General features: G+C 33.5%; 4 protein-coding genes and 1 non-coding gene across 5 annotated transcripts; 3 read left to right on the forward strand and 2 right to left on the reverse strand.

Moving 5' to 3' along the window:
* Window positions 1-3,064: 3,064 nt before the first annotated feature.
* Window positions 3,065-27,288, reverse strand: LOC133184787 (enoyl-CoA hydratase EchA19-like). The gene is made up of 7 exons (XM_061319850.1): window positions 27,177-27,288; window positions 26,135-26,311; window positions 5,067-5,164; window positions 4,337-4,481; window positions 3,967-4,116; window positions 3,620-3,793; window positions 3,065-3,516 (listed from the first exon to the last, which is right to left on the reverse strand). The coding sequence occupies exons 1-7, from the start codon at window positions 27,244-27,246 to the stop codon at window positions 3,434-3,436; spliced, it is 897 nt and encodes a 298-aa protein (XP_061175834.1). The 5' UTR covers window positions 27,247-27,288; the 3' UTR covers window positions 3,065-3,433.
* A 463-nt stretch (window positions 27,289-27,751) lies between these two features.
* LOC133184795 (uncharacterized) lies at window positions 27,752-43,697 on the reverse strand. The gene is made up of 19 exons (XM_061319866.1): window positions 43,595-43,697; window positions 41,861-42,149; window positions 40,634-40,824; window positions 39,995-40,165; window positions 39,651-39,791; window positions 38,206-38,340; window positions 37,893-38,004; window positions 37,263-37,426; window positions 35,958-36,075; window positions 35,417-35,564; window positions 33,468-34,825; window positions 33,042-33,217; window positions 32,415-32,621; window positions 31,451-31,576; window positions 31,151-31,285; window positions 29,663-29,862; window positions 29,362-29,495; window positions 28,911-29,051; window positions 27,752-28,611 (listed from the first exon to the last, which is right to left on the reverse strand). The coding sequence occupies exons 1-19, from the start codon at window positions 43,679-43,681 to the stop codon at window positions 28,403-28,405; spliced, it is 4,242 nt and encodes a 1,413-aa protein (XP_061175850.1). The 5' UTR covers window positions 43,682-43,697; the 3' UTR covers window positions 27,752-28,402.
* Window positions 43,698-46,017: 2,320 nt separating this feature from the next.
* Window positions 46,018-46,089, forward strand: Trnaw-cca (transfer RNA tryptophan (anticodon CCA)). Its single transcript has one exon. It is a non-coding gene; the product is annotated as a tRNA-Trp (tRNA).
* Window positions 46,090-49,246: 3,157 nt separating this feature from the next.
* On the forward strand, window positions 49,247-51,665 carry LOC133182275 (uncharacterized). The gene is made up of 4 exons (XM_061317059.1): window positions 49,247-49,257; window positions 49,628-50,087; window positions 50,217-50,998; window positions 51,293-51,665. The coding sequence occupies exons 1-4, from the start codon at window positions 49,247-49,249 to the stop codon at window positions 51,663-51,665; spliced, it is 1,626 nt and encodes a 541-aa protein (XP_061173043.1).
* Window positions 51,666-53,139: 1,474 nt separating this feature from the next.
* On the forward strand, window positions 53,140-56,433 carry LOC133182286 (uncharacterized). Its single transcript, XM_061317068.1, has 4 exons — window positions 53,140-53,150; window positions 53,760-54,219; window positions 54,940-55,717; window positions 56,063-56,433. Exons 1-4 carry the CDS (start codon window positions 53,140-53,142, stop codon window positions 56,431-56,433), a joined length of 1,620 nt encoding a protein of 539 aa, XP_061173052.1.
* Window positions 56,434-72,089: the final 15,656 nt, after the last annotated feature.

Below are 72,089 nucleotides of genomic sequence, written 5' to 3' on the forward strand. Positions count from 1 at the left end.
GAATCTACACTACCTGACAATAATTCCACATGAGTTTCATCTTTCCTGGCCCACTGGTTCTTGAGAAGAAGATTTTTCAATAATGCCATTAATTTTTTGCTATTTCGTAATTATCTCCCCTTGGAGGAGGGCGTGGCCCTTCATTTGAACAAACTTGAAACCCCTTCACCCAAGGATACTTTGTGCCAAGTTTGATTGAAATTGGCCCAGTAGTTCTGGAGAAGAAGATGAAAATGTGAAAAGTTTACGACAACAACGACGCCGCCGCCGACGACAGACAACGGACAAATTTTGATCAGAAAAGCTCACTTGAGCCTTCGGCTCAGGTGAGCTAAAAAACGGTTCCAGGGTGTTGCATTATTGGAAAGACATGTGCAGGTAGGACATCGTCAGAGTACTGTTGTGCCGTCAAAGTCCTTTAAATATGACCCAAATCAGTCCTGCTTGTATACAACACCGTTGCCCATATCAAAACACTACCAGGACCAAATCTATCAACCTCCCGGTGGCAGTTTTCTACAAAACGTTCATTACGAAGCTTATGTACTCTCACTCTTCCAAAAGGCTTTGCAATAAAAAATCTGGACTCAACCTACATCAAACTGTTGTGCGCTGTTGCCATAATCTGTTGACCTTTAACGTCGATATTAGCGGTATTGTGGGGTCAGAACGGTAGCATGTATAAGTCCCTCGGCTCTAATTTCATCATCCCGTAGTCATGCAGTTGGAGGCGGTCTTGTTTGATTTTCTGAGCATTGCAAGGATAGCTAATGCTGTAGACGACGTCATTGTGGAATGTTGATACAGATGACGCAAACCAATAAACCGACCCTGTGCTGCAGATGTCACGCGTGGTCTGCAATCTTTTTGGCGATCCTTGATTGTACCATGCTGTTGGTATTTATTGTATATGTTAGATATGGTGCATTGTGCAACATAAAAACCTCTTGCAATGTAGGCTGTGCTACACAAGTCATGCTTCCAGTAATCCAATTTCCTTTTTTGTGTTGTGCATCATTCAGATGCGGTATTTTTGAATAGCGTCAATTTTCAAAAATAAGAGAATCAAAAATTCGAGAACCCCAGCTTTTGATAGGCTTTTTGTACCTAAATGATGTGCTTGAGAAACCAACAAAAGAAAATCATACCCGCAGTATAATAAAATAGAGCTCTATTTCATAATACCATGGGTATGATTTTTTAATAAAACGTTAATTCTACGTTAATTTTTTTTTTTTTTTTTTTTTTTTTTTTTTGATTTTTCATATGGAATACATTGTAAATGTGTACTAGAAGATCAATTTATGGCAAAAGACGAATAAAAATATCCTTGGACGGAGGGGGCATCCTGTCCACAAGCACCTGTGTCGCGTAATAGCTGTAATTTCCATCTGTGTCGCAGAAAAGAATTTTTTTTCGCGGAAAAACTGTGCTGAATCGTGGATAAGTGGAATATTTTACCTTTCTCTCCCATTACGAAGCTGTAGTTGTATACACTATCCTTGTCCAATAATCAAATATGTACAGTATACTATTTACAACGTCATCAAATGATTTTTAACAAAACATTATTATAACCTTTACATGTATATATGTATATTGCATCGGGACATTCATTTTTGGACAAATACACACAATTTCTTTGACTAAATTTCAGAGGTTTTTTTTTCAAATGAGAAACTTTTGTCCTCTCTGCGTAAAACATATGTGTTAAATTATGAACGATAATATTTATTAGCTAAAGCAAGAATTTATCCGGTTTATTTATCTGAGTTTAACACTTATATACTACATGTAGTATACTGTCTATCACTTTATACGAGGGGTTATCAAAAAGTTCGTGGACTGACGCGATAAAATTAATATGTAGTCTTTGCTTACAAAATTTATGCGGAACATAAAACAACAAAAGTTTAAGAAATGTTGAAAATTTTAGCTTAATAAGTTGATAATTTGCAAAAATTATTCTAAAATTAAAAAGACTTTATGTGATCACCCGGTGCTGTCGCCGTTTAGTGTCATGACGTCCGCTTAACGTCATTGTTTCTTAATGTCCCCTCTCTCTACCTCATACACTTATCTTGATGAGATTACCTGGAGTTAAGTAAGGACTTAAACCCGTCTTATTTATATGAATTTACAATGTCATGAGCAGCTGTTTTCAATGCATATAATATTGTAAATGGATCTTTATATGGGGAAAGATCCTCACTTGATTATGCCAGAATACTTAAGCTTGTTGGAGTTCAATTTCTACCACACATGATCAACGTCACTTTTCGACGTGACTGATTTTTGACACCTTGACTACAAATCGACACTAACAGTGCATATTTCATCTCTCTGAATCTTTTTGGCATTAAAAAACAAGTACTCTGGATGCATTTTATTTTTCTGTAGCCAGTTTAAACATTCTTTAGGTCAATACCAGTTTTTCCAGGACCGAAACTCTATAGACTGTTTGAAAAAGAAACCCCTCCCCCTTTTTGACGTTATTTTCAAGCCCATAATTGTTTGGACACTCCATATAAAATTTACGATAAAATTTCATAGAAATTACAGAATGGGGTAAAAATTGCAAATTTTACTGAACAAATGTGTCGTACCACATGCCTGAATTAACGAAATTTTTTGATGACAAATACTCATATCTAAAGAGTTTTTCTCAGTTACACTCAGGTAGAAAAAAACGTCATATTAGAGGTTGCGCCGCCTGGACATACTTCTGCTTACAAAAACACTAACATTTTATTAAAAAGTAAAAATTATGATTTATGGTTTATTCCATAGATAGAAAAGATGATGCTAACTAAATGTGTAAAAATTCATTGATGTACCTAAAGCGGTTTTAATTTTATGACGCTAGTCCACGAACTTTTTGATAACCCCTCGTATATGCGTATTTACTTTACGTGTCCCAATTTATAAACATGAAAATGTTCCATTATATTAAATAAAATATCAGAATGTATCAATAAATGGTTGCTTTCAGTGCAATAGCATTTTATCGTAACACAACTTTTGTCAAATTCAACGATCTTGCATATACATAAATAACAGGTCATGTTTGAAAAATGTTATTTTAATTAAAAAAAAACTGTTGTGTAGTATGTCTTTACAACAATATAATCAAAGCACCAATTAATGTCTGTGTTATTTAATCTTAATGATTATTACGTGTACAAACTTTAAACACGTCCACTGTCCAATTACAAGATCAGAATAATGACATTGTAAAATACTGTCTTCAAACCTGCGTTATATCATATCATCATTTCAATTCCCCTTTGATTCGACAAAGAAAATGTTAATTTCTAGGTCTGAATAATCACTGAATTTAAAATTTTCCCACTGAGGAACATACAGCCAGAACGGATCAGTATGACTTTGCACTGATGATAAGCAACCCCGGGTACCTTTGCTGTTCAGACTGTTACAGTTTGGACTTGCGTCCACTTTGATCGCCGATATTGAAGCTACCATGTTTTCCAAGACCTTGGGCAAACTTTTGAGCACCTATTGATTCAAGAAAATCATTTTATTTATGAATTTTTTTTTTAATTTAAAAACATAAAGAATGTTTGTTTCATGAACGAGAACTGCGTGAATTCATTCGTACCTGGAATTGCTTCCTCTACAATGACCTTTATGCCCTCCGTATACTCGCGCTGTAGAGCATCTTTCCTACTCTTTGCATCATACACGCCGTAGTAGGCAGACGAACGATCTGTATTCATGCATCTTTGAGGAAATTTGCTTAAAGTTTTTGCCAGCTCTATTGCGACTTCAAGGGCTAAAAGGTGTGGAAATAATGCACAGCATAAAGTAACCATAATTCTACTACAAAACAAAAAGAGCGTCACAGTTATATATGGTTACGTTAGATTCAATAACTCACGCCGAGCAAAAGTACTCATGATTAGCCTAAAATATATATATATATAGAGAGAGAGAGAGCTTTCTTACACTTTCCATCTGGAACCACTCGGTTTGCCAGACCAAAGTCATATGCCTCTCGGGCTCCGATTTCCCTTCCTGTCAAAATAAGGTCTAACGCACGGGAAAGTCCCACCAACCGTGGCAAACGCACAGTTCCCCCGTCGATTAATGGGACGCCTGAAAGCAACATTTTTAACTTTCTTCAGTAAGTAAAATGTAAATACAGAGTGCTACGGTCATAAAGGGGCATAATAAAGGCACAAATTTCCCTCACTAAGCATTAAAGGCACATCGAATCGCCATATCAAAAACAAAAAAATATCCTCATTAACTTTACAATTTTGAGTGTCTCGCATTATAGGACACAACTGAGTAGGTAAAAATTCTGTTAACATACCAAATCTCCGACAGAAGACTCCCATTTTAGCAGATTCCTCCATGACTCTGAGGTCACACATCATAGCCAGCTCCATCCCGCCGGCAACCGCATACCCAGACACAGCCGCTATCACTGGCTTACTGAAAGCCATTCGAGAAGGTCCCTGGAATAAGCAATATTCTCGTATATATACTTGGATTTCGTTTATTCTTCCGACACAACGGTTCATGAATTTAGTTCACAGGTTTTAGAATGTACAAGTACTATATATATATTTACACCAAGTAAAATATCGGATTATAACGCTCAATACCATGACTACACCCCTTACTGGAAGAAAAAAAATAACTGATGCGTCTATAGCTACAAATTATGACATAGTGTTATTTCACCAATATTTCCATTTTTTCACAATCTTTTGCTATTTACCAATACTTTTCATACTACTTGTACACACATATAATGTACATGTAATATATATATTTCTTGCAATTTTCAAAAGAAACTTTTTATATTTAAAAGATTAGGTTCACCAGATATTGAAGAAAGTGATTACGGTACATTATGTAATTTTCCATCACGTATATTAAGTAGATAGGTTTGTCATCTTTTATTTGAAAAAAAAAAAGGCACAGGAGCAAACCTTTTAGAAAAAAATGAATGCTGATAAGGCTCCATTCATAAGACGAACGGCAACACAATCACTAAAAAAATAACCTTTTTTTTAATAGGAAAAAAGTTTACAAACCATTGGTCCAATCTCTGCGTGGTCTGGGTCATTTGATGGAATTTGCGTCCCCACTTTAGATAAAGCTTTCAAGTCATATCCAGCACAAAAGTTACCATCTAATATTGCAGACAATAAACATTATCAACATTAATTAGGGATGTCAATTTTGTCAATAATTCATATTCGAATATTCAATGAAAGTATTCGAATATATTCGAATATTCGATAAAATAAATAAAATCTGTTTTATTTTAAATATGCATCATCCTACTCTCGTAGGTATACTTGTATAGGAAGTAAAATTGTATGAAGACTTTTTTAGGTGTAAAATAAGAAATTCCATTTGATATTTGTCAATGTTTGAAATAAATAATTGATTTAAATGTAGAAAAGTATAATTTTAACAAATGAAACGTGTATTTATAGTAGCCCCAACTGAGGAACCAGTCGTCTCACAAAAGGCAAGATAGCCGTAACGGTATACTGTTCAGATTTCAATACGTGTAATAAATTACAATTATCTGCCTGATAAGAGATATGATTAAAATCTTTGATACAATGTAAACAAATATTTCCATAGACAATTTTCCTAGGTAATTAACCGTTTTCCCGATAATGAATATAAATTATGCACAACCCGAGATAATCAAGTAATTTACACATTTATTCTGAAATTAAGCCCTTAACAATATTAATCACAGATTAATTCTATCGGACATTCATTCAATGATCAATTAATTTTATTTTGATAAGTATACTCTTCGCGCCTTTTAGATATTCTAGATTTCATTTGTTGTCCTCGATTCTAGATCCGATCGTATCTTTAACTAATAAAAGCTATGAAAGCACGTTTTGTATTATACATAAAGCATTATTGTACAATTCTTTACAACACCTTACTCAAAACAAAATACATGTAATTTAGAAGATTTATAAGATAAGAAAGTAGTGAAAGAAATCAGGCGATCGAAATTGATCGCTAGTAAATTAAACAGGGATAATTCCAGCACTGTTCTAATCAAAATTTATTAATCACACTACTTCTTTTTATGAAATCTGAAAAACACCGAATATTCGAATCTTAAATTCATATTCGAATATCAACTCATCGAATGAATATTCGAATGTTCGAATATTCGTTGCCATCCCTAACATTAATAAACCACATCTGGTTGTGATTTTATAAATTATATAATTATGTCTTGAATGACAACTTTTTAGGTCACCTGAGTCACTCAGGTGACCTATTGCTATCTATTTTCGTCCGTCGTCGTGCGTCGTCCGTCGTGCGTCGTCCGTCGTGCGTTAACTTTTGAACATTTTTAACTTCTTCTCTAGAACTGCTCAACCAATTTCAACCAAATTTGGTATATAGCATCTATGGGTGAAGGGGAACAAAAATTGTGAATTTCATGGTCCCTGCCCCCCTGGGGCCTGAGGGGTGGGGCTAAAACCACCAAAAATAATGCAATCTTTAAAAATCTTCTTCTTTACTCCTGGACATCAAGCAGTCAAACTGTTGGAATCATTGTAATAAGCATTGAGCCCTCTACCAAAATTGTGAAATTCATGGCCCCAGGGTCAGGGGTTCTGGCCCCAGGGCGGGGCTATATAGATCATATAGTGAAAGTGCATTATTTCTTTGAAAATCTTCTTCTCTGCTCCTGGATATTAAATAAAGTTACTAAGTACATAGTTATGATGAGTAAGAGTGCCTCTTCCAAAATTGTGAAATTCATGGCCCCAGGGTCAGGGGTTTTGGTGTTAGGGCGGGGCTCTATAAATTATATAGTGAAAAAGCATTAATTCTTTGAAAATCTTCTTCTTTGCTCCTGGGTATTAAATAAAGTAACTAAGTACATAGTTATGATGAGCAAAAGTGCCTTTTCAAAAATTGTGAATTTCATGGCCCCTGGGTCAGGGGTTCTGGTGTTAGGGCGGGGCTCTATTGATTATATCGTGAAAATGCATTAATTCTTTGAAAATCTTCTTCTCTGCTTCTGGATATTTAATAAAGTAACTAAGTACATAGTTATAATGAGCAAGAGTACTTCTTCCAAAATTGTGAATTTCATGGCCCCAGGGTCAGGGGTTCTGGTGTTAGGGCGGGGCTCTATCAACTATATAGTGAAAATGCATTAATTCTTTGAAAATCTTCTCCTCTGCTCCTGGGCATTAAGGTGATAAACTAAGTACATAGTTATGATGAGGAGGTGGGCCTCTTCCAGAATTATGAAAGCCATGGCCCCTGGGTCAGTGGTTCTGGTGTTAGGGCGGAGCTCTATTGATTATATAGTGAAAATGCTTTAATTTTTCGAAAATCTTCTTCTCTGCTCCTGGGTATTATTTAAACAAACTAAGTGCATGGTTATGATGCATAAGGATGCCTTTTCAAAAATTGTGAATTTCATGGCCCCAGGGTCAGGGGTTCTGGTGTTAGGGCAGGGCTCTATTGATTATATTGAAATTGCATTGATTCTTTGAAAATCTTCTCTGCTACTGGAGATTATTTAAACAAACTAAGTGCATGATTATGATAGACAAGGATGCCACTTCCAAAATTTTTAAATATATGGCCTCAGTTTTTGGGGTTCTTGAGGAGGGGGGGGGGTCTATTGATTATATAGTGAAAAAGCATTAATTCTATTAATTAATCATTAATTAATCCTGTCTGCTCCTTAGTGTTGAGCTGATAAATAAATTGCTTAACTATGATGAAAATGGGAGCTTCGAACAGAATTTTTAAATCTTGTGGTCCTAAGGGTCAGGGGTTCTGGCATAATGGGGGGGGGGGGGCTTTTGATAATATAGTGGAAAAGTGTTAATTCTTTGAAGTCCATAGTTATGATGATGAGGGTAACTCTTCCAAATTTGTAAATTTCTTGACCCTTGGTCTTGGGTTCTGGTGTTAGGGTAAGGCTTTGTTGAATCTGTAGTGAAAATGCATTGTACCTGTGAAATTCTTCTCTGCTTCTGGGCATATCGGAAGCAAACTGAGTAAAAGTTTAAATGATATGAGTAAGCGTATTTCTACCAGATTTTTAAACATCTGGACCATTTGTCTAAGCATTCTGGTCCTGGGCAGGGCTCTATTAATTTGTATTCTACTGAGAGAAGTTATTCCCCTTTTCCATTCACCTTTGATAATTAATCACTGTAAATAGTGTATTTGAAAGGTTAATAGAGTAAGATAATTATGCAAGAATGTTTATCGTATAATTAAAAAAGTACTTTCTTAGTTTTAATTATCAGGTAGACCTGTAAGTAATAGATAAATAAAAATGAGACAAAAATAACTTATCTTATTAAAAGTTCTTCTAAGACCATAAGAGAGGTCAATGCTAGAGGTCTTAATATGGGTTTAAAAATAGTACAGAAGCACTAACAGTTTGTAAATAGTCTGCATGGTGATAGTGTTAAGTGGGGGACAGATTAGAACTTAATTATGTTCCCCAAACAAAGTTTGGGAACATATTGTTTTTACTCTGTTTCTTATTATGTTCCCCAAACGAAGTTTGGGAACATATTGTTTTTACTCTGTTTCTTATTATTATTATTATTATTATTATTATCATTCTTTTTTTCTACTTTCTTCTCCGGTACTTTTTTTGTCCGCGAGTGTTCTCATAGAACCACTCATCCGATTGACATGAAATCTTTTTAGGGTTAATAGGCATGTTGTGTAGGTGTTCGGAACGAAGGTCATTTTGCGCGCACATGCATGTACGTGCGCGCGCGTGCAATGAGTGAAATGACTGATATACTTGATGAAGCCGTAACTTTGATATTTCTTGATGAATTGCTTTGAAACTCAAGATATAAAGATACATTAGTAGTCTAGACAAGATAACATGGTCAAATTAGCGTGAACTCACGCGCATGCACGTGCGCTCTTCTCTGATTGGCTGATACAAAAATCTCAATAATTCCCTTGTTTTTTGACAAAATACTTTGAAATTTAGAATATAAGTATATATTATAAGGTGCTACAACATGTTATATAGGAAATTTCTTGAAAACACGCGCATGCAGGTGTGCTGCAATCTGATTGGTTGAAACTTTAAATGTCTATAACTCCCTTGATTTTCAAGAAAACAGGATGAAATTTATGACATGGATAGGCACATAGAGCTCCTACATTATAATACTATCAAAATTGAATGCAAGGACCTGCATGTGCGTATGCTGAATTCTGATTGGCTAATACTTAAAGGGTTACATCTCTCTTATTTTTCAATGAAATTCTTTAATATTTAACACAACTGTATGTATTGTGAGACACTATAAGAAAATTAAAGTGAAAAATGTAGAAAACATGTGCAAGCACATGCGCTGAAATTTGATTGGCTAATACCCATATGGCTATATCGGAGTAGTTTTCCAATGAAATACCCTTAAAAATAAAGTGTCCATCTATATTACAAAAGTATTCTCTAATTTATTTAAGCTTGTAGAAAATGGGGCATCATAAGGGATTTGGGGAGCCGTTTGGGGAACATCTGTAACGGTTCCCGTTACAATTAGCACTAGTTATTATTAAGGTCTTCCGTCTCCAACGGAAGACCTTATTGTTTTCGTTCGGTTTCTTTTTCCCTATTATTATTATTATTATTATTCCTACCGATTTTGTGCACGCAAGTTCTCAGTAACGTCTTGGCCGATTTTCATGAAACTTTCAGATCTGATAGGTATTGATCTGAACCTTATTGGAAATTTTTTTCGTTGATGACGTCACTTTCCATCTCGAGATATTTAGGATTTTCTGATTTTCAGAGGGTCGGCTTGTCCTGGAAACTCCTCCGAAACGACTTAAGATATTGAGTCACGATTTTCAGTGAAGGTAGGGGAAGGTTTGTAGATTTGCAGGCAGGTGTCCAAATCTCTCTAGCGCAAAGGGCGCCGAAGCTCGGTAGGGCTCAAAAAATGTCTCAGAAACATCTCACAAAATTTACACCTTTTCTTTTATATCTTTACACATGTTAAAAAATTGTTAAAACATATAAAAGAAAAGTTGTGCAGAATGATACGACCTTTCATTTTATTTCAAGAAAAAGGGGCTGACCCCTCAAATTAGGGGCTGAGCAGGGCCAAAAGTCTTCCATCTTTAACTCTTTAACGATCAGTAATTTGTAATACATTACTGAAGCAAAGGTGTTTATCTCAACGATTTACAACAATATATGATAAGATTCTGATCATATGTTACGTAATAAAGGGTCAAAAGGGGCCAGAATACTAAATCTTTGATGCTTTATATCTCGAAAAGGGAGAATATTTTGATAAGCAATACTGAACAAAAAATGATCAGAATAATGTACTTAACAATATGCACCCTTTCAATTTTTCTCAAACGGCCCCATAAAGGACTTGGAGGGGTGGCCCCTAAATATTTCCATTCAGCATATCTCCATAACGAAAAGAAATCTCTGAATAGTTGTTGAACAAAAAGTCTTCAAAATCACCAGACCTTTCATTTGATATCAAGAAAAAGGAGCTGACCCTTCAAATTAGGGGCTCAGAGGGGGCCAAAAATCTTTCATTTTTAACTTTTTAACGATCAATAATTTGTAATACATTACTGAAGCAAAGATTTTTATCTTAACGATTTACAACAATATATGATAAGATTCTGATCATATGTTACGTAATAAAGGGTCAAAAGGGGCCAGAATACTAAATCTTTGATGCTTTATATCTCGAAAAGGGAGAATATTTTGATAAGCAATACTGAACAATCAAAGTACTGAAAGTACTGAAAAGCGGTTAGCATGCTTTCATCTAAGATTCTAAGATTGAAAAAAAAACTTTGCATGAAATGATATTAAAGTACGTGTAGCTGTTGTTCAATGTCATCAGAGAAGAAGCAGACATTCCGAACTTTGGAATATTTTACTAAATGACAAAACCACTTACATCTCATTCATACACCAAGACATCATCTTTTATCGTTTGATGTCAAAAATGCATGTTTAGAAGTATCAAAACGTGATTTCTTGAGTTTGAAAGACAGAAAGCGCAATTTTTTAATAACACTTTAGGTAGCGACCAGAAGTGCCCAGGACAAAAAAAGTAAATTGATGTAGATTTATCTACCATGCTCTATAGTTTCTGAAATCTGGTAATTGTTAGGTTGCTATCACACAATTTTAAAAAAAAATTGATAATTTAAAATATTTGAATATATGAATTTAAAGTAGCTGCAGATCTTAAGCTCGCTGGTCTGAAAAAATTGGGATAGACAAAGAGATTTTGTCAGTATTTTTTTTCGGAGAGCTTCAGTTCTGTAGCTATAATTTTGATTGAAGGTAAACTAGTCGGATCAAAACAAAACAAATACACTATTATAAATAGAATTAAACTTTATACGTTGCTCAGGGCGGGTGTGACTGATCAATTGCCGATGCTTACTTCTCCTTGGCACCTGATCCCACCTCTGAAATTTTCAGGGGTCCGTGTTTTATGCCATCTTAACATATTTGTATGTTTATACTCGTGATATTTTGAGATCGATCACTGTTCGTTATCTTAACCTTGTACATTTAAATGTTGAAGTTCATTAAAGGGATTCTGTATTTTTGAGGTACTGAGTACTTCCGTTTTAAATTATGTGCTACTTAGGCACTACCCTCAGTGGAAGACGGACAAGTAAACTAGATAGTCAAGTTTTAAAAAATGTACATTATGACCATGCAAATATTTTAAATGTTCAAACGAGTAAATGATTATGCTACAATCGTTTAAAGTAGGACAAGGATATTGCACAATATATACAGGGACAGATACTGAATATTTGGCACATACTTTTCATGCAATACTCTTGATGTCAAAGAAAACGCATGAAAAGTAAAGTTGTTGTCTAATCAAGCTATACTAGTATAATATATGATTTCACATGTACACTTAAAGTAATTGTTTGATTAACAGTTTATTTGTCCTTCGCAAGAATTATCCAGTTAACAATGTCACTCTCTTCAATATTCAAATTAATATGTCAGCAAAGCAATTTACATTGATATTTTTTAGTACATGTAATAACAAGTATGTGAATTTCTATAAATAAGCCTGTCTCAAAGACTCAGAATAAAAATCATAATTAACAGTTTGAGCAAATTTAAAAATATGTGTACAACTTACACGTTTTTAAACAGATCTAGACATTTGACAAGTTTTCAAATAATAATTAATTATTATTTAAAATCTTTGTCAATTGCCAAGATTTTTTTTTATGATTCTTTCATTTTGTTTGCATATTTTATAACCTTAAGGTTGAATTTTAGAAAAGGATCACTCTGCCGATTTAAGTTTTTATATGTTTTCTATTTTTTTAAGAATTAATTTTACTATTTTCAGTTTCCCATAAATTTTTTTTTCTAAAAATAAAAGTATGTGATCGTTTATGATTGTTTGTAATTAAAAAAAAAAAGAGTACAGAATGTACCCCTGTGAGCTAAACTTTTATAATCTTTTAATTAGAGAAGAAATAACTTTTCAATATGAAATTAATTCCATTGTTTCTACTAAAACAGTTGTACAATTTAGAGAAACTTAAAATGTATTTAAGGCTTTTAATAAAAATTCTTTTTCGTATATTACTTCACTTAATAAAACGTATGTCTAAATACTTTGGGGTAAACTCGTAAGAGAAAATCAAACACGAAAGTTTCGCCTACGTTTTGCAGTTAGTAATAACCTTCAACCCCTTTAGTCAGCAATGAACCCGTCCATCTAGTGCCCATCCTGGCATAATTAGGTCAAATAATTAGGGCGGTCTATAAATTGTTTATGAGAGGTGTTATATGATTTATACAAAATCGTTCAACTCCCAAAAATAAACATTAACTATAAATCGCGATTGCAGGATTTACCGACGAGTTTATACTCTGCAGGTAACCCCTAAAATTCAAGCCGAGCGATTATCTCGGTATTAACCTGTCAGAAGAGGTAGCGATGGTAAACAGATCATAGGTAGCGCTTTGACGAAACTTCCGATGTCGCATAGGTAGCGCTTTGACGAAGCTTCCGGTGTCGACAAAAATTGCGTAAGACCTTTGGTTACATGACATAAAGCGATTAGCGTATACGCTAACCGCTTAAAAAATGATCAGAATAATGTACTTAACAATATGCACCCTTTCAATTTTTCTCAAACGGCCCCATAAAGGACTTGGAGGGGTGGCCCCTAAATATTTCCATTCAGCATATCTCCATAACGAAAAGAAATCTCTGAATAGTTGTTGAACAAAAAGTCTTCAAAATCACCAGACCTTTCATTTGATATCAAGAAAAAGGAGCTGACCCTTCAAATTAGGGGCTCAGAGGGGGCCAAAAATCTTTCATTTTTAACTTTTTAACGATCAATAATTTGTAATACATTACTGAAGCAAAGATGTTTATCTTAACGATTTACAACAATATATGATAAGATTCTGATCATATGTTACGTAATAAAGGGTCAAAAGGGGCCAGAATGCTAAATCTTTGACGCTTTATATCTCGAAAAGGGAGAATATTTTGATAAGCAATACTGAACAAAAGATGGTCAGAATAATGTTCTAAACAATATGCACCCTTTCAAATTTTGTCAAACGACCCCATTAAGGACTTCGAGGGGTGGCCCCTAAATAATTCCATTCAGCATATCTCCATAACGAAAAGAAATCTCTGAATATTTGTTGAACAAAAAGTCTTCAAAATCACAAGACCTTTCATTTGATATCAAGAAAAAGGAGCTGACCCTTCAAATTAGGGGCTCAGAGGGGCCAAAAGTCTTTCATTTTTAACTCTTTAACGATCAGTAATTTGCAATACATTACTGAAGCAAAGTTGTTTATCTTAACGATTTACAACAATATGTGATAAGATTCTGATCATATGTTACGTAATAAAGGGTCAAAAGGGGCCAGAATACTAAATCTTTGACGCTTTATATCTCGAAAAGGGGGAATATTTTGATAAGCAATACTGAACAAAAGATGGTCAGAATAATGTTCTTTACAATATACACTCTTTCTATCTTTGTCAAACGGCCCCATTAAGGATTTGGAGGGGTGGCCCCTAAATATTTCCATTCAACATATCTCCACAACGAAAGGAAATCTCTGAATAGTTGTTAAACAAAAAGTCTTCAAAATCACAAGACCTTTTATTTGATATCAAGAAAAAGGGGCTGACCCCTCAAACTAGGGGCTCAGAGGGGCCAGAAGCCTGTCATCTATAGCTCTGATAATGTTATAAAAATCAAAAGAATGAAATCTAATTAGAGAAGTCTATATATTATTATCTTTTAACAAAGTTCATAGTCAAAATCATATCTCATCTTATCGAAAAATCGGACGGAAGACCTACTCGTTGCTCGCAACGAGATCTCATCTAGTTAAGGTCTTCCGTCTCCACGGAAGACCTTATAGTGATTCTATTGTTTCTTATTATTATTATTATTATTATTCTTTTTTTTTTAGACAAAATTTTGTGCACGCGATTTCTCGAAAACTATTCAATGAATTTCTTTGAAATTTTCAGGGATAAAAGGTCTTTATATGAATTTTATATAAAATTCCGTTTTTTGGTAAATTCGGTTCCAGTGCCAAGTTATGGACAATTTCCTGATTTTAAAATGAAATTTTGTCCTCGAAGGATCTAAGAAACGGCTAAAGATATGAACTGGAGACTTGTTAGAGATGATAGACCATAACTTCTACATGTTCGAAATTACCTTGGTTTTCGTCGTCAGTACTTCCGGTCGTCACCGGAAGTGTTCAAAGAAATCGAAAATTTCAACTTTTCTTTTTTTTAATCAAATCTTGCATCACATTATTGCAACTCTTTCACAGTTTCGAAATATGTTGGTCCCACCGGAAACAAAAACGACTACTTCCGGTTATAAGAGAAAAACTACATAATTTGAGTATTTTACTTTCCCATAAATATCTTTTATAGGCAAAGTATTTGAAATGATTTTTAGATATGTTATTCAGATTGAAAATGTCTATAATAACGTCAAATATCTTTGCAAAATTCACTTCCGGTCGCGTGTTTTTCTGTCCTCAAAGTGAGAAAATATCTGAGTGAGATCTCAGAAACGGTAAGAGATTTAGACACCAAACTTTTATGAGTAATAGACCTTGAGGAGTAGACAAAACCATTTGGGTTAAGAGCGTCAGTCGTCACTTCCGGTCGTCACAGGAAGTGATCAAAGAAATCGAAAATTTCAACTTTTCTCTTTTGGAATAAGACTTGCATCATATAATTGTATCTTTTTCACAGTTTTGATATGTGTTGGTACCACCCGAAACAAAAAAAAAAAAAACAACTTCCGTTTATAAGAGAAAAACTACACAATTTGAGTATTTTACTTTCCCATAAATATCTTTTATAGGTAAAGTATTTGAAATGATTTTTAGATATGTTATTCAGATTGGAAATGTCTATAATAACGTCAAATATCTTTGCAAAATTCACTTCCGGTCGCGTGTTTTTCTGTCCTCAAAGTGAGAAAATATCTGAGTGAGATCTCAGAAACGGTAAGAGATTAAGACAACAAACTTATATGAATAATAGACCTTGAAGAGTAGGCGAAATCATTTGGGTTAAATGTCAGCCGTCACTTCCGGTCGTCACAGGAAGTGATAAAAAAATCCAAAAATTAAACTTTTCTTGTTTAAATTAAAACTTGCATTACCTTATTGCATCTCTTTCGCTGTTTTGAAATATGTTAGACTCCTCCGGAAACAAAAACGTCAACTTCCGGTTTTAGGAGATAAAATACGTTATTTCGATATTCAACTTTCTCATAAATATCGCTTATAGAAAAAGAATTGAAATGTTTTAATACATGTTGTAGATACTGCAATGTCTAGAGACACGTTAGAGATTTTTTTTTTTTTTATAAAATTCACTTCCCGTCGCGTGTTTTCCTGTCCTCAAAATTAGAATTTTTTCTCACAATTGCTTGGCAACAATAAACGACTGAAATCTGAAACTTTCAGGACTTATAGTCTGTCATTAGTTTATTTGCATCGTATGAAAATCATGTGTCGCCGTTACTTCCGGTCGTGACAGGAAGTGATGCAAAAAAGTGAATGGTTAATGGTAAGCACGTTGGATTTTAATGCTGTTGACCAGGGCTAAATCTCCAGAGTGTCTGAATTTCTTTTATCACTCTTTCAGCTTGAATTTTCGTTTTTATTTTCAGAATCGGACGGAAGACGTCTCATTGCTCGCAATGAGTTTCTAGTTAAGGTCTTCCGTTCCAGACGGAAGACCTTATAGTGATTGTACTGTTTATTATTATTATTATTATTATTATTATTATTTTTTTCCCCTTTTTTTGTCGGCAGGATTTCTCAGAGATGACTGGACGGATTTTCTTGAAATTTTCAGGGTTGATAGAGAATGAAATTACCCCGAGGCGTTTTTTTCATTTTTTCAAAATTCACTTCCGGTCGTCAGATATGTCCGATTTCCGTTTTTTTCAAAAATATTTTTTCCGAGTGAGATCTCAGAAACGGTTAGAGATTAAGACACCAAACTTATACGAGTAATAGATCATGAGGAGTAGGCGAGCCCATTTGGGTTAAGCGTGTCAGCCGTCACTTCCGGTCGTCACAGGAAGTGATCAAAGAAATCGAAAATTTCAACTTTTCTTTTTTGAATTTTTTTTTGCATCACATTATTGCATCTTATGTGTAGTTTCGAAATATGTCAGTCCCACCGGAAACAAAAACGACAACTTCCGGTTAGAAGAGGAAAACTACATAATTTGAGTATTTTACTTTCCCTTAAATATCTTTTGTAGATAAAGTATTTGAAAAGATTTCTAGATATGTTATTCAGACTGCAAATGTCTAGAGTAACGTCAAAAATCTTAGTAAAATTCACTTCCGGTCGCGTGTTTTTCCTGTCCTCAAAATGAAAAGTTATCTCAGCGAGATCTCGGAAACGGCATGAGATTAAGACACCAAACTTAAATGAGTAATAGACCTTGAGGAGTAGGCAAAACACATAGGGTTAGACGCGTCAGCCGTCACTTCCGGTCGTCACAGGAAGTGATCAAAAAATCGAAAATTTCAACTTTTCTTTATAAAATTAAAACTTGCATCACTTTGTTGCATCTCTTTCGTGTTTTGAAATATGTTAGATTCCACCGGAAACAAAAACTGTAAACTTCCGGTTTAAAGAGATAAACTACGTTATTTCGATGTTTTGCTTTCTCATAAATATCACTTAAAGATAAGTATTTGAAATGTTTTTTTTATACATATGCTGTAGATACTACAAATGTCATGAGAAAATTCAGAGATTTTTATTCCAATTCACTTCCGGTCGTGTGTTTTCCTGTCCCCAAAATTAGAATGTGTTCTCACAATTGCTCGGTAAGAGTAAAAGACTGAAGTCTAAAACTTTCAGGGCTTATAGTCAGTCATCAGTTCATTTGCATCGTGTAAAAATCGTCTGTCGTCATTACTTCCGGTCGTGACAGGAAATGAAGAAAAAAGTAATTTTTTTAAGTTATTTTGTTTCTACATCAGTTTTAGGCTTATACCGACGTTGGAAAAGACATGTTTATGCAAACAGGAAGTAGTATAACGGAAGACCTTCTCATTACTAGTAATGAGTTTCTAGTTATTATTATTAGGGTCTTCCGTCTTCAGCGGAAGACCCTTCTATTATTGTATTGTTTCTTTTTCTTATTATTATTATTATTATTTTTTTTCCTACACCGGTATCTCAGTAACGGTTTGGTGGATTTTTATGAAACTTTCGGAGATGATAGGGAACGATGTTCCCTCGTGACGTTTTTTTCATTTTTGATGATTTCACTTCCGGTCGCGAAATATGACGTATTTTTGACGTTTTTCTGCAATTCCGGTCTGTCCTACTCCGAAGAAACTGCGCAAAATAGAAATTTGAAATTTTCAGGAATGATAGAATTGTGACCTTGACATGTGCACCTGACTTTTGAAATTTTAAGAAGATGTTTAAATTTTTCAAATTTTAAAGTTAAATTTTTCAAAAAAAAATTTTTAATCGAATTTTGAAATTTTTTATATTGTCAAATAGATCTTGGCGAGAACTTTCCAAAAATGTATTTGTTTTGCATGTGAGTACATTAATAAACAATATATAAGCTCAGGTGTGTTAGGTCACTTAAGTACAAGTGTACTTTAAGAACTTTTCTTTAAAAAATCATTACTCTTTTATTTCTTGACCGATTTTAAAACTTTTTACACCGTCAAATAGATCTTTACGAGACCTTTCCAACAGTATATTTGGTTTTATTGTAAGTGCACTAATAAAGAAAATATGAGCTCAGGTAAGTTAGCCTTTTGTTTTGACAGGACATGTCAAAATCATTGTCAAGGACACTTGCGTATGACCGTACTCTTTGATCTTTGGCAGATATCCTTTGATTTCTTTTAAAAAGCATTACTCTTTTATTTCTTGACCGATTTAAGAACTTTATACACCATCAAATAGATCTTTACGAGACCTTTCCAACAATGTATTTCTTTTGTTTGTAAATGCACTAATAAAGAAAATATAAGCTCAGGTATGTTAGCTTTTTTTTGACAGGACATGTCAAACTCATTATCAAGGACACTTGTGGATGACCGTACTCTTTCATCTTTGGCGGATATCCTTTTTTTTTTTATAAAATCTTTACTCTTTTATTTCTTGACCGATTTTAAACTTTTTTACACCGTCTGATAGGTCTTCCTGTGACCTTTCTTACAGTATATTTGTTTTGATTTTAGGTGAAATTTTAAAGAAAATATGAGCTCAGGTGTGTTAGAGAATTTTGACAGCCCATGTATAAGTTATCGATTTTCTTCAGCGACGTTTAATACACAGTGACCTAGAAGAAAGCAAGGACATTCAATAAGTCTGAAATAGTGATTTCATAATGTACCTGTGATTATGAAAATTTGTGTATTCAATTTAAATCATTGAAAGTTTTGAATACTGTAATTTCAAATTTTAAAACCTTTAAAATCGTAAGATTTTGATATATCCTCTAATGTTGAAAGCGGTAAGCTCCTACTTGATGAATTTTTATTACAGCATTTAAAACTTCAAAAATTTTCAAATTTGGAATAATTTAAAAGCCTTAAAATATGAAATCAAGGACATCTAAAATAATGAGAACATGAATGAGAGTGATTTGGAGTCTATTGGAGGTCAAAAAGAGTGAAATTTAAACGATTTAATTTTTTTTAAAAAAATTCAAAACTGCTTCCAAAGATGGAGAACATCATACAATGAGGTGAAATCTCTCAAAGGTCAAAGAAAGTAAAATTTTATTGATTTAATTTTTTTCAAAAAATTTAAACTGAATCCAAATGTTAAAACAAGGACTGTCTCTGTATTTTGAAAGATGTAGAACATCAAACAGTGTGTTTTGAATATCTAAAAGGTCAAATAAAGTGAATTTTAAACGATTTAAATTTTTCAAAAAATTTAAATTGAATTCAAATGTTAAAACAAGGACTATTTCTATATCTTGAAAGATGGAGAACATCATATAATGTGTTTTGAAATCTCTCAAAGGTCAAATAGAGTGAAATTAAACGATTTAAATTTTTCAAAAAATTTAAATTGAATCCAAACGTTAAAACAAGGACTATCTCTGTATTTTGAAAGATGGAGAACATCATACAATGTGTTTTGAAATCTCTCAAAGGTCAAATAGGGTGAAATTTAAACGATTTAAATTTTTCAAAAAATTTAAATTGAATCCAAACGTTAAAACAAGGACCATCTCAGTATTTTGAAAGATGGAGAACATAATACAATGTGTTTTGAAATCTCTCAAAGGTCAAATAGACTGAGATTTAAACGATTTAAATTTTTCAAAAAAATTAAATTGAATCCAAACGTTAAAACAAGGACTATATCTGTATTTTGAAAGATGGAGAACATCATACAATGTGTTTTAAAATCTCTCAAAGGTCAAATAGGGTGAAATTTAAACGATTTAAATTTTTCAAAAAATTTGAATTGCTTCCACAAACATAAAAAACGCAACAAATGATTTTCTCTTCCTTCAAAATATGTAAGTTGACTTTTGTTTAATATTTCAGTGCAATTTAAATTTTTGAAAAAATTAAATCGTTTAAATTTCACTCTAATTGACCTTTGAGAAGTTTTAAAACACATTGTATGATGTTCTCCATCTTTCAAAATACAGAGATAGTCCTTGTTTTAACATTTGGATTTAATTTAAATTTTTTGAAAAATTTAAATCGTTTAAATCTCACTCTATTTGACCTTTGAGTGATTTCAAAACACATTGTATGATGTTCTCCGTCTTTCAAAATACAGAGATAGTCCTTGTTTTTACATTTGGAAACAAATTGAATTTTTTGAAAATTTTAAATTGTTTGAATCTCACTCTATTTGAACTTTGAAAGATTTTAAAACACATTGTATGATATTCTCCGTCTTTCAAAATACAGAAATAGTCCTTGTTTTAACATTTGGAAGCAATTTAAATTTTTTGAAAAATTTAAATCCTTTAAGTCTCACTCTATTTGACCTTTGAGAGATTTCAAAACATATTGTAAGATGTTCTTCACCTTTCAAAATACAGAGATAATCCTTGTTTTAATGGTTGGTTTTAATTTAAATTTTTTGAAAATTTTAAATCGTTTAAATTTCACTCTATTTGACCTTTGAAAGATTTCAGAACACATTGTATGATGTTCTCCATCTTCCAAAATACAGAGATAGTCCTTGTTTTAACATTTGGATTTAATTTAAATTTTTTGAAAAATTTAAATCCTTTAAATCTCACTCTATTTAACCTTTGAGTGATTTCAAAACACATTTTATGATGTTCTCCGCCTTTCAAAATACAGAGATAGTCCTTGTTTTTACATTTGGAAACAAATTGAATTTTTTGAAAATGTTAAATTGTTTGAATCTCACTCTATTTGAACTTTGAAAGATTTCAAAACACATTGTATGATATTCTCCATCTTTCAAAATACAGAGATAGTCCTTGTTTTAACATTTGGATTTAATTTAAATTTTTTGAAAAATTTAAATCGTTTAAATCTCACTCTATTTGACCTTTGAGTGATTTCAAAACACATTGTATGATGTTCTCCGTCTTTCAAAATACAGAGATAGTCCTTGTTTTTACATTTGGAAACAAATTGAATTTTTTGAAAATGTTAAATTGTTTGAATCTCACTCTATTTGAACTTTGAAAGATTTCAAAACACATTGTATGATATTCTCCATCTTTCAAAATACAGAGATAGTCCTTGTTTTAACATTTGGATTTAATTTAAATTTTTTGAAAAATTTAAATCGTTTAAATCTCACTCTATTTGACCTTTGAGTGATTTCAAAACACATTGTATGATGTTCTCCGTCTTTCAAAATACAGAGATAGTCCTTGTTTTTACATTTGGAAACAAATTGAATTTTTTGAAAATTTTAAATTGTTTGAATCTCACTCTATTTGACCTTTGAAAGATTTCAAAACACATTGTATGATATTCTCCGTCTTTCAAAATACAGAAATAGTCCTTGTTTTAACATTTGGAAGCAATTTAAATTTTTTGAAAAATTTAAATCCTTTAAGTCTCACTCTATTTGACCTTTGAGAGATTTCAAAACATATTGTAAGATGTTCTCCATCTTTCAAAATACAGAGATAGTCCTTGCTTTAATGGTTGGTTTCAATTTAAATTTTTTGAAAATTTTAAATCGTTTAAATTTCACTCTATTTGACCTTTGAAAGATTTCAGAACACATTGTATGATGTTCTCCATCTTCCAAAATACAGAGATAGTCCTTGTTTTAACATTTGGATTTAATTCAAATTTTTTTAAAAATTTAAATCCTTTAAATCTCACTCTATTTAACCTTTGAGTGATTTCAAAACACATTTTATGATGTTCTCCATCTTTCAAAATACAGAGATAGTCCTTGTTTTAATGGTTGGTTTCAATTTAAATTTTTTGAAAAATTTTAATCGTTTAAATTTTACTCTATTTGACCTTTGAACGATTTCAAAACAAATTATATGATGTTCTCCATCTTCCAAAATACAGAGATAGTCCTTGTTTTAACATTTGGATTTAATTTAAACTTTTTGAAAAATTTAAATCGTTTAAATTTCACTCTATTTAACCTTTGAGAGGTTTCAAAACACATTGTATGATGTTCTCCGTCTTTCAAAATACAGAGATAGTCATTGTTTTAACATTTGGATTTAATTTAAATTTTTTGAAAAATATAAATCGTTGAAATCTCACTCTATTTGACCTTTGAGTGATTTCAAAACACATTGTATGATGTTCTCCATCTTCCAAAATACAGAGATAGTCCTTGTTTTAACATTTGGATTTAATTTAAACTTTTAGAAAAATTTAAATCGTTTAAATTTCATTCTATTTAACCTTTGAGAGGTTTCAAAACACATTGTATGATGTTCTCCATCTTTCAAAATACAGAGATAGTCCTTGTTTTAACATTTGGATTTAATTTAAATTTTTTGAAAAATTTAAATCGTTTAAATCTCACTCTATTTGACCTTTGAGTGATTTCAAAACACATTGTATGATGTTCTCCATCTTCCAAAATACAGAGATAGTCCTTGTTTTAACATTTGGATTTAATTTAAATTTTTTGAAAAATTTAAATCGTTTAAATTTTACTCTATTTAACCTTTGAGAGGTTTCAAAACACATTGTATGATGTTCTCCATCTTCCAACATACAGAGATAGTCCTTGTTTTAACATTTGGATTTAATTTAAACTTTTTGAAAAATTTAAATCGTTTAAATCTCACTCTATTTGACCTTTCAGTAATTTCAAAACACATTCTATGATGTTCTCTGTCCTTCAAAATACAGAGATGGTCTATGTTTTAAGATTTGAATTCAATTTAAATTTTTTGAAAAATTTAAATCGTTTAAATCCCACTCTATTTGACCTTTAAAAGACTTCTAATTACATTGTATGATGTTCTCCATCTTTCAAAATACAGAGATAGTCCTTGTTTTAACATTTGGAAGCAATTTAAATTTTTTGAAAAATTTAAATCCTTTAAATCTCACGCTATTTGACCTTTGAGAGATTTCAAACCACATTGTATGATGTTCTTCATCTTTCAAAATACAGAAATAGTCTTTTTATAACATTTGGATTCAATTTAAATTTTTTGAAAAATTTAAATCGTTTAAAATCCACTCTATTTGACCTTTGAGAGATTTCTAACCACATTGTATGATGTTCTCCATCTTTCAAAATACAGAGATAGTCCTTTTTTAACATTTGGATTCAATTTAAATTTTTTGAAAAATTTAAATCGTTTAAATTCCACTCTATTTGACCTTTGAGAGATTACAAACCTCATTGTATGATGTTCTCCATCTTTCAAAATGTAAAAATAGTCCTTGATTTTACCATTTGGATTCAATTTAATTTTTTGAAAAATTTAAATCGTTTAAATCTCACCCTATTTGACCTTTGAGTGCTTTCAAAACACATTGTATGATGTTCTCCATCTTTCAAAATACAGAGATAGTCCTTGTTTTTATATTTGGATTCAATTTAAATTTTTTGAAAAATTTAAATCGTTTAAATTTCACTCTATTTGACCTTTGAAAGATTTCAAAACACATTATATTATGTTCTCCATCTCCCAAAATACAGAAATAGTCCTTGTTTTAACATTTGATTTAATTTAATTTTTTTGAAAAATTTAAATCGTTTAAATCTCACTCTATTTGACCTTTGAGTGATTTCAAAACGCATTCCATGATGTTCTCTGTCTTTCAAAATACAGAGATAGTCCTTGTTTTTATATTTGGAAGCAATTTAAATTTTTTGAAAAATTTAAATCGTTTAAATTTCACTCTATTTGACCTTTGAAAGATTTCAAAACACATTATATTATGTTCTCCATCTCCCAAAATACAGAAATAGTCCTTGTTTTAACATTTGATTTAATTTAATTTTTTTGAAAAATTTAAATCGTTTAACTCTCACTCTATTTGACCTTTGAGTGATTTCAAAACGCATTCCATGATGTTCTCTGTCTTTCAAAATACAGAGATGATCTTTGTTTTAAGATTTGAATTCAATTTAAATTTTTTGAAAAATTTAAATCGTTTAAATTTCACTCTATTTGACCTTTCAGTGATTTCAAAACACATTGTTTGATGTTCTCAATCTTTCAAAATACAGAGATAGTCCTTGTTTCAACAATCAAAATAACATCTCATCGAAATCGGACGGAAGACCCACTCGTTGCTCGCAACGAGATCGGATCTAGTTATTATTATTTTTCTTCCTGGGTACTTTTTTGTCCGTGAGTGATCTCCGAAACTACACATCCGATTGAGGTGAAACCTTTTTAGGGTTACTAGGAATGTTATGTAGATTTGCGGAACGAAGGTCATTTTGCGCGCACGTGCATGCACGTGCGTGCGCGTGCAATGCGTAAAATGACCAATATACTTGATATAGCTGTAACTTTTATATTTTTTGATGAAATGCTTTGAAACTCAGAATATAAGGATATATTAATAGTGTAGACAAGATGACATGGTCAGAATGCACATGCATGCACGTGCGCACATACGCATTGATTGAAATAACCAATACAATTGATATAGACTTAACTTGTACATTTTTTGATGAATTGCTTTGAAACTCAGAATATAAATATATATTAGAAGTGAAGACAAGAAGACTTGATCAGCGCACACATGCATGCACGTGTGTTCACGTGCGCGCGCGTGCAATGGGTAAAAGGACAAATATACCTGATATAGCCATAACTTTCATATCTTTTGATGAAATGCTTTGATACTCAGGATGTCAGGATATATTAAAAGTGTAGACAAGATGACATGGTCAGAATGCACATGCATGCACGTGTGCGCATGCGCAATGATTGAAATAACCAACACAAATTATATAGACTTTACTTGTACATTTTTTGATGAATTGCTTTGAAGCTCAGAATATAAATATATATTAGAAGTGTACACAAGATGACATGGTCAGCGCACACATGCATGCACGTGCGTACGCGTGCAATGAGTAAAATTACCAATATACTTGATATAACCATAACTTTTACATTTTTTGATGTAATGCTTTGATACTCAGATATTATAGTCATATTATAAATGTAGACAAGATGATATTGTCAATATGCACTTGCATGCACGTGCGCGCGCATGCAATGCTAAATTGACCAATATACTTGATATAGCTGTAACTTTTATACTTTTTGATGAAATGCTTTGATACTCAAAATATGTAGATATATTAATAGTGTTGACAAGATGAACCAGTCATCATGAACATGCATGCAAGTGCGCGCGCTTGCAATGCGTAAAATGACAGATATACTTAATATAGCCAATTTTTTTTAATCTTTTGATGAAATTTAAATATAAAGATGTATTAAAAGTATAGACAAGTTGACATGGTCATTTTGTACATGCATGCCCGTGCGCGCGCGAGAAATGCGTAAAAAAACCCAGTATACTTGATTGCCTTATTTAATGAAGCTTACAGGGAATAAGACACCAAAAGGAAGTTGGGGAGCGTTTGGGGAACATCTGTAACGGTCCCCGTTACAATTAATACTAGTTTATGAGTTGATACTGAATACCAGACTAATTATTTTGTTGATCCTGATCTTCCTACTTCTCTTGCTTTAGGGCAACAATGCTTCATCTATCAGTGTATTTAATTTCTAAATTGTTGTACTATACTCAGGTGACCGTTAAGGCCCTTGGGCCTCTTGTTTTACTTAAATTGACAATCTACATGACCAAATTTTGATTTTTTTCTTAAATTGAATGACAATTTTTTGGACTAAAATTGACAATCTACATGACCAAATATTTGATTTTTTTTTTTTTTTAAAAAAAAGGCCTTAAATTCTATAAAATAAATCTGTGAAAATATAATTACCTTATTTTTTTTTAACTTTAGTTGCACTTGCACATTAACAGCCCATGCATGGATGAATTTTGGGTAAAAATTGAAATCTTCACTTTTTTTAAGACACACCAAGTACAACAAAGAGATAAACTAATCTAGGCCCTCACCTTTTCCATAAAGTATTGCTACCGATCTGTTTCTGTCTTGTTCGAAGTCTTTGAAGGCTTTATACAGAACCTCAGCAGTGGGTGGATCCACAGCATTCCGCCTCTCTGGGCGATTAATGCCAATCAGTGATATTGTGCCAATATTCTCCACAACAACTGGACTGGATGCTGAACTGACTACATATCATTTACAAGAAAAGAATAACTCTTAAATGCAGCATTCATCAAAGCAGTTGAACAAGTATATTTAAAAAAAATGTTAAAACTTGGACCTTATACAGTATACAAGGGTATATGCACGTACTGTACAGGTCCGGCACAATCTCTTGATTTAGCTATATAGCTTGATTTAGCTATATAGCTTTATTAAGCTATTCAGAATAGCTTGATTTAGCTATTTTATCACACTTTTTTCTTAAATGTGTTATTTTCTCAGCATCCACAAAAAGTCGCACCTTGGTGCAGTGATAATATTCAACCTTGAACTCCTCTGAAAATAATGCATGTAAAAATCACTCATCAAATTGTGTCTTCTTAAAGGACTTTGTACTCAAAGTTCTAAATGTTTTGAGGCTATATAAAGCAAATGAAACAGTTACTTCTGCAATGAAATTATAAAGGAGGCCAATTATGGTCAACAAGATAATTGATTGGTAGTGTACAGTTACTCAAACAATGGAAATACATCTTTTGCTTAAAAGTATTCAAATGCTGCAATGTTAGAACTATCTTTGATTTCGGTTGTTGTTTTGAAAGCCCATAGTACATATATGAATAGTCAAATACTTGCGACTTTTTGTCTATTTCTTACAAAAAACATTTTTGTGAAAAACTGTATATAAATAGCTTTATCAAGCTATTCTGAATAACTTAATAAAGCTTTATAGCTATTTCAAGCTATATAGCTAAATCAAGAGATTGTGCTGGACCTGCTGTATGCACCAGCTTTTGTACCCATCGGTTTCGTCATGATCTAGGGTGTCACCTCTGTCCTACCTCATAATATTACTCATAGTCCATTATTTATTCACAAAAAACTCACCTGTTCTTGGAGAAATTAGTTGATATCCTTTATTTTGGTAAAAGATTCTCAAGTTTCGGGACAAGTTCATGTTTGTATTTACGTCAAAAAATTGTTGAATATCGAGCCCGATGTTAAAGACAATTCAACATAAAATGTTGATCCCCTAATGAAAAATGTCTGATTTTACAATCCCAATGACACTGAGCTTAAGTCAAGGTCCAAACTCATAATCAAAAATTTTAATTCTTGTGGTTCACACTTCTTTTTCTGACATATATTTTTGAAATATATATAAAATTATACATTTTTTTTTCAAGAATGAATGAAGAAGACAATTGATTTAGTGAGAATAAAAACATTTAATAAGGGCAGTTATATAAAATAACTGAATCTCATATAAAATTTAACTTGATTATACATGTATTGCGTTATGAGTGGGCAGAGCAAAATTTGATATCTGTTACACAAATATACTTTACATAGACTAGTTACATTCAACATGATTATATGAACAAACTTGATATATACTATACACAGACTGTACAACCAATCAAATTAGTATATATCATATGACATTGATTTATTATCTTCACAATTAATATTTTCACTGAGATATAAAGTTTTGGAAGTCAAATTTCATAGATGAGAACTACCTCTTTTCAAAACAATAAAACCAAACAAAATGAATATAAGTTTCTATTGTACTACAATAAACCGAAAACAATTAGGATGTGATACATTTTAAAATTATTGTCCATGTTTTTGAAGAAACCGTTGTAATCCTAAAGTACAATTTCAACCATGGCACAAATGACAATGCAAGTAGAACATGCAATGTCAACAACAACAAAGTTTAAAAAAAATTGTAGACATATTGCATAGATTTATATTGCTATGTTCTTACACCTATAATATTCACACAACTTTAATGTAAACTATAAGACTAAAATTCAATCCAACCTTTAAAAAAAAAATAAACTGCTACAGGGGAAAATAAACAGCACCAGGATAAATACAAGTAAAATGTGGCACAATATACATCATAAATGACGAAACACAACATATACATGTATAACTGTAAACTTTGAAGTATTTTGATTAATCATCAAATTAATGTTAAGCTCCTGTTTTTTAATCTCTACTACCATGTACACAATTAATACTTTTTTCCCCAACAGCCATAATGGAAAACTGAAAGAGGAAGCACTTTTCCCTCCAACTGACATTTACACATTTAGTCACTGCTAAACATCTACAATGGAGCTATATTTAGAGTTCAGGGTATGTGTCTGATAACTTGGAGGGGAGAAGGGAGGGACAGTTTGAACATAGTCCTCATCCCTATACACTTTGTCAATATATCTGTCTGTGTGGCTCGGGGCAGCTACCTTCGAGTTCTGCTTGGACTCTGGAGAATCCATTCTGTTGTCCGAGGCAGTGTTTCCATGAAATTCTACAAAAAGGAATATCAACAAATATTGAATTACATCCACTTTGACATACAGCAGAATGAAAATGCAGATTTACAATTTTACGTAGGGGTTTGCTCTTCCCCTGTATTTTTTGTTACTAGTAAAACACATTTACCGCAAACACGCTTATAATGAAGTGACATTTACATCAAAGTTACTAAGTTTTATTCCCTGTAAGGTATTAAACCTTTTCAGATATAATGAATTATATCTACATGTATAAAGATACAAAATTGATCTTCCCTGGCACTTCTCTATAAGCATATTTTACTGTACTCACCGCAGTTCGGCAGAACTTCCTGCCAGGAGTACTGTGTAGGATCAACTGGTTGATTAGTCCATATGTCTCTCTGACAATCCTTTATGGTTAATCGCTTGGCTGGACTGGGGTTTAGGAGTCCAGAGAGTAGATGTGTTAGAGCTGTAACATAAATAAATCAGTGATCAATCTTAAGGTTCACTGACCCTCTAATAAGAGAGATAACTCTTAATGAAATAATTAACAACTATTATTCTTTTATAAAATTGTCAAGTAGAAAGTTTTTTTTTGTCAACTTTTGCTTTGCAAGGTTTACTGCAATTGTGTGCATTTTAATTCTACAGTAGATTTCTTTTGAAAACTCATTAGCATCACAGCAAAGTTTTATATGAGGGAATAGGGGCCTCTTTATTTTCTAATATTTTCAGTTGTATAAAATATAAAAGAAAAGATGCTTGAATTAACAATTTACCTCTTGAAACCTGGAATGGAGGTTTAAGTTTTCCTTTTATGGTCTCTTCTACATCAAAGAATGGGTTTTCTCCATAGACCAGTGTGTATAGAGTAACTCCTATTGACCACATTTCTAGCTCTGGTCCCTGGTATCTGTAGTAGAGCATTTCAGTGGCAAGCCAATAATTCAAAGAAGTGAACAAAATTTCAACATTTGACATTAAAATTTTGCAGTAAAATGCATTGATTAATCACTGAATGACAATTTATACTTCGAACATGTACAATCTGTGATGTTTCTACAGTTTCTTAACACACACCTATTTCCCAACAAGACTTCAGGACTGCAGTATTCCATAGTGCCGCAAAATGTCCCAAACAGTTTCCCTGGCACCATGTAAGCTGCAGCTCCAAAGTCAATCAACTTTATCCGGAAGTCCTCATTAAGAATGACATTCTCGTCCTTGATGTCTCGATGGACAATGTTTAGGTTATGTAAGTAGGCTACTCCATCTACAATCTGAAAAATAGTGGTTTTTCAAACTAACAAGTAGTTCAATAATGATGAACTTAATGTCTTTAAAAAATTATTTTTATACATTTCATCAGAGCTTCATCATCTCTGCTAACTATGAAAGAAATAAAAGTACAATATCTAAATGTAGATGCATTTAAAACTAGAAATATGTCCATAGGACATGAATGCCCCACCAAGGGTATATTAGTAATGCAACATTTTAACACAAATTGAGAAAAGTGAGGTCAAGGTCAAAGGAAAGGTCAAGGTCAAAAAATATTGCTGCAGTTGAATAGCTTACATCAGTATGTATCAGCATATGACGTTTGATTCAGAAACTAATTTAAGAAAAGTGTGGTCAAGATCAAAGGAAAGGTCAAGATCAAAAAATGTTGATGTAGTTGAAAAGGTTACATCAGTATGTATCAGCATATGAAGTTTGATGAAAATATTATGAATGGTTTCTTTAAAACTGAGCTAAACACTAATTTAAGAAAAGTGAGGTCAAGGTCAAAGGAAAGGTCAAGGTCAAAAAATATTGATGCAGTTGAATAGCTCTCATCAGTATGTATCAACATATGAAGTTTGACACTAATTTAAGAAAAGTGAGGTCAAGGTCAAAGGAAAGGTCACGGTCAAAAAATGTTGATGCAGTTGAATAGCTCTCATCAGTATGTATCAGCATATGAAGTTTGATAACACTATCTTGAATGGTATCTTTAAAACTGAGCTAAAACTTATTTAAGAAAAGTGAGGTCAAGTTCAAAGGAAAGGTCAAGGTAAAAAATATTGATGCAGTTGAATAGCTCTCATCAGTATGTATCAGCATATGAAGTTTGTTAAAAATATCTTGAATGGTTTCATTAAAACAGAGCTAAACATTAATTAAAGAAAAGTGAGGTCAAGGTCAAAAGAAAGGTCAAGGTCCAAAAAATGTTGATGCAATTGAATAGCTTACATCAGTATGTATCAACATATGAAGTTTGATAACACTATCTTGAATGGTATCTTTAAAACTGAGCTAAACACTAATTTAAGAAAAGTGAGGTCAAGGTCAAAGGAAAGGTCAAGGTCAAAAAATGTTGATGCAGTTGCATAGCCCTCATCAATATCTATCAGCATATGAAGTTTGATAAAAATATCTTGGATAGTTTCTTTGAAACTGAGCTTTGAACAGAGCTAAACGCAAAGTGTGATGGAAGGACAGAAGGACGGAAGACGGACATGACAAACACTATATGCCCCGGCCATATTCATGGCGGGGCATAAAAATATGTGAATAGAAATTTACCTGTCTGAAAATATAGCTGGCAAGTGCCTCATCTAACAGTGGTGAGCGATCAATGAACTCGAACAAGTCCATACCACTGCCATGTTTTTCCATGACCATCTGGATGAAGTCATCATTCTCAAACACCTCAAGTACCTGAAAATCATTCAGTATTCAACTGAAACTTTACTACAGTAAATAGAAATAAAGAATTTTAACTGACCACTGAAAAGTACGCACTGGACATCAAATAAAATCATTAATACAGTGCCAATAAGTATCAGAAATGTTTTGTACTCAGAATTTATCTTTACTGATTACCCTGACAATGTTTGGATGATGCAGCATTTTCAGAAGCGACACCTCCAGTGGTAACCTTTGGCCTCTCTGGTCCACTGTCCAACATTCTGATAACACTTTATTCCTCTTGATAAACTTCACCACAACCTGGTAATAAATAAAGGAAAAGTATATTGCAGAATTATTTAATTTGTGGGGGTCAATTTTCCTGGACAATAAAATGTTACCCATTGATGGGTATGTAATTTTGTGGGAACTCCTATTCAATGAACCATATGTTGAAATGGTGATTTTTTGGGGGTGTAAATTTATGGGTAAGGGAGACTAATGAAATCCAGAAACACTGGTCCCCCCACAAACAAGAGATTATACAGCATCTGCTGCAACTGAGCATATTATTGTCAATATGTATGTTTATAAAATGAAACATTAAATCTCACTGCATGTGCAGATTTATATAGTATACATATATCTTTTGTTTCACAATTTTTGAATTCTTTTTCATCTTTGTGCTAATATTCAAGTGGCATCTGTCACCTCTTGATATTCAACAGTATAATGAACATTTCTGAATTACTCAACGATTTTTTTTACTGTAAATCATCTTATTTGCAAGAACTTTATTTTTGCGTAATAATGAGGCAGTTTACTCATGAAAAGTTCATAATTCACTTTTAAAAGTAGGAAAGAACAATAAAGACAATTTTGTCTTGCTTATAACTACAATACTACTTTCTCACAAAAATAAGTTGACGCAAGTATTTGGTGATTTACAGTAGATACCTTTACAATCTAACATATTCTCCTTAAAAACCCATCAGAAACAATATACATATACATGCGTTATGAAGCTTTTAAAGAACTTTAGTGATACACTAATGCTCTTAAAATTCTATCATTATGCACATATACAATATATTTAATTCTCTCTCAAGGATATGATTATTAGCTATTGGTTTAATTAATTGTATGTATTCAATAATACCTCTTCTTCATCAATTTTTCTCCTAGCTAACTTCACAAATCCAAAAGCTCCCTTGCCAATTGCATTAAGGGTGTGATATTTAATGTCATAAAGCCCCCTCCCTGGGGAGGGTCCATCCTCCTCAACCTGCTCCTCTACACTCCTGGGGGACAAGTCATCCTCCTTATTTTCCACTTTTGATTCAGAACAAGCTTTTTCTGTCAGTAACTGAAAAATTGTTTCTTCCATTTTCATTTATAAACCATAAAATCAGTCATAAACTTCACAACAAAATCACAATCGTTATGTTATTTTGAAACAATCTTTCATCAGTTAGACACATGCTAGTTTTCACGCAACATTGTTTAATAGGCATCAATACACTTGACTGCCGTCAAAATAGAATAAAATTAATAATTAACTAAAATAAAATAATATTTTGTCCATTCCTGTGTAAATTAGGTAACTTTCTATACAATTGTATGTACATGTAATCCATGAAAAATGGACCATATTTTGAAATGACCTGATTTCACTACAATCTAGACAAGGTAGTAAAATTATTTTAAAAAATTCTTTCACCCATTTTCTTAATTTCCAACTAGCTTGTGTGTGAAAATGTGTGAGATGGAACTTCAATTTTCTTACATCTCCCAGACTAAAGTTGCCTGAGCGGTCCATGGTGCTGTTGAGAGTTGTGGCCAGGGTAAGATTGGCAAAAGATCTGCCTCCCTCGGCCGGCTCCTCGGGATCTCTGGACACCCACATACAGTATCTGACACTCCCATCTTCCAATGTTACACGCTTAATCTGGAATATTATCCCTACAAAAAAGTACACATATATATGTGTGTTTTAGCATAAGAAAGATTATGTGTTTGTATATCTGCATTATGTTTACACCAATGGATGAATGAATTACAATCATTTTTATTACGTTTAATGACATCATTTTTTACTGTCAACAAAATAATCTATAAAAAAAACAACTCAAGATTAAAGTCCCTGTGAATCTAATAATGTTAATGTAATACTTGTACCTAGTGCTAACTGATAGTGCATCACTAATATTACCTAAATAGGACCTGTCTTTATGTTTTCCTTGCCCAGCATATGAACCCTCTGGGAGTGCCATAGACTGACTTGTTGAGGAGTAGGAGCTGTGTTGATTAGAGGGATTTGTTTTTCTGTCCCTCCTTTTATGTTTCCTTGGACTGCACCCACTATCTCTCTCATGAAAACTCACACTGTCGGTCAGAAAGCTGCTGTGGTTGTAACTGGACAATGGATCACATGACGACTCACTGGTGGGCCGGTGGTCAGTGCTGTGGCCACTGGAATGACAGGAGTTGTTCCTAATTTGGTGACCTAGTGAATGGTGTACATTCTCTACATAATCAACAGAATTTTCCACTGAACTACTAGTAATATCATCTGTAACACATTCTGTATTGCACTTTGGAATGTAGTCATGACTTGCAGGGAAAGATAAATCTTCCTTGAGACTCTCCCCGGAAATGTCTTTTAAAATAGCACTAGAATGAACACTGCTGCTAATGTCTGCTAATGTCCCTGATTTGTCCCCAAAAGTGGATTCCCTTTCTCCCTTAACATCCCTGTCTGTACAACCTGAATCACCTAAATCTAACACTTCCACATCAGCAGTTAACAGCTCTACTGTAGAATTTGATACATTTAGATCTTGTTTCTCATGATGTTTATCATCTGTCTCTACAATTTTTGGCACCTCTCTACTTGTTTCTCTTTCAATATTGTCTTTGTGTAACTTCTGGTCATTAACAGGCTGTCTATCTCCAATACTTGACTGAATCTCCATCAAAATTTTACTTGTGTCTTGAAGTGTCTGGAGAAATTCTGTCCTGTCAGCAATAACATGGTCACAGTCAGTTGCCATTTCTGACGAGTTTTCAGTGCTTTCTTTATTCCTAACTGGAGCCTGTGCTGATGTTGCTGGCTCCTGAGGCTCGGATTCTTTATCGTTAGAACTACACACTACAGAAATTTTATCTTCCACACAGTTTACAACTATCTTTTCCACCTGTCCAGATCGATTCACTTTTTGGTTAAGTTCCTCCCCCAAAGTTGTCTTCTCTTCACCATCCACATTATCTTCAGAAATTTTACTAGGAGGAGAAAAGTCTTCTTTCTCTTTTGCTTCCTGTATCACCGCTGCATTTCTGGTGACCTCCCTTGCTGTTGGAACTGTCTCAGTACTGGAGTTAGATACATTACTGTGGTTGTTTTCTGGTGACCTTGCATCTGTTCTGATTACAGGAGTGGCTGCCGTGTCAACAAAAGGCCCCTCCTCCTCGCTGTCACTCAATTCTAGTCTACCAATCAGATCTTCCTTCAGTCCTACAGCTAATGGGGAGATTTCCATCTCACTCCCTGATCCTTTATCAGATCCTCTCCTAGAAGAAAAGATGGAATAATTACAATATTAACTTTACTCACTATGAAAGAGGATTGATCTTTGATAAGGAAACTTAAGGTCACCCTACTGTTGAAAGTAACCACTTTCATGTTAGGGGTGAAACGGTTCACAGCGGTATCGATTCACCGAGGTGTTTTTTTTTTGGTTTGGTACATAGTACAAAATCTCCATTTTCGGTTCGGTTCAATTTTTTAGTCGGGATCGTTATTCAGTCAGGTTTAGTATAAGTAAAAACATGCTACTCAGCATAATTTAATTTTTTAAATGTAAATTTTTGAGGACTGATAGTTTGTAAAATTATCTTTAACAGTCAAATCATTCTAATTAATTTCTTCTAGTCAATTTGTTCATAGATTTAGTGACAGGATTTAGTGAAACAAAACATAAAACAACAATGCAATTGTTTTCTATCAAAACGTATCGTATCGAAAATAACCGAACCGAGACAAAATTATATATGTATCGTATTGTGAAGGATGCGTATCGTTTCACCCCTAATTCATGTATTGCATGTGCCTCACAACTCTTTGCAAGGAAAAACTTCTCATTTTACTTTTTATCACTGTACCTGAAGAATGAAACAGTCTGAGCTCTGTTGGGGGTGGAGGTGACCCCTGGACCCAGCAGTGGGTGACTGTCTATTACAGGGGGACAATGGTTAGAGGTAATACTGCTCCCTATACCCTGGTCATCACTACTGTCCACTTCCTGTATATCTATATAAATATATTTAACACTGAAGTAATTTAAATACCATTACAATAGCACATACAGTTGACCTTCGGTATCTCGAGCAAAGATATCTTGAACACCATGGATATACCGAAGTGATTTGGAAGTCCCAATCGCTTATTCTTTAAGTATTGTACCCTTGATATCTTGAATCCTGGGATATCTCAAACCTTTTTCTTGGTCCCATCAAGTTTGATATAATGAGGTTTGACTGTACATTGCAATTGTAAGGGACTGATTTTAAAACTTACATATAGGAACTGAATATTCTGTTTATCTGTAGATACCACCAATAAAATTGTGATTTAAAACAACATAATTTTTTTTTAGTATCTCCTACAGGTATTCATAATACTGATGTGTGAAAATAATCAAACCTTTCCTGTTCTCTGGTGAAGGGTTTGAGTTGTTCAGTTCACTGTGATAACTGCCAGCCTCCGAGTTCTCCTCAAGTTCCAAGATGTCGTAAAAATCAGGAATCAAAATTGAAATATCCTGCAACAACATTTATTCTCTGTGAAGATTAGTGTTGAATAATCGGAGAAAAATCATAATCGATAATCGGTTGTAATCGGAAACACATAATCGATTGATAATCGGCTATAATTGGATTTTTTACCCTTTTAAATAAGATAAGAGATTCCTTAACGTGTTAAAGCATACATGTATAATCACAAAAACAACATATGTATCCTTTACTATTCAGAGTTTAATAAGTAAATAAAATCAGTAATATATATAAATAAACAGAATAATTTTTTTCAATAAATTTGTTTAATGACAAAGTATTCTAATTCTTTATTTTCTCTCAGTAAAATTGAAAATAAGAGTTAAATTTCTGCACGATGCTTCATTAAAAAAATTAATACATGTATGCAAGTGGGAACATTACTGATATTAGTAACACCTTCTATTATTTATTTTCTAGGAATTACTTTGTCTAATTTCATTTGGACTTATAAAATTGTTAAATAATAAATAAGTTTATAGAACTTCTGTACTGTTCATGTATTTCTGATTTAATATAGTAGAACCCCATCACGCTGGCCATTTCCTGTTTTTAGCCTGACCTTACATTCAATCATGGCGGTAAAAATTGTCAACAATAAACGTTGAACTGAACCGTTGAAGTGAAGTGAAAAAGATTTTTACGTTTTAAACATTCAGGATAACTTTTAAAATGTCTGCAAATGTCTTTTTGGTAATAAAATTTGAAGTTTACACCCGAATTAACCCTTAATATCTTTGTCAGCGATGTCGGCGACTTTTGTTTCATAATCGATTAGTAGCATCGAAGAGCTCCAAACGATCGACAATCGATTGTCGGCGACAATCGTTTCATCACTAGTGAAGATCTACTTTGTACATATACAGTAAAACTTGTTTAATCTGGACACCACTGGTTTCATAGAAATTGGCTGGATTTAACAACATTCCAGATTAGACAATATTTTTAACAATCGAATTTATTGAAAGGGACTTAAAGTTTACATAGTATTAAGCAAGATTTCAGAATACATGTACATAACATCCAGATTAAGACAAATTTCACTGTGTACAAAGAACTGTCAAGGTAAAAACATTGCATACACATATATTACTGAAAATGTTTGCTATAAAAATTGTATTTTCTTTTTATTCTTTACAAGATGAATATTACTTCCTAAATACTTTATTTGTACCTTCCCTATGAGATCTGCACTAGAATACCCAAACAGCATTAGGGCAAAATTTTCATTGATACTGTTAATAGTTCCATCTGGAAGCAACGTAACAAGGCCACTAATGTTGGAAAACACCCACAAAATACCGACATAAATATTTTCGGTATCATCATGGAGACCTCCTGAAAGAAAAGTAATAAAATGATTTTTAATCAATATCAAAATATATCTATTTACTGTGTATTTCAATAAATCTAATTGATTTGCTTGATTTCAAGTGCAAAATTATATTTTACGAGATTGAGATGAGTTACTAGAAATAACATAGGGAAAATCCAAAGATGTGTTTATAATGGTTAGAAGTATTTAAAACTTACCGATTCCAATATAATGAATTTGCTTATCTCCTATTTGTTCCAAAGTAAATAATAAAATAAAAAAATATAAACAAAATAAAATAATATAACAAATATAGCCCTTTCATTCGGTCAATCCATAGATTGCTGGTTGAGGCCCATACTTATAAAGTAATTCAATATTTATTTCCTTGGATGCTGTAATCATTATTTATAAGTTGGTATGTGTACATGTACATACCATGGTACATGTATATCAAACTTTCAAAAAAACATGTAAATGGAAAAGCACCTGCAGATGCGTAGCTGGAATTTTCCACCTCTGTTGCCAACTTGATTGACAGACTGAGAGGGAAAGAGGCTCCATCCTTTGTTCTCCCAGTTGCTCTCTGTTTTCTTATTTCCTGCAAAGTTGAATAGAAGTTAAATGAAAAACAAAAAAAACCCCAGAGTTTGCTGCATTAGTTACACAATTTTCCAGCTTTCTTCAATACAGAATGAGCAATTATGGATAAACTGTTAACTCAATAATAAATGCAAACTGAAGTCAGATTTTCAGGATAACACACAAAAATCATTAAAAAGAGATCTTCAGAAATGTATACCTTTTCTAATGGCTTTCCTGCAGCTGGTAATTTTAGGGAAGGAATCAACTGTTTAATTTTGAGGCCTTCCAGGTCATCTGGTGAAAAATACCCATACAAGTATGCCATCTGATGGTCACAGGACAAAATTCTTCCCTGTTTGATGGAATAGAAAGTTATTTCAACATAATACAAGTATTTACATTAAAGTCAAATAAAGAACGAATCTAGAGTACGGGAGGGACTTTGTTTACAGAATTATATTCCATTTTATTATCATTCAATAACCAATAGATGAATTTCACATTCTTAAGACTTATCTCCCTTTGTTGGCGTAACGCTCATTCTTCTCACTATATCCTTTGTAACTTACCTGTAAATATTCAACCTTCAACGCTATCTGACAATTTTGATTCGTACCTGTATTGCCATAGTATGGGGCAACATAAAAATCATAATGAGCATATTCATAGAGATTTTATTTGTAAAACATTGCCCAGTAAAGTTGGTAATTTTATAGAGGGAGAACAGTGCCTTACACCGGTTGATCCCAGATTGACCCCGCAAAGGGAAATAACTTTTGTAACTGTGAAAGTCATATATAGAAAATGCTTTTTTTAATCTATTGGTAGGAGATTGACACCCCCTTCCCCCTTTCCCGATGAATTCTCTTTGTATTGGGGTCCTTTTTGTTTGTTGTTAATTATGCAACTAGTAAAAGTTTAATCTTCCTTCAAGTCATGTTATTCTTAAGATCAGTGCTTATAGTTATACCCAGTATCTGTGGTGCTAAGCAGATGAGAGTCATCGACTCCCCCCCTGGATGGGACAATAGTCCATCACAAGTTAAGTGGCAGTGGTAAGTCAGTACCCATTACAGCTTGGTGGACTGAGACAGTGCAGATAAAGTGCCTTGTCAAAGGACACAACACACAACCAGTGATGATTCTGTGAATTGGCCAAAATATCTGAAATAGTTTGGAAGTCGAGGGGCTGACGAAATATGGGCTTTAGCAAACCCAAAATAGGTTTAAATGAGGGACAAAAATTGAAGTGTAACAGTTTGTTCAACATTTTTTACATCTTGACCTGGCTGGATGAACCGCCATGTCATTGTAAGGAAGTCTCAGTCATCCCTGCATTTGTGTTTACCTTACTTGGAGATATAGGAAATGTCTGGATGATGCAGATTATATAAAAACATGGACGAAACAACTTCAATTTTTTTACCTGGACAAAAATGGAAACGGGTCGCTGCAAAAAGCAAAAGTACTGAAATATCGGAAAGTACTTGTAAATATTGGATTCTTGGATTCAAATTAGTGGAATATCAGATGAGAATCATCACTGCACAACATCAAGGGCCCACAGTGGGGCTTGAACCAGCGACCTTTGGATTATTGACCAAACACCTATAACCGCTGAGCCATGTGCTTCATGTTATTATGCAATACTTTAGGAAATACCTCATCATTAAATGTCACCATAGCAACAGTTCTCTCAACTGGTTCCATGACAACCAATGCTCTCTGTTCTTTTTCTTGGTCCAACCTTTTGACCCACACAGATATTGGCATGACTAGTCCATTGTTATCAACAGCATCCACCTATTTTCCAAAAATATCAGCAATACATGTATGGTTAATCAGTCAATTAATTATTAAGCCTTGTTACCATGGTTACAATTTTCTTTATCAAGATAAGATTGACTTAGATTATACACTTTTTGGATTGTTATGGCAATCAAAATCTAATCTTTTTCTTTCAATTAATTAATTTAGCATCTGATATCTAATAAACAGACATTTACCACTTTGCCAGCAAGACTGACAATATTTCCTGATGTTTCATCAAAATGGCATTCCAGTATTGTGGCCTGCTCCTTGGGTTTTAGCTTGATTAAATCTTTAAGCTTTTTGCCCAAAAGTTCCTCTGTTTCATACCCAAATAATTCACAGGCCATGTCATTGGCAATCAAAATCTGGAAAAAAAGAAACACAAATTAAATAAATATGTGCAACAAAGTATGCCTGTTGCAACAGCTGGTTTCTTTGAATTTGATTTTCATTCACCATAAAAAATATAATCTACTCAATTGCAGAATGCCAAACCTAATATTTTTCACAATATTCAGTATGTGTTTTCTTAATATACTGTAGAAGTACTTTTTTCTTTGTTGTATTTATTATCCCTTTGTACGCAGTCACAAATTTTCCACGGAAACTTGTCCCAACGTACTTTAAGTACATTTATGACATATAGTGGTTATATAAGAAATCTGCATAATTTCCTGCGGATTGAACAGAAATTGTGATTCTGTGGAATTATGACCCCCTTGGAAAAAAAGAACTTTTACAGTAACCAAAACATTGTGCAAAATAATGTGATATTTAATACATGTTTGTATAATAAAGCAAAATGTTTGGGTCTCTTATTACACTATAGATACCTCTGACGACAATGAGTCAATGGTACAGATGGCTTTATTTGGATTATGTATGGTGGTTGGATAGACCGACCCTGACTGACCCCCTCCTATGTAGCTGTAAAATGACCAGTTCTGTCTCTCGGGGTGGAGATCACAGGTAAAGGAACTCTTGCTCTGACCTGGACTGAAGCTTACATCATTGAATTCACAGCCTGAAAAACAGAAATAATCATATTAAACCACTGGTCCTAATTATAAAATGTGAAAAAAAAAAAAAAAAAAAAACTACTGTAAAAGTGGTTATTTACACTGGTTGTTAAGTACGCGTTTGTGACCATCAAACATTACGCGTTGTTGTAATATACGCGGTGGCACGAATTACCGAGAAAAATTTACGCGGCCATCGTTACCAACATCGAGTTGTTCCCCTTTGAAAATGATAAGAAAAAAAAAATAATTACAAACTAAACAAATCAATAAAAATTATACTGTTGGATTGGTAAATATAACGTCGATGTGCACAGTCAAATGCGCTGAAGTGTGAACAACTGAACAACTTGTGTACGCTTTATTGTAATTATTTACGCAAGCTCAAACTTCAAAGTGGGATCTACTTACCTGTATCTGCGTGTCGAGTGTTGATAATTAATTTAATAGGTATGTTTGTAGTGACTGTGAGTTTATGTAATATTTTGGACTAATTATTTGAAATTAAGAGAGACATACACGAATATATAAAGGAAATGAAAATGAGTATCGATGTTTTGAAGCTTTAATTGCATGACGTTGCTTTAAAATATTTAATATGAAGATGCATTTTTCATCGCACAATTAAAAAAATGAACAGTTACGTTTTCATCGCTGTTTGTGATGTATTTATCTACTCACGTGCGTTCAATACCACGATTAATATACGACTGGTTCAACCGGTTTAACAGTTTAAGTAATAATCTATAATTATTCCAGAAGTTTGAAATTTTGTGACCATACGCGCGGGGGTAATTTACGCGGTTCTAAGCTTACCGCGTAAGTAGTGTAAATTTCCCCCACGCGTAAATAACCACTTTTACAGTACCTGTGGAATTCAAGAAAGTTGATTTCTTGTTCAGAGAGACTTGAAGTATGATTCAAGTTTGTGACTATGTGTCCATCCCCAGCTCTAAATGTTAATCAAAAATGCAATAATAACAGAACCAACTGGATATAATCAAATTATTGTACATGTAATTTTGATCCCTGTAATTTTACCTAATTCATACTTCTCCTTTGAACTGGGTTTCCTGGCCTTTGGTTTTGCCATAGTTTCGTCCAGACATCTGGCCGTTTTTGTCATCTTTGGAAAGGACTGGTTTATTTCAAATGAGGATTCTCTCACCCCATTGAGCTCTGCAGCATATCTGAGATCTGCTCTATCAGCTCGAATTCTGTCAAGAGGGGAGGGGTAACTGGGTGATCCAAATGTGATCCTCTCCCCAAACACACTCCCTCTGCCTAAGCTGCTCAAACTGTGGTTCATGTTCAAGTCTCTGTACCTTCTCTGCTCAAAACAAATCCTAATGTTCATTAAATATGTTGCAAAAATATATATATATAAACTAAGGATGGCAATCGAATACAGAATTGCCAATCGGTTAACCGCAAGACGTTCCGACCCATTAGTCGGTTAATCGTATCAAAAATTCTCGACATAGCTACCCTCAAATAAGTAAGACTATAAAGATGTTCATGTAGTAATATTATGCTTATATTTATATATGATCAGAATACTACATAGCATATATTGTATTTCAACTTTAATGGGCTAAAAAAAAGGAAAAAAGCAAAGAAAAAATTAAGAAACCCATGAAACATCATGAGGTTGCAGATGCATTAAAAAATTTTCAGAAAAGATGTCATGGAAGTTCAGTCTGCATTGTCACCATAATCAAAATTAAGTCTGAATTATCGCTTATCTTACGATGTTTTTTTTAGAATATAATTTGATAGGTAACTGCAAAGGAAAGATGGGGTAAGGTACAAATTATGATCAGTTCACAGAAGTCAACGATCGTTTAATTAAAATCATTAAAGAAACACAGGAAAGGGTGGGTAACGACATGTGTTTAGACAGCAATTAACGACTCGAAAAGTGACCAATTACCCCCATGCGATGTCAATCTGGAGAGCCTTAATTATCTGCGAATCAGCTTAAATAGATAGGTGAACATGCTAACATTTCAGAAAATTTTATTTGTATTTTTTAAAATGAATTTTCAGGAAATTGTATTCAAATTTACACATATATTAATTTTTTTCCGACTAACCGATTACAGATTTTCTAACCGATTACCATCGTTCCGACCGAGTAACCGGTTAACCGATTACAAATTGCCATCCCTAATATAAACATGATAAATGAAATGCAGAATATTCTTCTATACATCTCGATGTCCAGAGAATGAACTAAAATAATTTATTAGTTGAAATTCTGGTTTTGTGCAACAAATCCATTAGAATTGAAGGAAATGTTTAAAAAAAATCATCTGGTGTAAATATGATTGTTAGAAAAATTAAGTGTATAGAATACTATCTCTCACTCCAGTCAATAGGAACTCCTTGGTTGTCTCCTTATCTCAACAATCACTGTGATTGACGAGTTTGCAAGACATCCGAGGAGTTCTGATTGCATTTCTGCAACATGTGACTTTGCAGTCTCCATTTTATTATTTTTTTTAATGGATGATCTGCTGCATTGCTTCCAGAATGATGATTTTATTTGTAGATTAGATTTACACAAGTTTTAGGTTGAGTGTTACTATGAATATGTTTGATTTCTGAAATGCTACAATTAAATTGTTTTAATGTGCACAGTAGTTTTTTACTGGGCAACAAGAAACATGTGCAGGTAATTTCATATTCTTTATCATGTGTTTATGAGGTTTTCTATCATTTAATCCAAAATTTAAGCAGTGTTTCGTTAATCTATCCAGGCAAGATACAAACCGACTGCAGAACATCTGGAGTTGAGGAGAGATATGGTCTGCTATAAAATGTGTCAGGATATGGTGAATACTCATTGAATCTGTCCATGCCTCAGTTAGCTCCAGTTCTTCTACAAAATATTTTGTAGTTGTGAATTAATGCCTGATATGCTACCTGAAGTTTTCAAAAAAAAAAAAATGAAACAAGATAATGTCCATTAAAATAATAATTAAAATCCAATATTTTTAGACAAATTTAATTCATGAGGAGTTCGTATCACATCCATTCATCAGCACTTGAGCCTACTTTTGCTCAGGATACATTTCCAAGAACTAACACAGTATTATTACATGTACATCTATCCAGGTCAACATGTCATTTCTTGCAATGTTTTTAAGAATGCGGTACACAGTCAGAGCACTTAAACTTCCCTGAATGAAATTCTTATATAGGCAGAACACACATAGGGCAGGGCTGGACATTAACGCTTGTCCGGTACCAGTGAAAAAAAATTATGGACAAGTGAATATTGCTAGGCACTTGTCCGATTGGACAAGTGCATTTTAATGTAAAGGAGTCTCTAAATAATAAAAAGAACAACTGTTGAAAGTTAATCGGTAGTTTCATAGTTTCAAGACGGAAGCTGTACATAAAAACCGGACTTCGATTCCCATTTGATCAGGATCAAAGTTCACTGATTGCATACTACTGAAAAGGCATGGAACTTAAGAACTTAACAAAGTTTGGATTCCGTTTGATGTTGACAGGTTTACTTGTTGTTGTCAGATAAAATTTCGTTTTATGTGTTTGTTGTATTTATCAATAACATCACGAATAAATCAAGCACATGTAATGGACTTTATTTAGTTTTCATTACTTTTCAAGTTGACAGTATTAGATCTTTATTGAAAAATTTTCGGACAAATGAAGTTGAAGTTCGGACAAGTAAATGTCTTGGTCACTTGTCCAAATGGACAAGTAGGTAAAAAAGTTAATGTCGAGCCCTGTAGGGCATACAAAATTTTTGAAGAAAGACCCTTGGGTGCATACATTAATGTGAACAATTTTTTGTGATGTCAGAATATCCAGAAAGGAGTCAATCAACACTAGGGATGCGCGATTTTATCGGTATACCGGTATATCACAATTTTTTATTGCGTGATACGTATTGTGATACAAAGACTAAGTATTTGGTACATAACTATAAATATTCATTTGTTTGTTCAGTCTTGAATGACAATTACAGGAAGTGTAAAAAATGTTGAAAACAGTTAAACAACTGCATCCAAACATTCTTTACATTAAATAAATAAATATTTTAACAGTAAAGTTATGTTTTTATAGCATATTTTTAGGAAATATTATGGAAATTCATATGAAATTGTAGTAAACATTGTATGCAAAAATATCACGATTTATCGTGATATTTTTGGGAAAAAATCGTGATATATCACGAAATGAAATTTCTGCCAATACCCATCCCTAATCAACACTCACCACACTATACAGGTTGGAACCACTTGCCTAAATGGGGTATAATGGCCTGAATGGATTATAATAAACCAAATGGAGTAAATAATTACAGTGCAAAAAATGAAAAAAAAATTTAACTTATACTGTTGTAAAGTTGTAAATCCTCATAAAATTGATCAAGTGAGTTTTTCGATGACCCTACAGATTGTGAGATTGACCACCAAGAAGTTTTAAATCTTCTGTGGGATAAATGTTCTTTTTTTGCACTATAAATTTATATCCCATTTGGGATCGGGCTATTAGGCCTATATCCTAACTGAACGAATGGTTCCAACTGCTGAAAGGGGGGGGGGGGGTAATATTTTCTGTACAGGCCTAGTGACTTCAATTTTGCAAATACTTTTCAAATGCATTAATCTGTATACATCACAAAAATTCTACGAAAGAACAGATTTTATCATTGTAAATGTTCAAGATAGATATTTCAATTGCTGACCCATAATGATATTTACGATAAAATCAAAACATAAACATGTTGAAATAATCATGTTTAGGCTTGACTCGTACAACTGTGTGCCGAGGAAGAAGAAAGCTTTTTTCCATATTTTTTCAATAAATTATTTTAAAAATTATGTCGCTAAAAATGATATTACAAAAATGCTTTAATGTGATATACCTACAGTAAAGCAATTAAAACATTTAAACATTTGCACTTCATTCATTCAATTCCTCCGCCATTTTCAAAGTTTACCTGCGCATGCGCTTGAGCAAATTTCTTAACCTTGCACGATAAATCTTCGTTTGAAAATGACTGAGTATTCACGAAATACATCTCATAGGTATTGCGAGCACAAATACCATCCCATCCTATTATTCTACAGATTGAATTTTTCATACATATTTCAATGCTTCCGTTTAATATTAAAAAAAGCTTTGATTTGTTTTTCTTTAACCATCGATTTGGTATGTACGACTCCGTGGCGCAACGGTAGCGCGTCTGACTCCAGATCAGAAGGTTGCGTGTTCGAATCACGTCGGGGTCAAAGCATGACTTCTTTTTCTCCTTTAGCAAAATATTTGGCAACAAAGAATATATTGGGATGGACAGGTTAAATAGCTACTGTTGCAAGTTAGTTTTAGTTTTAAAGGACAAATGGAATGAAGCAGAAAATAAAAGTAGTAGAGATAAATCGACGTTTCTAACTTTGTTTAAAAATTCATGAAATTCACTGGTTACCAAATAATGTGATTGAAAGACGGCGGTTTTGATCTCTTCAGATAAGTTTCCAGTTTAACATGCAGTAGGGTAGGACAAAAACAACATATCTGAAGCTAAGAAGATGATAAACTACGTGTATACACATAAGAAAAAAAAATGTATAAATGTATTCATATATTATATGTTTATAATTTCTTGAGATAAATATAGAATAAAATATAGAACAGAAAGACTACATTTCCGACAGAATCACTACTTGTGCCTTTATATAATTTACGAAGATTGCTCCATTCTGATGAATTTTCAGCAAAAAGTTTTAATTCCATTCTAAATTTATCTATTTAATTAGATTAAATAAATTTAATTTCAAAGATAAAAATTAATTAACTTAATTTAATTCTAAAGTTAAAAACAAAATTTGTTACATAATGTGGCTGGTATATATGTATTGCTCGGAAAATATATAGAGGATATTCAATGTTTTGTAGATGAATATGGAATTTATTTCACGAGTGGGGCAGGATTTTTTGATATTTTCACGAGTGCGAAGCACGAGTGAAAATATAAAAAAATCCTGTCTCACTCGTGAAATAAATTCCATATTCATCTACAAAACATTGAATTTTCTGTTTATTACATTTTCTTTGATTTTCCCTTTGCCTCTGTTATTTCTTAACACAGTGTCTTAGGCCTGACGTCATAGTTGAGCGGTTGAGACGTCATAGCTTAGAAGTTGTGTGTCAGATTGAAAACATTACATAGCATGGATTTTAGCAACATATTTAGGAAGAAATTTGCAGTTTTAGCTCTATCAAGATGCTTAGTTACTATCTCTATCTTATGACAGGCCAGAAATTAATTTTTTAATTACTTTGATATCCTTTCACACTGTGAGAGAATAGCATTTTTGGTATCCTTTCACACTGTGAGAGAATATCACTTTTATTCAATGAATAAATCACAGTATTTCACTGTTGAAAATGTAATAAAACTTTTTTCCCCATTACACTCAGGACTGTACATCTCAAATATATAGTCCACAAAACTGTTTGATTAAAGTTTGTCATAGGTGAACAGTTAGTGCATACATCATTGTTATTTCATGAACTTGTGTTTATGCCTGTGCAGGAAGAGGAAAGGGGGAGGGGGGCAATACGTTTGTACATACGACTTATACTCGTTTGATTTCTGATACGGGTACTAGTATATTAAGGAAGCTGTGTGGTCAACAAATTACCCCACAGATCCAACAAAATATATGAAATGGATTCTTTTATTTAGTGAAAAAAGCATGTGTTCCAGCTATTACATTTGTAGCTCGCTGGTCCTCCCAAAAATTGAGTTGGACGACCAGAGAGCTAGCTATAGAAATCTATCCATTAAAAAAATTGTATATGAGCACAAAAAAGTGCACACTTTCCTCGATTTATAAGGTGACATCCAAAAATATTACTAACCGTCTGTTTTTAATATATTCTTTAACTATTTTCACAACAAAACATTTCCCACAACCCTTAAGCTTGTTAATAGATCTCCTGGGCCTGAAATTGAGACTATAGAAAATTTGCTTATTTATAGTGCCATGACCACATAGCTCTCTCAACCATTGCAGTGTAGAATTGACAAATAGTATATCTGATATACATGTAGTTAAATTATTCCTATCCTTTGTCATTTTGGCAGTCCTTTTTTCAGTTTGGTATATTTATTCATGCACCGATCTAGAGGGGGGTCGGTGGGTCCGGACCCCCCCCCCCTGAATTTGCAGAGTTATTAATGTATATACTGAAGCAAATAAAAAATGACTTTGGATCCCCCTCCCCTAAAAAACGTAGACCCCACCATCACCACCACGAAATAGGTGTTTTTCACGTTTGGGAAATGGATTTTAGGTTTTTTAGTTGTTTTTTTTTTAATTTTTTTTTTGTCAGTAGCCTACCTCGGTTTAAAAGTTGATACTAGTACTCAGAGCATGATCTTAAGTACCGAATTAGCTGATGACATAAACACCCCATACAGGTGATTGTGGAATGTTAATACATAATAAGGGAAGCTGACGGTGGAAAAGCTGAATTCGTCCCGTTTGTCAAATAGTTTAGTTGTTAGTGGGCCATTAACGTCTATATAGTCAGTAAAACATCCAAATAGATGTGGTAGACTCTGTGATGACCTTATTTTGAGTTCAATGGCACTGTCTAGTCGAGGTACGAATGAAAATAAGTATCTTTGTTAATTAATAGAACGTCGCCGATACATCGAAATGTTGCAAGAGTTTTCTTCTTCTCATGTAGAAGTTAAATACAGGCAGTATGAAACGATAAATTGTTTTTAACTTATTTGACATCTACATGTAGATCTGAATATTTGTACAAGAAAATTGAAAGAAATGTAAAATCAACCTTCAGTTGGAATATCAAATGAAATTTTGAATTTCACAGATTGAAGTACAGCTATTACACTATCTTCGATTGGAATATCCCTCTAGACAGTAAATGATTATGCATGTGTAATCACAATTAAGAAGCAAGTGAACAGCTTGCCATCTTTCTATCTTTCTTTCATTCTGAGATATTTTGAACTGATGTACCATTTAAAGACCAAGTCATGCAGTTTCCGGTAATAATATTAACATTATTCACTGGCATACGAAGGAAGACATCGACCATAATCCAACTGTTCACTGCCTCTGCCTATACCGAATTAGTGCAAAAGTGATCGCAGCGGAGTATCTAAAATAATGAACATAGGACTATAAAGTATGTCCGATAAACATCAGATTTTAATTGCTTTCTTGTAGAATTTGGGTTGATTAATTAACATCAAATACATGTACATGCGTTAAGCGGATAATCTGTATATTTACTGTTTTTATTCGAGTGTCTTTGTTGCTAATGACCTTGTTTGTACATACAGTAGTTTGTTGAAGCCGTCATTTATACAGGCCTTCATATGACTACGAGTTAACATCCCCAAAGAAAACCATGTTTCTAAGGTATGTCTATGAAAATCTGTCCCATAAATCTCATGACTTTTTGCTTAAATTTCATTTACTCTTCTGGTCTGCAAAACAAAATTAAAATTCATGAATTTGGATGAAATTTACTTTAAAAGGAATTTCAAATCTTCTGAATGTTAATTTCATAAAATTGTCATAAATTAAAGGAAAGCGGTAACTTACTATATAAAATATATGTATCCTGAAAGAGAAAAATACATGGACCATGTTTTTGTCCAGAATATTATAGTTATTTTTGCAATTAAATCATTTAAAACAAATACAGTAAGTGAGCTACGTACGAGAGCCATAGTCTGCATCATCCATCGTTTGCGTTTACCTTCAAACTTTTTTTTTAATCTTGTAGATTAATCATAGCAAAGGTCTTCGTGATAGCTGTTCTGGCCAGCGGATGTCTGTCTGTGTCTAATCGATGTCTGCCTGGAGACCTCTGCTTTCCAGCCAACATTGTATGGATCAAGTTCATGGAAACTCTGGATGGCAATTTATATTTTCCACACACTCGAGAATATGATCACCTTGTAATGCAAAGAAATAGTATTTACACTAAATTTCCTTTCGCCATTGTTGAAGTAAAAAATACCGCCGATGTTCAGAAATCAGTTCTCTTTGCACGCAAACACAATCTGTTGGTGTCCATCAAAACTTCTGGACATGATTTTATTGGACGCTCAACTGCTCATGGAAGTTTACAAATTTTCCTTGGGAGTATGAATGCGACTAAAATTCATCTATTTTCCATCAGAAATCCTGCTGGTGAAATTACATGTGAGAGTGGAAACACTTGGTTAAAAGTATACGAAGAGGTATAGCGCAAAGGAAAAAGAAATGAAGAAAATGCATTTGTCATTTTGTTTGTGTACACGTAAATAACATCACTTTACGCAAATAGAGGAGAATTACATTTGTTAACTGCAATTCAGTTTTTTTTATAGGTGGACAGACACAACCGTACAATCGTGGGAGGGAGCGGTCATACAGTTAGTGTAGCTGGATATACACTAGGGGGCGGTCACAGTCCGATGTCCCGGATGTTCGGTCTAGCAGTCGACAACTTACTCGAAATAGAAATGGTAACTGCAGAAGGACATGTAGTAGTGGCCAACAAGTTTATGACACAGACGAGCTTTGTGAACGGGACTTTTGCCACGAGCAACGACACTGACATTTTCTGGGCGTCTCGTGGAGGAGGAGGAGGAACCTTTGGTATCGTAACAAAATTTACTTTCAAGCTGCACTACCCAGCTCCCCAAATTGTACAGTTTCTCTGTAGTTATCCCATTCAAAAAGCAAATGGTCAAAAATATGGTTTTACGGTGCTAAAGAAAATATTTTCAATGTTGACATCTCTTCCAAAGGAATGGGGAGGGTATCTTTTAATCAGTGGTGTTCCGGATAAATCTGGAAACTTTGGAAATGTGATGCTAGCCATGAATCACCACGGACCATTCCATTCAGCAACCCGTGCCTATTTAGATCAGTTGAAAAATTTTCAGCAGGATTGGCAATCCTTTTGTTTCTACAAGAACTTTTCTTCCTATTACGACTATGACAAAACATCCAAGGAGACTTCATATTTTCCGTATTACTCTTCGAACACTCTTCTTCATAACCATAACTTCACGGATGATCTGATTTCTTTTATTCTACAAAAAGTGAAAACAGGGTATTCCAACAGTAGTCATATGGGAATGACGGGCACTTTTCTCGGTGGTGAGTATAAAATTGATCATAGATTAACCAACGCAGGTTATTGCTTTAAACCCAAAGGTCTGGAAGTGTCATTACATGTACATGTATATTTTCCGGTAAATTTATCAATAAAAAATTGCAGTCTACTAGGGAATCGAATGTAACCAAAAAAAAAAAAATAACAAAAATGTCATAAAAATAGTAACAATGCATATTCTTAGTGGTAGAAAAAACTTTATTTTTATTTGCTAAGAAAGAGGACAAAAAGGGTCAGAAAACGTAAACCAATATTTACACATCCTTTTTATGCATTAGGTAGAGTAAAGACAATAGAACATCATGAAAATGCAGTGAATCCAGCCCTTCGATCATCACTGATGTCTTTAACAGCCACGACTTATTTGCCTACAACAGATCTGAACTACAGCGCCTTCCTTGTAAGAGGAGAAGAAATAGGCAAAGAACTTAACAAATTCGGACTAGGACAATATGTTAATAACGCGGGAAATGACGTCATTTCCTGGCAGAAAGAATTTTGGGGCAATAATTATAGGCGTCTTTTGAAAATCAAGAAAAAATGGGACCCAGATAATTTTTTCACTTGTAAAGAATGCGTTGGTTCTGAGGAAATCGGTCCAAATTTTGTTGATGGAGTGTTTCATATTCCTATTGGGCCACCCTTTGGAAAATAATTGGTTACGCATATAGGCACTCCCCAGCTTAATTGTTAAAAAATATATATCTACTATACTACAAACATATCATATTAATGTGTAATTCTATGTCTCATTGTTTATACATGTATTTATGTATTTATTAATGGAGTATTATTATATACGTTAAACTTCAGAAAGGAGTTACCAAAAGTCAATATCGCCTCTTATGGTGTGAAGAATTCTGTTAAATAAAAGCGTCTCTTTTAATTTTCTTTGAAGGTAAGTCTTCCAATCCAGGAGAGAGATACTATAAAAAGTGGCCAAGAGTACTAATAACAATGAACAATCTCCACAGCTTGCTTAACCAGCATCGCCTCTATATTGTAGAATTTGCATTTCTTGTTTTGACGAAGTTGCTTTGAATTGAATTGTACTTTGTATCCTAACATACTCTCCAACAAGTTTTGATTTTTTAAATCATTTTCTAGTTTTCCTGAAATGTTCTTATTTTCCTCCTAGGGGTATGTTATCTTGACAAATTTCTCTGAAATTGAGCTGTGTCACCAAAGCAAACAGATTTTTCAGACTTCAGATTTTTGTTATCTGTTTTATAAAAAGAAGAATACTTGAAGTACCCTCTGTTATATCCACCGCATACTTGTTCTCCTCTCTTTGGGTTCTAGTAAGCCCAGGTTTTCTGTTATACTCTGACTGTCTTGTTTCAGTTATCCATATTAGACTATTTGCCCTTACAATTATATTTCCGAACCCGAATGAAAGAGCTGCTGGGATTGGTCTCTTCGTCCTCTCTCTTGACGTCTCATTAGTTAACTTTCTGCTCTTATTTTTAAATCTCTGTGGATAACATCTTTTTCTTTACTGATATATTCATGAGTTCTGACTTATACATTAGCTTTCTATAGCTAGACACAGTTTCCTTATCTTGGGTTAGGAATAAAATCGGCGACCATTCAAAAAGTAGCATTAACTTGCAGGGCCAACCCTGGATATATTTCAAAAACAGGTTACTATGTTAATTAAGAATTTTTACAAAATCAACATTATCAATTTTTGATCTATTAAAAACTGTTTCCTTTGTGGCTCAAAAACGTTAACAAAGTTAATTCTATATCGATAGCGGAAGAACAATCTTGTACCTTTGCACATTATTTAGATCGCTGTTTAATAACATTCTTACCCCCCCCCCTTTTCCCTCGATAAAACCTGCCTCGACTGATTTGTTTTTCAACTTAATGTACTTTAGACAAAATATCGGTCCCTATATTAACCCTTCTTTAGTTCTTGCAAAATATATATTATGTAGTATACTGAAGACACATTCTCAAAAGAGGTTATCTGGAAGTAAAAGATAGATAGTTGTTATGAATGCGATAAATACCGATGTCGCCAACCACCCTGTTTATATAGTACAAGTATATATGTATGACACCACCAATCTAGAATCATCCAAGTAAAATCAAGAAAACTGCAACACAGAAACACCGACAGGATGTGTCCAGGGTAAGCGTATAGAACTGCACCTGTATAACTTATTTTCTATCACTTAATCGATCTACTACTATCATGATTGATCTTTACTTTTCTCATCATAATCATATTTCCTGTACTCCGATCTACAATTTTTTATCTTTTTTATTTTTGCCGTACTATCCTTTCCAATGATTATGGAGAGAGAGAGAGAGATTTTATTGGTTGGAGACCTGTATAATTTTGTAAATTTGAACAAATGTTATAGGTAAAAAAGACTTATAGCAAAGTATACAAGTAACATAAAATTTTATTCACTCTAAAAGGACTCGTAAATCCTTATATTTAATATTTAAAACGACAGAGAATAAGAACACTGCAATGGTTTACATTGTCTACACCAGGGGGGGGGGGGGGGCGGGGGGGGGGGGTAAAAGAGAGATGTAAAGAGATATATGAAGACTTGGTTTCAACAATGACCATCAAATTGTCAAAATATATACTTCTTCCTCAACCCGTGCGTCCATTTCTTAAAGCCTAGTGCAAGATGATAATATTCTTTTTAAATATGAATCATGAGAAAAATTTTGTTGCTAGCTTGCCAAATATTTTCTGATTTTAATTTTTTTTCATATATTGAAGGTCTGCCCTGAGGGTCTTAACATTGGCTGTGCTTGTCAGCGCATGTTTTTCTGTGTCTAATCGATGTCTGCCTGGAGACTCGAGTTGCTTTCCCACCAATATTGAGTTGATAAAATTCTTGGAAAATCTAGAAGGGAATCTGTATTTTCCACATCAACCAGAATACGACAAACTTGTAGTGCAAAGAGAGACTATATACACGAAATTCCCGTTCGCCATAGCCGAAGTGAAAAATGCCGCTGATGTTCAAAAGTGCGTTCTCTTCGCTCGCAAATACAACTTACTGGTTTCCGTCAAAACTTCCGGACACGATTTTCTTGGCCGATCCACTGCACATGGAAGTTTAATGATTTATCTTGGGAGTATGAATGCAACCAAAGTCAGTATGTCTTCTACGAGAAATCCCGCCGGTGAGATCAAGTGTGAAAGCGGAAACACGTGGTTGAAAGTTTACGAAGAGGTAAATCTTAAGAAATGTAATTACATCTATAATTATATGTGTCATATACAAATGGTCTCTTTATGGTTCTCTTGCTTGAGTTAAAAATATCCTCTTAACTAAACAACTAAAGACTTAACGCATGATTACAATTTTACTAATGCCAGTTACGTTTCTTTACCCTATGGCCTAAATCATGTAAATATTTGTCATTATTTGGGTACCCAATAAAAAGCAAGCAAACTACAACAAAAGCAGCTGTAATTCGCTAATAATTACATCCAATGAAACATGTTTCCATTTTTCCTGTGAAAATTGAATATTTTTTATTTATCAGTAAGAAAAACAACTTCAAACCCTTTTTAAGCAATCTTTATGAAAGCTTTCTTTGGAAGTATCGTAAGTAATCTTTTCATGACTCTTCCAACAATATATAACGTATACCGATCGATAATACTGTATTTTTCGTTCTTTCACCCACTTTATATGAATATTATATTTACAAATATTAATATTTACTCTAAAAATGTCATTCTTTCTTTGTTTAAACGGGTATGAATGGTTGCAATCTTTACAGACAGAAAAATGCATAATAACCAGTTTTCTTTAGTGCTCAGATTATGTATTTTCTATACACAGTTGCAACCGTTCATCCGTACAAAGAAAGCATTTCAATACAAATATTGACAACATTAACCTCCATTTCATTTATCAATAATTATAAAATTTTGCCTATTTTAGGTTAATAAGTACAATAGGGTGATTATTGGCGGAAGCGCTCATACAGTCAGTATGGCTGGTTACACTCTGGGTGGCGGCCATAGTCCAATGTCCCGGATGTTCGGTATGGCGGTAGACAACTTGCTAGAATTAGAACTTGTCACAGCAAACGGCGAAATCATATTGGCCAATGACCATATGACCCAGACCACACACCTGAATGGTAGCGTCTCTACGTCCGACAATACGGAAATTTTCTGGGCGTCAAAAGGGGGTGGAGGAGGAACATTTGGTATTGCGACCAAATTCACCTACAAATTGCACTATACCGCCCCTCAGGTGGTGCAATTTGTGTGTGGATATCCCTTAATTCGCGCAAATGGACAGCACATCGGATTTACCGTTTTACAAAAAGTATTTTCCGTGATCAAAAATATGCCAAAAGAATGGGGAGGGTACGTGCTAGCCAGTGGAGTCCCAGCGGACAGTGGAAAATGGGGAAACGTTATAGTATCTTTCAACCACTATGGATCTTATGCTTCGACCACACGGGCATATATGGACCAGTTGGCTAATTTTCACAAAGAATGGCAAAATTTTTGCTTTTATGTTAACCGTACAACTTTCCTTGATTATGAAGTCACAGCCAAAGACCCTTTGTATTACGCAGGTTACATAATGAACACTCTTTTACAAAGTGAAAGTTTTGACGACAGTTTGGTAAGGTTTCTTGTAAATGAACTTGAAACCGAGCATACAAATGTAAGTGCATTCTCCTTCACCGGAACTCTCCTCGGAGGTAAATAACGTGTAGATTCTCAATACAGTTTTATCTTAATTAGCCGTTAATGAGTCTTTGATCCTAGAAGCAATATATATATATATATATATATATATATATATATATATATATATATATATATATATATATATATATATATATATATATATATATGTGTGTGTGTGTGTGTGTGTAAAATACATTTAATCTTTTCTTTCAAAACATTAGGTAAATAAATGATCATAAACGCAAGGCATGAAAAAGTTTACGGTGAAATTTGGAATCCTTTTATTTCATTCATTTTAATTTAGACTTAATGCTTCTTTTACTAATATTACAGTTTTTCATTCGGATTTGTTTTAGGTGAAATGATGAAAGTTGGGGCACACGACACCTCAGTTCATCCTGGATTTAGAACAGCATTGATGTCGCTGTCTGCCTCGATCGGTTGGGATACAGGGATGTTAGATTATGACGGTCTTCCACAAAGAGGTGCCGTAGTCGGCGAACAGTTGAGCGCATTTGGTGACGGTCAATATCCAAATGAAGCAGGGATGGACGTCGTTCATTGGCAACAAGAATTCTGGGGCAGTAATTACAAGCGTCTTTTGGACATTAAACATAAGTGGGATCCAGACAACTTTTTCACATGCAGAGAGTGTGTAGGATCTGAAACCACCCACGGCCATTCCGGTCATCATAGTCATATTGCTCTTGACCCTGTCCTTGGATAAAGTCATTATTAGTGTCTATTAAATAAAAACCTTTCATTTGTAATTCTGAATAAAAAATTTATTTTATTCAAATTTGAAGGTTATTTCTTCTCAACAGCAATTTTTCCAATTTTATATTGTAAAGTACTTACATGTAATCTTTGAATATATATATATATATATATATATATATATATATATATATATATATATATATATATATATATATATATATATATATATATATATTAGGGATGTCAAATCGGTCAATTTTTGATAATCGGTTACTCGGATATTTTTCCGATCGAGTACCCGGGTACTCGGTAGAAATGTTTATACAAGTGTGTTAATTTTCTTGAACCCCGTTAAGCTCTGTTAAAACCCAAAGCTATTTTTATCATGTTTATAAATGTATATAAACGGAAATGATTTCTTGGAATGACAATTTATCAAATAAACACAAGAGATACAATTAATACATAAAAAATTACAAGTGGTTTACAGAATTACAGTTCTTCATTAGGATCTATTTGATCAACGCAAGAGGACAATATGTCAAGCAGGTTTGTGATGATTAGACTAGCGAAAGAGAAGGAACGGACGTTGTTGGTATCGCTAGTTTAATATTATTTTATTTGTTGGTTGTTTCTCCCGTATACACTAAACTTACTACGCAAACTGACTTTCAACATTTTTTTTAATCTTTAGTTATTTCTAAATATTTCTTCACGTTTGAAGTGAGTAGCGACATTCCTATGTATGTCCAATTTTGCTGTCGTATATTAACTAAATAATTTAAAATGATTGAAAGATAATATACCATACTTATACGATGTTCATTGAAAACAATCATTGAAGCCATCCAAAAATTAAGGACCACTATAGGTGAGAAAAGCTGTGTACCGAGTGATTGGTCACTAATTACTGTATATACACCGCCACAGGCGATAACGGGTATTTTACGGGTGTAGTTAACGACACGCTAATTACGTATGCATACTTATGTTATTTTTGATAAGTTTTTGAAAAAAAGTATGTACTTTGAAATAAGAAAAAATGCACATCCGAGTAACCGAGTACCATTTTTAGTATTCGATACTCGGACGTTCGATCGAGTACCCGGATAACCGGGTACTCGTTGACATCCCTAATATATATATATATATATATATATATATATATATATATATATATATATATATATATATATATATATATATAGAGAGAGAGAGAGAGAGAGAGAGAGAGAGAGAGATAGATAGATAGATAGATATGTTATAGATAGTGTAAACCTCATTCTCTTTAGAGAAGTTAACAAGCCTACATCCACTTCTCTTCGCAAGCCTTCATGTTTTGATTCTGAAAACAGCCTGTCCACTTCTCTAAAGAAAATAATGTAAACCTATAAGTAAGCAGCAGAGGAAAAGTGTTTTTCACTCCATGTTGAACAAATCACATATAGTGATGAACAAATTACATATAATCTCTATCTCTCTCATATATGTACCAGCTACAATTTTACAATTTTCGCGGATCGCCTAAATTTTACAGGTTCGAGGCACGTAATTTCGTTTCACTAATATCTACAGAAGGATAGATGACTCAAAAAAAAAACCCAATTATTAATTCGTTGAGAATGTGAATTTGTGGATGCAGGGTACCCATGAATCCCACAAATTTTGAGCCATCACGAAATCAAATGATTTCAAAATATATTTTATTGATATTGATCTTTGCGCTTTAAAGCGGACCGAGCTTGCGAGGTCAACGTTCGCACAAAGACCGAAGGCGGGCATATTTCTCTATATTAAACCAATGACTTTTTTATTGCATATTTGAATAGTACCACTGCATTTTTTCCCGATTCAAATAAATGGAATCTAATTACTAATAATATTTGGCCGTCTTTGCTGCTAATGACTTTCTTTGTTTATCAATAATTTGATCAAGCCGTCATTTATGCTGACCTTCATGACTTCAACTCCGCAAAGAAAACCATGTTTCCATATACGAGGGGTGATCAAAAAGTTCGCGAACTATTTGAATTACTTCCATAAAAGAAATAAAATTAGGTTTCGGTGTTCATTATTTTTTAAAGTAGTTCTCTTTGAATTTAATGCACATCTTCCACCGTTCTGCCCATGCGCGAATCACGTGATCCAGGCGGTCACGTTACATGCTCCGTGGCGTTCTGTTCACAGAAGCTAAAAGATTTTTAGGGTTTTTCGAGTCCTATACTGCAGTATTTCTTACCCTGCAAGTTATTTTTTTTATAACAAAAAATGTTCATTTGTCAGAAATGGCCGAATCTCGAAAATAGGATAAAGATGTCCTTTCCCAGAATGAGCATGGTGACCACCACAACCCGAGTTCTCTGTCTTAGAAACGTCGTTTATCCGATATGGATATAGTATAGACGCCTTCTTTTTATCAAATCTGACATGTTTAAAGTTTAAAATAAACAATATTTTAGGGATTTATTAATTATATTATTGTTAAGATATTCAAATATTTTTCTAACTGTTATTTGGCGATCTTTCATAACAAATTGCTCAACTAAAGACAAATCTCTTCCCCAGCTTGCTTTCACTAGGCAACATAACAAACATCATTTTAACCACCACCACCCCTTCCCTCACTAAAATAATCAATTCAATTAATGACTGACTTTCTGGCAAGTCTTTTGTCTTTATAAACCTTGCAAAAATTATCATATGCTACTGCAAAAGGATTTCCAAGATATACGTTAAACTTTACAGCCGTTCGTTGCTCAACTACAACTGCGTCAACTATTTTTTGTAACAAAGCACCTACATATTGACGTAATTTTCACATTGTGACGTCATAAACATGTAGCAAAACATTACATAACATCTGCTATTTATAGAATATATGTATGTCTATATTTGTGCCAAATTGTATTCTAATCTGAACTGTGGTTTTCTAAATATAGAGATAGTTCGCGTACTTTTTGATCACCCCTCGTATCTGTGAAAATCTGCCCCTTGAATCTCATGCTTCAATCTAATTACTCTTACATTTTACTAAACGAGAACAAAAGGAAGATATTTGGATTGGGGAAAAGGTATTCCATCAGATATATACAATAGTCATAGTTTAAAAAAAAAAGAAGAAACAACTTTCTTTCCTTTTTTAAGGTTCTGGTGTGCTTTTTTGTAGATAAATTATACTTAAAGCCGTTGCCATAGCCGTTCTTGTCAACACACCTCTGTCTGAGTCTAAAATGTGTCTTCCTGGGAGACTTCTGCTTTGCAACCAACACTGTATTGAACTCTCTAGGGCAATTTATATTTTCCACACACTCGAGAATATGATAGTCTTCTAATGTTAAGAAATACTATTTACACTAATATAATTTTCGCCATTGTCGAAGTAAAAAATACTACCGAAATCAGTTCTCTGTGCCACCAAACACAACCTTTTGAGTGTCCATAAGAACTTCTGGACATGATTTTTAGGGCGCTCATGAAAGCTTACAGATTTTCTTAAGGTCTAAGAACCGACTAAAATTTCCCCACAGAAGTCCTTCTGGTAAAATACCATATGAAAGAGGAAACATGTGGTTAAAAGTTTACATCTACGTAATGTTTCTTGATAAAATATAGAAACTGATTTTATTACTTACGAGGGGTGATCTAAAAGTTCGCGAACTATCTCTATATTTACAAAAACACAATTCCGATCAAAATGAAATTTGGCACACATATGGTCATACACATGTTCTATAAATAGCAGATGTTATGTAATGTTTTGCTACATGTTTGTGACGTCACACTGTGAAAATGACGTTAATATGTAGATTACTTGTGACAAAAAATGATTGACTCAGTCGTATTCGAGCAACGAACGGCTGTAAAGTTTAACGTATATCTTGGAAATTCCTCTGCAATAGCATATAATAATTTGTATAAGGTTTAAGAAGACAAAAGACTTGCCAGAAGTTCAATCATTAATTGAATTGATTGTTTTAATGAAGGAAGGGAGATGATTAATAACGATGTTTGTTCTGTTGCGCAGTGAAAGCAAGCTGGGGAAGAGATGTGTTCTTAGTTGAGCAAATTGTTATGAAAGATCGCCAAGTTACAGTTTGAAAAATACTTGAGTATCTTACAAATAATATGATTATTGAATCCCTAAAATATCGTTTACTTTAGACTTTAAACATATCAGATATGATAGTAAGAATACGCCCATACTTTATCAACATTGGAAAAAACGACGCTCCCAAGACATAGGACTGGGGTTGTGATGGTCACAATTATCATTTTGGGAAAAGATATCCTTATCCATCCATTCTATTGCCGAGATTTGGTCATTTCTGACAAATGGACTGTTCTTGTTATAAAAGATAACTTACATGGTAAGAAATATAACACTCAGAAAAATCTTCTGGCTTCCGTGAACAGACTGCTGCGGAGCATGTCACGTGACCGACTTGATCACGTGATTCGCGCATGAGCAGAACGGTGGCAGATGTGCATTAAAATCGGAGATGACTACTTTAAAAAAAAAGAAACAATGAAACTTAATTTTATTTGTTTTATGGACGTAATTCAATTAGTTCGCGAACTTTTTGATCACCCCTCGTTTTGTATATATTGTATCATATGTTATCATAAGCTTATTTAGAAATATTAGATCTTATAGATAAGGTTGGGATATATATAATTTTTCAAAATCACTATCTATTATGTCGTCATTTAGAAAATTTAATCAAGGCACTGTGCCACTGTCAGAGTGAAACATGCTTTTTTAAAGACTTGGAATCTATAGGAAGAGGAATATTTAGTACCCTTTGTCAGCCCAGGTTTTCCTTTCCACTGATTGCCTTGTTTCGGGTAACCATGTAGACTGTTTGTTCCTACGTCCTTTTATATCCTAACCCGGATGAATGGTCTGCTGGGGTGGTCTGTGCGTCTTCTCTTTGACTGCTTCTCTCCTGGTATTTCTCTGGTTTTCACTCTGCTCTTATTTTCAAATCCCTATGGAGAACATCTTTTGAGTTCACCTGAGCAGAAGGCTCAAATGAACTTTTCTGATCACATTTTGTCCGGCGTCCGTCTGTCTATAAACTTTTCACATTTTCGACTTCTTCAAAAGTACAACTGGGCCAATTTTAACCACATTTGGCACACAATATCCTTGGATAAATCGGATTCACTTTTTTTTCCAAGCAAAGAGAAGAAGTTCCAAGGGGAGATTATTACGAATTAGTGAAAAATGAATGGTTTCTTTTAAAAATCTTCTCAAGAATCACTGAACTAGAAAATATGAAACTAGAAAATATGAATATGTGAAATCATCTTCAGGTATTGAGGATTCAAATTTGTTAAAATCATGACCCCCGGGGTAGAGTGGGGCCACAATGGCCAATCAAAGTTTTGCATAGGAAACATCTTTAGAAATATTTTTCCTTAGAGCAGCAAAACCATGATAAGTAATAATAATATAGGACCATCCTAAGATTATGACCCCCAGGAGTAAAGAGGGACCATAACGGTTATACAAAGGAATATGAATGATATATTGATTTTTTTTTAATTCTTCTCGAAAATAGCAAAGCCATACTTAGTCATATTAATCCAGAAGCATCCTCAGTAGTGTAGATTTAAATATCATATGTCCCCGGGGTAAGGCAAGGCCACAAAAGAAGATCAAACTTTGTTGGGAAAAAAAAATTGAAAAATTTATTAAAGCATGATAAGTCAAAGAAATACGGAAGCATCCTCAAGTAGTGTATATTCAAGATTGTTCAAATCATCCCCACCGGGACAACTTTTATATATAAACTTTTCAAAACTGAGCTAATTTCTGCTTTCTCCTGGCCAAAGTGCTCAGGTGGGCGATGTGGCCTCTTGTCTTTAAGGATACCATGCTAATTAGTCCTGAGGTATTCATAAGCTTTTTAAACATATTTCCTTATCTTGGGTTAGAAATTTACTCGGGGAGCATTCAATGAAAAAGACGAACATTACGAACAATGATCGATCACAAAAATTCTACAAATTATACAAATCTCGGAAAAAAGGCATAAAACACGGATCCCCGGAAATGCCAGAGATGGTATCGTGTGCTTAGGAAGAGCTAACATCCCTTGTTGACAGGTCACGCCCGACGCGAGCCGCCCTATAAATTGATCAAATAGATGGAACATTCCGTAGTCAAATTAAGTATAAAAACAAAGGCCTAACAATTGGTATGAAACACGTCAGTCAAAATACGAACCAGTGATAGCTTCTATTGCAATGCTAACAAGATCATTATAACTTCCATAGAAATTACGAAATGCTGACTTTAAACAAGGTTGTTGAACTCCCTGTAACATCAACTTATCTGTCACTAGCCTGCCTCAGTTTAAAAATTGATCGTACTCAGAGCATGTTCTTGAATATCGAATCAGGCGGAAGACTTGAACACCATGTGCAGGTGATAGCGGAATATAACTACATAAATAAAGAAAGTTGACGATGGAAAAGCTGATGTCAAATAAGAAAAAGGAGCATTTTGCAGGGCCACTTTTGGGCAAATATTAGGTACTGTTTACTGTTATTTCCTTTTTTAAAAAAAAACAAAATCAACATTATTGATTTTTAATCTTCTGATCTCAAATGGTTTCCACTGTAGCTAAAAATAGTGGTTTTGCGATATTCGTACAAAAAGTCTAACTCAAAAGTACATATACGAGGGTTGTTAATAAAGTTCGTGGACACATTGATTTACGGAAAATCTATTGTGTACTGTGAAGTATGACTTATGTCTGATTTAATTCCTATCTTTTGTTTATTAGTATATAAAAAAAATCAGGTCCATTTGCTAAAATTTTGAAAATTTACAATTTTTACTATGCGGTCATAGGATTCACGGAGCAATCACTTGACGTTAAGTGACGTGACAATCAGATTTCAAACCCGTTAAGCTTTTAAATAGTTCTATAAAATATCTTTCATTTCTTTTGACTTTTCTTGTCTTTTTCTACTTAAAAGTTAAATATCTATATCAAGACATGTTACTTTTCTTCTATAATGTATTTTGCGCTGTATCGGATATTAGTGAGATCTTAAAATAATAGTCTACGCAGTTAAAAGATCAGTATGGAAACGATGCAAAATCGATAGGCCCAACGTCCATGCGATAAGTGGGGTATTGAGGTATCGATGGAGTTGATCGTTAAAAATGTTAATCCTTCCATTCTTATAAAGCTACTACCATTTGAATACTTTTGTCCTTTGTACTTGTAGGCAATTTCCAGCAGCAGCTAGAAGCATTTTAGTCTATTTTTAGACATTTTCCTGTCTGCACACATAATTTTTTAGTAGCTCGGTGCTCCATGACGTTCAATGACGTTCCCACTCTTGGCTTTGTTTTTACGCGTTGATTATTTATAAATGGCTATAAAACAGTCATACACCCTCCAATTTAATTCAAAATTTCGGCAAGTGACGTTTCATGAATACTGTGGCGACAGGTAAAATGTCATAATTCTTTCTGCGCTACAACTGTGCAATTTTTAATTTCTATAAAAAGTCTATGTAATGTAAACGTGCGAAAAAGTAGCATGCTCCGTGAAGCATGTTTTATCAAAATAATCTAGCTGTATATTTTTTAAGGATTACTGGAAACACCAAATCTTTGTATATTTATTGGAAATAGGTAAAGTTTTTATCTGGAGAGTTTATCCGGTTTCATGGAAATAGCGCGCTCACAATAGAACTTGTCCGCGAACTTTTCTAACAACCCTCGTACATATACATTATATTTTTTTTTTCTAAAATGTTTGTGTAATTTTCAGAACAGTGACTACAGTATGACAAAATTTCCTTAACATACATTCACAATAATCGATGAAACTCTTAGACCTGACCCAATAGAATGAAAGTTCAATCTCCAATATGAAAAATTAGCAAACTTAATTCTATATTCACAGAAGAAGAAGTTCTTTTACCTGTTTACATTATCTAGATCACTGTAAAAGAATTTTGCCCTCCCCTTTCTCTCGAAAAAATCTATCCCGACTGGTTTTTATCAAGTCAAAAATAATGTACTTTAATCAAAATATTGGTCTTTTTCTCAACCCTTCTTTAGTTCTAGCAAGATATACCGTATACTGAAGACAAATTATCGTAATAAGTTATCAGAAGAAACCAAGTCCATCTAAAAGATATGTAGTTGTTATAAATACTACAAATACCGATGTCTCCAACCACCCTGTTTATATAGTACATGTATATATATGACAACGGCAATCTAGAATCATCCAAGTAAAATCAAGAAATTCAACTGGAACACCGACAAGATGTTTTCAGGGTAAGTATATTTATACATGTATATGTATAATTTTTTAATCACAGATCTATCACTGTTCGTTATCTTCCCCCTTTTTCATTAGTCAGCTACTATGATTAAGTGCAATGATTGCAAAATAGGTGTTAATATGACCGATTATAAATTATAATAATGATCTTTTTTCATTTTTTTTTTACACCTTCTTCGTATTATCATATTTTGTTTCACGATTCTCCTGTATCCAAATTCACATTTTACTGGCATAATATCCTTTCCAACAATTATTTAGAGAGAGAGAGAGAGAGAGAGAGAGAGAGAGAGAGAGAGAGAGATCCTTTGTGTTATTTGATTTTATTGGTAGCATGGATCCTTGCATTCCCGTAATTTTGAAAATGTAAACAAATATAATTCTGTAAAACACGCTTATAGTGAAGTACCAACTGCACTCTTACCAAAAATATTGCCTTCCTGCAAACATTTGCTGCAAGTCTGCAGCAAACATTGCTGCAGACATTGCTGCAAGCTTGCTGCAATGAAGCTAAAGAAACCATGACAGCCTATACAAAGCCTTTGTGTTTGCAGCAAGTTTGCAGCAAGTATGCAGCAAGCTTGCAGCAAACATTTTACCATGCAAATGAGGTTTGCTGCAAGTCAGCAACAAACATTGGATTTTCCAAATATGGAAACCTTGCTGCATACTTGCGGCAAACATTGCTGCAAGCTTGCAGCAAGCAATGTAGTTATCGTTTTTGGCACATTCCTGCGTACAAGCAGCAAGTTCGCAGAAAGCCTTTGTCCTGACCTTAATCTGTTAATTATAGAGAAAATCCACCACATGTGTCTGAAATGATGCAAATTTCTGAAGTGTTGATAGTCTCTCTTTTTGTTCCTAGACAATGTTCACATGCTATTCTTATTTAAAATGTAATATATATATTTTTGACATGTACAGAAATTTAAGAACCTTTGCACACGACTTTATAATTAAAATTTTACGGTTAATACCAATTTATTTGAAAACATATAAACATTTATAATAATTGATTTAGAACCTTTAATACATTAAAGAAACATACAAATGTGATCTTAAAATAAAGATTAAAATTCATAAATAGATGAAGATTTGACCTAGCAAGTATATCAGTTACTTAAACATGCTTTAAAGAGATAATTATTTCATATTAAAATAAAACAAAATCAAATCTTACCAATTAGATGTTGTGTATGCCAATGTACACCTACATCCAGAATTATGCTTTTGTAATCATTCAAAATGGTATATATTCCTAACAAAATACTGTAACATCTACAACTTCAAATCAAACATTTCAAACTGGCGAATTCTGTGTTGACCCCAGTACAATCTGCATTTCATTGGCTGATTTGACTTGTTTACTGTTCTTGCGAACTTCATGCAAACATTCAGTTTGTTAAATGTTTCCTGTGAACTTGCTGCGAACAGATTGGCGTGTATGTTTCTTGCAATGTTCCTGCAAACATGTTGAGTTCCTGCGAATTTGCTGCAAGCTTACAGCAATTGGCTGCAATGTTTGCCGCAAGATCGCAGCTAGCGGCAATCATCTGCGAACAAGAAAATTTTCTTCCTGCGAACAATTTTGTTTGCTTCAAACTTGCAGCAGACTTGCTGCAGGTCTGCAGCAAACATTACAGTTCGGTAAGGGTGAAGATTCTTTATGAACGCAATTCCTTATCTTTGATATTTGAAATAACACGGAATGGGAACACTGCGATGTTTTACTGCAGGTTTGATTGAAATTGGTGGATTCGATCGGTGGGAAGGGGGTTTGAAAGGGAGATATATAGAGAAAGGAGAAATCATGATTTTCGCAATGACCATCTAATTGTCAAATTATGTACGTCTTACTCAACCGTTTGTCCATTTGTTAATTGAATGCTTAATGCAAGATGATAATCTTCTTTATAAAATATAAATATATAAGTTATTAGAAAATTTCTGTCTCTAACTTGACAAATGTTTTTTTTTTTTTAATTTAAATCTATTTTCATAGTTTTTATCTTACATTGAAGGTCTGTCCTGCGGGTCTTTACATTGACTTTACTCGTTAGCTCAAGTTTTTCTGTGTCTAATCGATATCTGCCTGGGGACTCGAGCTGTTTTCCTGTCAATATTGAAGTCATAAAATTCATGGAAACTCTAGAAGGGAACCTGTATTTTCCATTTCAGAGAGAATATGATGAACTTGTAGTGCAAAGAGAGACTATATACACGAAATTCCCATTCACCATAGCCGAAGTGAAAAACACCACTGATGTGCAAAAGTGCGTTCTGTTCGCTCGCAAATACAACTTACTGGTTTCCATCAAAACCTCCGGACACGATTTTCTTGGCCGATCTACTGCACATGGAAGTTTAATGATTTACCTCGGGAGTATGAATGCAACCAAAGTCAGTATGTCCTCTTCGAGAAACCCTGCCGGTGAGATCACGTGTGAAAGCGGAAACACGTGGTTGAAAGTTTACGAAGAGGTAAATCTAAATGAAGGCAACTGTGCACATATAATTTGCTTTAACTAATGGTTCTTATGTTTGAATGAAAAATAGCAGGCTTTATGTACGAACAATATTGAAAACGACACACGCTATTGATAAATAAGCTGATGAAACAAAAATATCAACATTCTCAAATTCTATCGTTGATACAATGATCTGGTCAGCAAATACAATCTATCATTTAGTCGAATGTTGACCGAAGTTTTTCAGACAAATTGTTAGGCCATTATTTTTTCAAACTGAATTTTTTTACGGATCTTTCAATTGGACCGATCATGACAAGAAGCACACGGCAGGTGTGACCAGTCGCCAGGGGATGCTTACTCACCCATGGCATCTGATCCCACATCATTTTTGGTAGTGCGTGTTTGCACTGCTACAAATCTGTATTGTTTAAAGGGACTTTTGACCTTGATAACTGTTCGTTACATGTATCTTCATATTTAATTGAATGTTAAAGACTTTGCGCGTGATCTACATTTTTATTAAACGTACATCAACATCGTGTGTTTCTTTCTCTCGTCGAGATCTATCAGCAAAAATGGATAAGTTTTATGATAAAATGTTGTATTGTTTGTATTCTAGCGAGAGATTTGAGGAATTTTGAATTCTTTTATGCAGTATAATACTAGTTTGAAATATTTGTCATAATTTAAGTATCCAAAATCAACGGAAATAAAGTAAATGTGTCGTTATTCGCTATTAAAATTTTACAGAACGTAAGATGCAACGTAAATACAAATAAGAACAAAATTAACTTCCGTTTTATTTATGAATAATCATGAATTATTGCCTTTTCTAGGTTGATAAATACAGTAGGGTGATTATTGGTGGAAGCATACATACAGTCAGTATGGCTGGTTACACTCTAGGTGGCGGCTATAGTCCAATGTCCCGGATGTTCGGTATGGCGGTAGACAACTTACAAGAAGTAGAACTTGTCACAGCAAATGGCGAAGTCGTATTGGCCAATGAACATATGACCCAAATCACACAGTTGAATGGTAGCGTTTCTACGTCTAACAATACAGACATTTTCTGGGCGTCAAAAGGTGGTGGAGGTGGAACATTTGGTATTGCGACCAAATTCACCTACAAATTGCACTGTGCCGCCCCTCAGGTGGTGCAGTTTGTGTGTGGATATCCGTTAATTCGTGCAAATGGAGAACATATCGGATTTACAGTTTTACAAAAAGTATTTTCAATGATTCAAAATATGCCAAAAGAATGGGGAGGCTATGTGATAGCCAGTGGGGTCCCTGCAGATAGTGGACAATGGGGAAACGTTGTAGTATCTTTCAACCACTTTGGATCTTATGATTCGACCACGAGGGCATACATGGTTCAATTAGCTAATTTTCACAAAGAATGGCAAAATTTTTGGTATTATGTTAATCGTAAGTTACAGCTAAAGTTGCTCCTTATTTCGCAGGATATATAATGAACACCCTCTTACAAAGTGAAAGTTTTGACGACAATTTGGTGAAGTTTCTTGTAAATGAACTTGAAACCGAGCACACAAATGTAAGCGCATACGCCTTCACTGGAACACTTCTAGGAGGTAAATTACGTAGAGCTTCTCACAATTCAATATCATTCGTTTCTAGTCTATCTTAATAGATACAAAATATGTACGTAAAATACATTTCAATTTTTTTTAGCAAAAAATAAGTAAATAAATAATCAAAAACACAAAACTAATAACAGTGAAATGTTGAATCCTTTCAATTTATTCATTTCCTAATGTGATTGTATGGTCAAGATTTTGCTATTTTTATACTAAATGATTTTTTTTACTAGTATAACAATTTTTATTATCTAAAAATAAATTTTATTTTTGGTTATCAGGTGAGATGATGATGTGAGGGCACACGATACCTCACTCCACCCTGGATTTAGAACGGCATTGACGTCGTTGTCTGCCACGATCGCATGGGATCCAGGAATGTTAGATTACGACGATCTTCCTCAAAGGGGTGCCGTGGTCGCCGAACAGTTAAGCGCATTCGGTGACGGTCAATATCCAAACGAAGCAGGGATGGACGTCGTCCATTGGCAACAGGAATTCTGGGGTAGTAATTACAAGCGTCTTTCGGACATTAAACATAAGTTGGACCCAGACAACTTTTTCACGTGCAGAGAGTGTGTATGATCTGAAACCACTCACGGCCATTCTGGTCACCATGGAAGGATTCCTCTTGGCCCTGTGGTCAAGTAAAATCGTTATAATTACTGTAAATTTGAAAAAATGTCTTTCATAAGTAATTCTGAATAAAAAAAGTCTTTATTATAGAGCAAATTCTATTTCTTTTCAACAACTTATTGTCTAAAGTTATAAAGAATTACAGTTTGCAGTTTTAATTTATCTAAATGCTGTCTGAGCATATCAAGAAATTTGCATTAATGCATTTATTTTTGAGTCGGAAAAGTGTTCAAACTTTGTATAAAAATAAGCACCTGGTTATGCAGTTAAGTAAAGGTACTTTTTATGTATAAAGCGATTTTATTGACATCTGAACATGGAAACTTCAGTTTTACAATACTAGTAAAAATATACATAGAAAATTGATGCACATGGCAATAAAATTTATTGCCAGCAGTTATTGCACATGGCTGTTTCAATAAGTAGTTCAAAACCATTTTCATTAATCCGCTACCACACAAAATTTTACACCACCCCCCCCCCCCCCTTCAAACAAAGACACGAATGCAGATGCAAACATTATTGTTAGGAATATTACGTTAGTTAAAAAGAAAAGAAAACAATCAAATATCTAATTCCGAAATATTAATTTTACATTTACTTTAACATTCTCTTAATGGTAAAAATATTGATCATAAATTTTGCCTGAAATTAGGTTAATGAATCGAACATGTTAACTTGAAAGGGGCCTGGACACAGATTTAAAGTTAATATTTTCTCAGATTTTCTGTATAATATCATGACTTATATGTTTCTATAGCATTTCAAACGGAAATATACTAAAAGCATGTTCAGAAACTTCTTTTATCTGGAAATTATTGGAACTACGAATTTCGGGACGCGTTTGATTGACACACCCTTGCACTTTCACAAAGTATACACTATATCCATAATACTTAAGAAAAGTAGAAATTTTGTTGTGTATGAATGAAAAATATTAAAACTATAATCCAGAAAATTCAGAGTAGAAATGCGAGAAAGCAAAACCAACTCACCAGTATTTGTCAGTCCGTGCTCAGTGATGTGTGCAGAGTTTAACAAATTGAACACACCCGGTAAAACATAAACATTAACAATATAATAACAGTTTACAAAAACAGATGTTTGACTTGAGATAAAGAAGAATGTCGTTGTCATTGAATTCTAAGAATATTCATGTAAGTTCAATTCATTTAACTGGTTTTATTTTTTAAATACGCCTAGAAATTTAAAATGTAAACAATGCAGTGTCCAGGCCCCTTTAACCATGATTTTCCATCAGGTATAATTAATTTAATGTACATGATTTAGCCTAACAGATTCAGAGGATTGTATTGTGTTTATGTTTACTGACATCACCATAAGAATGCAATACAATATAACACCAAATAAATCAAGATGTATTTGTGAAAAACTGATGTCCCAGTATGGCAGCTTATGGTGAAGGTTAAAGTTTCTCAAATGCATAACAAAACTCCAACGTCAAGGTCAAGAGATCAAAAATATGTTACCCAAAGAAAGAACTTGTGTCAATGGATATATACCTGGTAAATATGAAAGCCCAAGCACCAACCATTCAAAAGTTATGGTGAAGGATAATGATTCTAAAGTGGGTCAAACTCCGAGGTCAAGGTCAAAATTAATGGTTCACAGGGGAAGACCTTGTCAACAAATACACGTGCCAAATATAAAAGCCCTAGCACCAACTGTTCAAAAGTTATGGCGAAGGTTAAAGTTTTTAAGGAAGCTCTAAACACTAATCAAACATGCTTTTTGGACTTTGAGAAAAATATATCATATAAGGGTGCACATATTCAGTGTATCTAGTTCATTTTCAACATAGGGTACCTGCCCTATTTCTGCAGGAAAAATGTTCAAAGACAATGAACTATCTGTGAACAGAAATCGGTGTTGTTTACTTACATCGGAAAAATTAATGTAAATGATGTATTTAATTACTTAATCTTAGTCTAACATAGCATTAAGAATACTTTAATTCATAACAATTTTGTCATTAACTGTAGATTCCCATTTATTCTATTTTTCTTCTAAGGGCAGATCACTCTAGCTCAATAAAACTACCCTACAAATAGTACTCTTTAGTGTGCAGTGTTTTGAGCTTTCTTAAAAGTGGGGCAAACTATAAGGACAAGGTCAAAAATATTACTCCCATGGAAAGGTCTTGTCACGATGAATATGCATGTGAAATATGAAAGCCCTAGCACCAACCATTCAAAGGAATTATGGTCAAGGTTAATGTTTTCTAAAAGTGGGTCTAACTTCAAGGTCAAGGTCAAAAATATTTACCTTCATGGAAAGGTATTGTCACGATAAATACACATGTGAAATATGAAAGCCCTAGCACCAGATGTTCAAAAGTTATGGCCAAGGATAAAGATGGGTAAATTTTTGCAAAAGTGGTTCAAACTTCAAGGTCAAGGTCAAGAGGTCAAATATGTTGGTACCCAAAGGAAGGTCTTGTCACAAGGAATACACATGTGAAATGTGAAAGCCATAACTTCAATCAATCAATTGTTTATAATGCTTAAAAGGACTCATTATTTTTTTCAAATTAATAAAACCTGAATTTGAGGGTTTTTTTACACCCGAACTTTAAAGAGGTATATTGTTGTTACCTTGGTCCGTCCGTCCGTCTGT

Source organism: Saccostrea echinata, unplaced genomic scaffold (genome assembly GCF_033153115.1).
Source record: "Saccostrea echinata isolate AGI-Se365-2 ecotype Australia unplaced genomic scaffold, CSIRO_AGI_Sech_v1 ptg000001l, whole genome shotgun sequence".
Classification (NCBI taxonomy): Eukaryota; Metazoa; Mollusca; class Bivalvia; order Ostreida; family Ostreidae; genus Saccostrea; species Saccostrea echinata.

Coding starts and splice junctions, on each gene's coding strand:
- LOC133184787 (XM_061319850.1), bottom strand. CDS start 27,246: ATGAACTTGTCCCGAAACTTGAGAATCTTTTACCAAAATAAAGGATAT. Junction 26,312..27,176: donor ACTAATTTCTCCAAGAACAG/GTGAGTTTTTTG, acceptor AATGATATGTAG/TCAGTTCAGCATCCAGTCCA. Junction 3,794..3,966: donor AGTGGTTCCAGATGGAAAGT/GTAAGAAAGCTC, acceptor CACACCTTTTAG/CCCTTGAAGTCGCAATAGAG.
- LOC133184795 (XM_061319866.1), bottom strand. CDS start 43,681: ATGGACAGATTCAATGAGTATTCACCATATCCTGACACATTTTATAGC. Junction 42,150..43,594: donor CTCCAGATGTTCTGCAGTCG/GTTTGTATCTTG, acceptor TGTTTTGAGCAG/AGAAGGTACAGAGACTTGAA. Junction 40,166..40,633: donor TTGACTCATTGTCGTCAGAG/GTATCTATAGTG, acceptor CTTTTTTTCCAG/ATTTTGATTGCCAATGACAT.
- LOC133182275 (XM_061317059.1), top strand. Junction 50,088..50,216: donor GGTTAAAAGTATACGAAGAG/GTATAGCGCAAA, acceptor TTTTTTTTATAG/GTGGACAGACACAACCGTAC. Junction 50,999..51,292: donor GGCACTTTTCTCGGTGGTGA/GTATAAAATTGA, acceptor TGCATTAGGTAG/AGTAAAGACAATAGAACATC.
- LOC133182286 (XM_061317068.1), top strand. Junction 54,220..54,939: donor GGTTGAAAGTTTACGAAGAG/GTAAATCTTAAG, acceptor TGCCTATTTTAG/GTTAATAAGTACAATAGGGT. Junction 55,718..56,062: donor CACCGGAACTCTCCTCGGAG/GTAAATAACGTG, acceptor GATTTGTTTTAG/GTGAAATGATGAAAGTTGGG.